This window comes from Rana temporaria, chromosome 3, assembly GCF_905171775.1.
Source record: "Rana temporaria chromosome 3, aRanTem1.1, whole genome shotgun sequence".
Lineage (NCBI taxonomy): Eukaryota > Metazoa > Chordata > Amphibia > Anura > Ranidae > Rana > Rana temporaria.
This window is the reverse complement of record NC_053491.1, coordinates 484,025,487-484,097,575: the sequence shown is the minus strand read 5'-3', so window position 1 is coordinate 484,097,575 and position 72,089 is coordinate 484,025,487. Positions and strand designations below refer to the sequence as shown.

Sequence of the window (72,089 nt, the reverse complement as noted above, 5' to 3'; positions counted from 1 at the left end):
AATTTCGAATTTTTTGATCTTCCAAATTTTTATAATTTTCGAATTTTCGAAATCCAAATTTCCAAAAATTCGAATTTCCGGAATTCGGAAATACGAAAATTCGGAAATTAAAAAAAGAAAGAATTTCGGAAATACAAAAATGTTAGATTTTCGAATTTTTGAATTTTCAAATTTTTGAATTTTCAAATTTTCGAATTTTTGAATTTTCGAATTTTTGAATTTTCGAATTTTTGAATTTTTTGAATTTTCGAATTCAAAAATTTCGAAAATTCGAAAATGCAAAAATTTCTAAAATTAAAAATGTCTAAAATTCCACAATTTCTAAAATTAAAAATTTCGAAAATTAAAAATTTCGAAAATGCTAAAATTTTCGAATTTTTTGATCTTCCAAATTTTTTAAAATTTTCGAAATCCAAATTTCCAAAAATTCGAATTTCTGGAATTCGGAAATACGAAAATTCGGAAATTAATTTTTGAATTTTCTGATTTTTTTAATTTTCGAATCGAATTTTCGAAATTTCGAATTTTTTGATTTTCCAAAAAATTATTTTGAATTTTTCAATTTTCTAATTTTTTAATTCGGAATTTCAGAATTTCAAAAATTCGAAATCCAAATTTCCAAAAATCGGATTTCCAAAATTCTTAAATACGAAAGTTCAGAAATGAAAAATTTCGGAAATACAAAAAAATTTCATTCGGAATTTCGAAATTGCAAAATTCGAAAATTATATAATTCGAAAATTCAAAAATTTGAAAATTAAAAATTTTGAAAATTAAAAATTTTGAAAATTAAAAATTTTGAAAATTAAAAATTTTGAAAATTAAAAATATTGAAAATTAAAAATATTGAAAATTAAAAATTTTGAAAATTAAAAATTTTGAAAATTAAAAATTTTGAAAATTAAAAAATTCGAAAATTTGAAAATTTGAAAATTAAAAAATTAAAAAAAATCGAAAATTCCACAATTTCGAAAATTAAAAATGTCTAAAATTCAGATTTTTTAAATTTTCGAATCGAATTTTCGAAACTTCGAATTTTTGGATTTTCCAAATTTTTATAGTTTTCGAATTTTCGAAATACAAATTTCCAAAAATCCGAATTTCCGGAAATGAAAAAATTCGGAAATACGAAAATTCGGAAATTAAAAATAAAAAAATATTAGATTTTCGAATTTTTTAATTCGGAATTTCAGAATTTCAAAAATTCGAAATCCAAATTTCCAAAAATCGGAACTTCCAAAATTCTTAAATACGAAAATTCAGAAATGAAAAATTTCGGAAATACAAAAAAAAATTCATTCGAAAATTCGGAGTTTCGAAATTGCAAAATTCGAAAATTAAATAATTCGAAATTTCCAAATTTCGGAAATTCCGAAATATTGAATTTTCGAATTAAAAAATTTGAAAGTTCTAAATTTCGAAAATTCGGAAATCCAAAAATGTGGAAATATGAAAATTTGGAAATAAAAAAATTCGGAAATACGAAAATTCGGAAATATAAAAAATCGGAAATACGAAAATTTGGAAATAAAAAAATTCGGAAATACGAAAATTTGGAAATGCAAAAATTCGGAAAGAAAAAAATGTGAAAATTCGGAAAGAAAAAAATTTGGAAAAGCAAAAATTTGGAAATAACGAATTTCGCTAAATTTGTTAAAAAACTAATTAGAAACTAAACAAATTGCGCATGTCTAATTCAAGTAAATGTAACAATCTCAGCAGAAAGATATGAAGAAATGATTTTCCCTGCACTCACACCTATGCGCTTTTTGGTGCTTTTTGCAGAAACTCTCTACAGTCCATTTAACATGGTTTCCTATGGATGTAGTTCACATTTGTGTGTTTTGCGGCGCTGCATTTTTAGAAAAGGGTCAGGGACTTTTTTCCTGCAGTAGATTACATTTTGCGTGTAATACATTTCAGTGGAGTCGCACCAAAAACGTTTGTGTTGCATTTTTTATTACGTGTTTTGCGTTTTGTGTTTTTTTTTTGCTTTAAATTCCCTGTATACAGTCGGTTGCTAAGGAGTGGGTCAGGAAGCCAGCTGCCATGTCCTTAGCAACGAAGGAGTCATCAGCTGTCAGTGGGGTTCCCCGCTGACAGCTGAATGTTAAAAAAAAGATTTGCCAGCTAAAAATATTTGAGAAAGAAATGGCGTGCCCCCCCTCCCCCAAACCATACCAAAAAAAGGCACGGCGTCCCCCCAAAATCCATACCAGACCCTTATCTGAGCATGCAGCGTGGTTGGTCAGGAAAGAGAGGGGACGAGTGTGTGCCTCCCCCTCCTGAACCATATCAGGCCGTATGCCCTCAAAATGGGGGGGTACTTTGGGGCAGGGAGGGCTCTGACCCCCACCCCAATGGCACCTTGTCTCCATGTTGATGAGGACAAGGGCCTCTTCTCCACAACTCTGGACTGTGGTTGTGGGGGTCTGCGGACGGGGGGGATTACCTCAATCTGGAAGCTCCCTTTAACAATGGGGTCCCCATATCATGATCCCTCCCATGTGAATGAGTATGGGGTACAATGTACCCCTCACCCACTCACCCCCAAAAAAGCAGAGTAGTCTAACAAAAAACATGAGATGGCTTTGACAAGTCCTGTATTAAAAATGAATCGTGTCCCCCTTGTGACATCACGGACCCATCATGCCCGGGGTCTTTTTTTACATTCAGGGGAACCTTGCTGAGTGCTGATGACTCTTCGGTTGTTAAGGACGTGGCGGCCAGCTTCCCGGCCTGCTCCTTAGCAACCAGCTATATACAGAGGATTTACAGAGGGAAAAAAAGCAAAATTGCATGAAAACTGCATGTAAAAAACACATGAAATACGTGGGTTTTATAACGCATCAACCGCAACCGCATTGATGTGACCCTGAACTGTTTACCTGGAGAGATGTACTTCCTGTTATTTATAGACTGCAATATAACAGTGTACACTTCTCCTGCTCTGAGTGTGGATGTACATGGAGACTCTATAGGGGGTGTACGGCTGCTGCATTACTTACAGAAAGGGGGCGGGGCATTATTTCCTATGGCTCCTCCCAGTACAGGATCATTATGTATAGTGAGAGGGGACATTGTATAGAGTGCCGGACCTGAGACAGAGCGCAGGGTGTAACATGACTTATGGGAGGCACAGATGGAGGTGTACTGGCCCTTTAAGACCCAATCTATCTATCTATAATATAAGATTACAAGATGTAGTAGAAATAAGAATATAATAAGTGTGAAGATTGTGTCATTCTTTCTCATTGTATATCGCTGTCCTCATGTATGATTGATAAGTGTCTCTACATTATTATATCATATATTATATCACTTTTATAATGGATCCTAATATAATGTGTCCCCATAGAATGGATCACCAGTAGAATCCTATGGGATCTCTTTTATAACTACTGATTTTATATTGTATCCCTTATACTGATTTTTAGGTTTTTGATTTATTCGATTTTTTTTTTTAGATTTAGGTCACATGATAATTGCCGCAAATGTTTATCAAAATAATATTTTTTGGGTGAAAATACAGGAAAATCATTATTAGCGGATACAAATACAACACAACTTACACAATTCCTTCTAATTCTACAACATGGACCTGTATTGAGATAATAAATAACAAATATTTGTAAATTGTAAATTGTGTTTTTATTTTTTTGTTGTAAACCAGTGAGAATTGAAGGAACACAGAACTGTAAATAGGCGACTTACACTGACCAATGGCGGGATTGAGAAAAATATTACAACACGCCCCTTTTATAGAAATCGTTCTGATGATTGGCTTCTGCTGAGCAGGGACGGCCGCACACTGATTGACATTGAGCCGATCCCCGCTGATCCGGCTGAATTTCCATCCATGTGTGGCCAGCTTTAGGGCTCATTCACACTGGGGGCAGGGACTGACACTCCTTCCAAAAGCGGTCCACACTCAGATCACTTTTCAGAGGTGTTTGGCAGGTGAGGAGGAAATATCTCAACTCCTCACCACCTGTTTCAACCCCCTTAAAGCAGCGCCACCTTCCTGCAACTGTGTGCATTGCACATGGATATGGGGTGGTTGCAGAGTGGCCCCATCTACTGCAGAGTCCGGGGGAAGGGTTCCTCTGGGCACAACCAATGTGGAAGCTGCAATCAGAATCATGTGATGGAAACCGGATCCTATGAAATCTATGAATGGGTCATGTTTGGTGGGTGGTGGTATCTGCTGAATGCAATAAAAGGGGTCCCTGCTTTGCTTCATGGCCACAACATGTATACACCCCGGGCTTCTGCCTCTGCAGCTAAAGGGGGAGCAGTTTTGGGCTCAACTATGGAGTTATACCCCCCCCCCAGATGGCTAGTGTGAAGGATTCTCATGTGTGTTGGGGCACCACAGACAGCCAATCATAAACTGAGGAGACATTCCTCACCCCGCAGCTGCACATATACATGTCCCTTGAAGCACATGGGGGAGGGGATCAGTGGACATGGGGGGGTCCAGAGGAAACGGGTGATGAAAGTCCATGGGGGATCAGAGGAGATGTCAGAGATCTGCAGAGGGGAGAGGACACTAACTACAACCAATAGAAAATAGGAATGGTGCTAATTGTGGTGATTGGAGGGGTGTGGGGGTGGCGGAGGGGGCACTCACTTTTCATCAGCTACTGTATTTTTCTACTGACCAGAGTCTGGGGGTCACTTCTGGTGTAAGTTGAAGGTTAGAAATAGAAATGTTTGGAGGCACTAAGGACTTTCATGGTACCATTGAACTCACAACACTAAATACAGTGTAAAATCATTATATTTATTACAAAAGTTTATACAAAATCATTAATAAATACATCACACACCAGAGACAAAATAATAATATAAAAAAAAGTCAAGGGAACTAAACCCCTTCAAAGACTGGATGTCTTCATATAGTCCCCCACAAACGTAAGGAACCTATAATAGATGTCAGTCCAGCCTTCCTGCCGACATGTTTCGTGCGGTAACCACTTCCTCAGGAGTTTTAGAAGGAGTAATAATCTGCAGAGCACAAGACAAAAATCATAGTACACCAACACAACATGTATAGACATACACTATGTGCCCATGTATACACGTATGATAAACACACATACACATGTCCACACAAGATACACACACATAATAAATTCACTATATACAATGCATTACCCCTTGCACTATGCAGGAAACTCATATGGCCAATGAAAACAGGAGGGGGGGGCAACACTCACCCGAAAATTCACACAGACCTATCCAGGAAGGGAACGCCACATATAGTGGTCTCCCCGGCCAGTGTGGGAGCCAGGTAAGGTGAGGGCTGATAAACTCTGTTTGATATAAGTATTTCCTAATATAACATTGTAAGGGTAGCCAACCAGACGTTGTACATAGTGTACAGAGGACTCTATATACACACCAAGGAGATGTAAGGATCCTAAAATATCATACACTGGCGGTGCGTGATCAAAGAAACAGGAAACCCCAAAAGTACTAACTGGTCCAATCCAAACCTATATAGATAAGTAGAGAGTAATCATTAGAGATGGGCCAAACACCCCCGATTTGGTTCGCAGCAGAACTCCCAAACATGGGAAAAGTTCTAAACACGAACGGCGATCCCCATTGAAGTCTTTGAGAGCCAAACAGGAAAAAAACTCAAAAGTCCCCATTTTGAGGGTTTATATGCAAGAAATTGGCCATAAAAGGGTTATGAGGGCCGGGTACTGCCCTGGGGGACACGTAGCAATACAAAACCATTTTTTAAAGTGCAAAAATAAAAATCCTTTACATATAGTACCTGTGGTGTCCCCTTAGTCTGCCTGTAAAGTGGTGCATCTGTAGCATGTATAGAACCTGCTGCAGCAACAATTAAATTTCTAAAGCAAACAAACAAGTCAAATCTCATTTAAATTGACTCGCAGTTACAATTGCCGAAACCCGGCTATTGAAAAAAAAAAAGAGAAAAACGGTGCAGGGTCCCCCCACCCAGTCCATACCAGATCCTTTTTTTTTTACTATTTGTTTTACCGGCAATTGTTTTTTTTTCTTTAATTCAGCGGTTAGCGGGGAAGCTCATTGACAGCTGATGACTCATTGGTTGTTAAGGACGCCGACTTCCTAGCTCACCTCCTAAATCAGCCTGAATCAGCACATCATGACAGCAGCCCCGGGGGTTACATGTATATACCACTTGTAATGATGTCATAATCCTAAGCATATAATGTTTCAGCCACCCGTGGAGAAAATAAGTGTAATTCCATTAAAACCTGTAAGGGTATAATTTATGTGCTGATAGTTTCACAGACTGAGAGATAAGGGTAAGTTGAGGGAAACCTATAATTGAAAAACAGGACAAGCATGGTAAGCTACATAGAAGTGAATTCAGGTAAGTCCCTTAAAACAAAATTACAAAGTTTCTATCTTACCAACAGGTCCAAAAGATCACATATCACTGCCAGAGGGTCTGTGGCAATTTGAGGGGGGCTCTTGTCCAGCCGCTGGTAAAATCACCGGGCCCAATTCTGTACTACAAACGTGCCATAAACAGCGAATGCGCAGTGCCTCACAAGGTTTACCATGGAGAAAGGGCAACGTCCGTTCCATTGGCCAACATGGGCAATACAGGATATTGCCGTCATATGATGTCAAGGCTTGAAGGCTTACATGCAAGTAATTGGCCATAAAAGGGGTATGGGGGTCTGGGTACTGCCCTCGGGGATATGTATAATTAAAAAAAATGTTTTTTTAAAACAATATTTTTATTCAAAAGCAGTGATTTTAATGATGCTTAAAGCGGGGGTTCACCCGAATTTTTTTTTTAACATTAGATTTAGGCTAATTACGGGAAGCTGAATCGGGTGTTTTTTTCTAAAATCAATGCAGTACTTACCGTTTTAGAGATCGATGTTCTCCGCCGCTTCCGGGTATGGTCTTCGGGACTGGGCGTTCCTATTTGATTGACAGGCTTCCGACGGTCGCATACATCGCGTCACGAGTTGCCGAACATCGGTGCGGCTCTATACGGCACCTGCGCACTGACGTTCGGCTACTTTCAGAAACTCGTGACGCGCTGTATGCGACGGTCGGAAGGCTGTCAATCAAATAGGAACGCCCAGTCCCGAAGACCATACCCGGAAGCCACAGAGAACATCTATCTCTAAAACGGTAAGTACGGCATTGATTTAAAAAAAAAACACCCGATTCTGCTTCCCGTAATTAGCCTCAATCTAATGTTAAAAATTTATTTTTTTGGGTGAACCCCCGCTTAAGGGTGGAACAATAAAAAAAATGAAAAATTCCATTAAATACAGTGCCTGGGGGGGTCGCCTAATGCCGGGTACACACGAGAGGATTGATCCGCGGATACGGTCCGACGGACCGTATACGCGGATAAATCCTCTGGCGGATTTTGATCTCCTGGTTGTACTAACCAGGAGATCAAAATCCCCGCGGAATTCCATCCGCGGTGACGTGTCGCGCCGTCGCCGCGATGATGACGCGGCGACGTGCGCGACGCTGTCATATAAGGATATCCACGCATGCGTCAAATCATTACGACGCATGCGAGGGATGGGTTCGGACGGATCGATCCGGTGAGTCTGTACAGACCACCGGATCGATCCGCTGAAACCGATTCCAGCGGATAGATTTCTTAGCATGTTAGGAAATTTTTATCCGCTGGAAATCGGTCGGCCCGAAAAAAATCAGCGGAAAAAGATCCGCTGGGTTGTACACACCAGCGGATCTATCCGCTGGAACTGATCCGCAGATCAATTCCGGCGGATAGATCCTCTCATGTGTACGGGGCCTAAGTCTACATGTAAAGTGGTGTATCTGTAGTATGCATAGAACATGCTGCAGCAAAAATGAGTCAAATCGCATTTACAAAATAAAAATGGTGTGCCCCCCAAGTCCATACCAGACCCTTCAGTTGGAATTTAAGTTGAACCCCACGCCAAAATTATTTTGTTTATAAAGGAATTGTCAAAAACTGTCTGTGTTTTTATTATATTTTGACACTTTTTTTGGTGAATGGGTAGGGGTACATAGTCCCCCCATACTCATTCACATAAGGGGGCAGGATCTGGGGGACCCCTTGTTAAAGGGGGCTTCCAGATTCCAATAAGCCCTTGTGGTTGTGGGGAAGAGACGCTTGTCCCCATGGGAGGCAGGATCTGGGGCCTCTGGGGCGATTGGTTTATAGTTCTGGTGTGTCTCACATATCCTCATAATTCTACATTGAGCGGGGGAGAAGAAAATTGTACACCCTGACCATGACGGTTAGTATTTTGAGGTTTAGCACCTTGGCTGGTATTGTAACAATTATATTCCTGCCCCCCCCCCCAGTTTATATAATGATTATACGTATATATACAGTACATGTGTTTTGTAGTTTTTGAACACTGTTAGGTAGGGCTGCGCATCTTCACCGGTCTCACGATTCAATGCGATTACGATTATCAAGTCCACGATTCTATTTGATCCCGCGATGCATCACGATGCATCACGATTGCAGCGCAAGTGCGCATGGCTCTCCCCCCAAAATACTAAAGGAGATGATCAGAGACTGCAGACGTGGTACAGGAGATGATCAGAGACTGCAGACGTGGTACAGGAGATGATCAGAGACTGCGGACATAGTACAGGAGATGATCAGAGACTGTGGGCATAGTACAGGAGATGATCAGAGACTGTGGGCATAGTACAGGAGATGATCAGAGACTGTGGGCATAGTACAGGAGATGATCAGAGACTGTGGGCATAGTACAGGAGATGATCAGAGACTGTGGGCATAGTACAGGACATGATCAGAGACTGTGGACATAGTACAGGAGATGATCAGAGACTGTGGGCATAGTACAGGAGATGATCAGAGACTGTAGACATAGTACAGGAGATGATCAGAGACTGCAGACATAGTACAGGAGATGATCAGAGACTGCGGACACAGTACAGGAGATGATCAGAGACTGCAGACATAGTACAGGAGATGATCAGAGACTGCGGACACAGTACAGGAGATGATCAGAGACTGCAGACATAGTACAGGAGATGATCAGAGACTGTGGGCATAGTACAGGAGATGATCAGAGACTGTGGACATAGTACAGGAGATGATCAGAGACTGTGGACATAGTACAGGAGATGATCAGAGACTGCGGACATAGTACAGGAGATGATCAGAGACTGTGGGCATAGTACAGGAGATGATCAGAGACTGTGGGCAAAGTACAGGAGATGATCAGAGACTGTGGGCATAGTACAGGAGATGATCAGAGACTGTGGGCATAGTACAGGAGATGATCAGAGACTGCGGACATAGTACAGGAGATGGTCTATATTTCTCCTCCATACAGCCCAGTCCCTGCCTGCAGTGACAATGACTTATCACAGGTGACACATCAGATTCCACTACATGCCCGTACCCCCCTGTGTCCCCGGATCACAGCACCCCCCTCCTCCTCTGTACTTACATGCTGTTCTGCGCACAGAGGATGATTGGAGGCCTGAGTACTTTCACACTGGAGCAGTGCACTTGCAGGATGGTCTGAAAAGTCCTGCAAGCAGCATCTTTGTGGCAGTTTGGGATCGCTGTATACACCACTCCCAAACCGTCCGGCCCATTGAAAATAATGCAGCACGGCGGTTTTAACCCGATGGTAAAGCACAGCTAAAACTAGCATCGCTTTAGTTGGCTGGTATTGTAACAATTATATTCCTGCCCCCCCCCCCCCAGTTTATATAATGATTATACGTATATATACAGTACATGTGTTTTGTAGTTTTTGAACACTGTTAGGTAGGGCTGCGCATCTTCACCGCTCTCACGATTCAATGCGATTACGATTATCAAGTCCACGATTCTATTTGATCCCGCGATGCATCACGATGCATCACGATTGCAGCGCAAGTGCGCATGGCTCTCCCCCCAAAATACTAAAGGAGATGATCAGAGACTGCAGACGTGGTACAGGAGATGATCAGAGACTGCAGACGTGGTACAGGAGATGATCAGAGACTGCGGACATAGTACAGGAGATGATCAGAGACTGTGGGCATAGTACAGGAGATGATCAGAGACTGTGGGCATAGTACAGGAGATGATCAGAGACTGTGGGCATAGTACAGGAGATGATCAGAGACTGTGGGCATAGTACAGGAGATGATCAGAGACTGTGGACATAGTACAGGAGATGATCAGAGACTGTGGACATAGTACAGGAGATGATCAGAGACTGCGGACATAGTACAGGAGATGATCAGAGACTGCGGGCATAGTACAGGAGATGATCAGAGACTGTGGGCAAAGTACAGGAGATGATCAGAGACTGTGGGCATAGTACAGGAGATGATCAGAGACTGCAGACATAGTACAGGAGATGATCAGAGACTGCGGACACAGTACAGGAGATGATCAGAGACTGCAGACATAGTACAGGAGATGATCAGAGACTGCGGACACAGTACAGGAGATGATCAGAGACTGCAGACATAGTACAGGAGATGATCAGAGACTGTGGGCATAGTACAGGAGATGATCAGAGACTGTGGACATAGTACAGGAGATGATCAGAGACTGCGGACATAGTACAGGAGATGATCAGAGACTGTGGGCATAGTACAGGAGATGATCAGAGACTGTGGGCAAAGTACAGGAGATGATCAGAGACTGTGGGCATAGTACAGGAGATGATCAGAGACTGTGGACATAGTACAGGAGATGATCAGAGACTGCGGACATAGTACAGGAGATGATCAGAGACTGTGGGCATAGTACAGGAGATGATCAGAGACTGTGGGCATAGTACAGGAGATGATCAGAGACTGTGGACATAGTACAGGAGATGATCAGAGACTGTGGACATAGTACAGGAGATGATCAGAGACTGCGGACATAGTACAGGAGATGATCAGAGACTGCAGACATAGTACAGGAGATGATCAGAGACTGTGGGCATAGTACAGGAGATGATCAGAGACTGTGGACATAGTACAGGAGATGATCAGAGACTGCGGACATAGTACAGGAGATGATCAGAGACTGTGGGCATAGTACAGGAGATGATCAGAGACTGTGGGCAAAGTACAGGAGATGATCAGAGACTGTGGGCATAGTACAGGAGATGATCAGAGACTGTGGGCATAGTACAGGAGATGATCAGAGACTGTGGACATAGTACAGGAGATGATCAGAGACTGCAGACATAGTACAGGAGATGGTCTATATTTCTCCTCCATACAGCCCAGTCCCTGCCTGCAGTGACAATGACTTATCACAGGTGACACATCAGATTCCACTACATGCCCGTACCCCCCTGTGTCCCCGGATCACAGCACCCCCCTCCTCCTCTGTACTTAAATGCTGTTCTGCGCACAGAGGATGATTGGAGGCCTGAGTACTTTCACACTGGAGCAGTGCACTTGCAGGATGGTCTGAAAAGTCCTGCAAGCAGCATCTTTGTGGCAGTTTGGGATCGCTGTATACACCACTCCCAAACCGTCCAGCCCATTGAAAATAATGCAGCACGGCGGTTTTAACCCGATGGTAAAGCACAGCTAAAACTAGCATCGCTTTACCGCTACCACCCCAGTGTGAAAGTACCCTTAGGTATTAGATGTGCAAACAATAAGGTGAGAGCACATCCAATACCTACAGAGAGTAATGGAAATATGGAGTTCAAAGTGAGCCTTGCTATTACCTGGAGGGATTGGCATGTAGGTGGTTAAAACAGGCAGGACATGTGAAATCAACTCACTGCCTGTCAAATGCCTCTGAAAAGTGACCTGAGCATGGATCACTTTTCAGAGGAGTGGCAGTGCCTGCTGCTAGTGAATACAAGCCTTTGGGCTCACACGGGTGTGCTGCAGTGCTGGTGTACTGGCGGGTTTCCTTAGCTGCAGAACCTCAGACTTTTAGGTTGCACATTTTTGCTGCATTTTCTGGAATTGCACCAAAGATGCAGCATGCAGGACATTCTGTGCACTTTCAGAACATGCAGTAAAAATGTGAAACCTCTATGGAGCCAGGGGCAACATGCAGGAAGACTGCCAGTACACCATCCCTGCAGACAAACAGCAGCATGTCAGTGTGAGCCCACTTCACAACACCTAGGAGGGCATGGTAGTGACACAGGCTGCTAGAAAAAAAAGAATCTTTAGCTGCAGAGAGGGGGAGGGAGGAGAAGTTCACTTACTTGGCCAGTCCCAGCTTCCAGGAGTCTCGCTGGATTCGAGCAGACTGCTCAGATTGAACTTTCCCGCCCACTAGGGTTGTCCCGATACCACTTTTTTAGGACTGAGTACAAGTACCGATACTTTTTTTCAAGTACTCGCCGATACCGAATACCGATACTTTTTTTTTAAATGTGTCACCAAATGCAGCCATGTCCCCCCACAAATGCAGCCATGTCCCCCCACAGATGCAGCCATGTCCCCCCCATATATGCAGTCATGTCCCCCCCATATGCAGTCATGTCCCCCCCATATGCAGCCATGTCCCCCCCATATGCAGCCATGTCCCCCCCATATCCAGCCATGTCCCCCCATATGCAGCCATATCCCCCCCATATGCAGCCATGTCCCCCCCATATCCAGCCATGTCCCCCCATATCCAGCCATGTCCCACCATATGCAGCCATGTCCCCCCATATGCAGCCATGTCCCCCCCATATGCAGCTATGTCCCCCCCATATCCAGCCATGTCCCCCCCATATCCAGCCATGTCCCACCATATGCAGCCATGTCCCCTCCTATATGCAGCCATGTCCCCCCCCATATGCAGCCATGTCCCCCCCCCATATGCAGCCATGTCCCCCCCCATATCCAGCCATGTCCCCCCCATATATGCAGCCATGTCCCCCCCATATATGCAGCCATGTCCCCCCCATATATGCAGCCATGTCCCCCTTACCTACATGCTGCTGCACTACCGCGCCGCCGCTTGGTTAATAAGGGCGGGGAACATTACAGCTTTCATTTGAATAGCTGTAGTGTTTCGCGCCGCGCTGCGTATAGACACTCCCCCTTGCTCGGGATTGGACAGTTCACCCAAGCAAGGGGGAGTGTCTATACACGGCGCGGCGGGAAACACTACAGCTATTCAAATGAAAGCTGTAATGTTCTCTGCCCGTATTAACCAGGCGGCGGCAGCTGGGATGCGGCGTAGCGGCGGCAGCGGGGGGCGGCGGCGGGGTTGAGTATCGGATGAGGCATCGGGGGCATTTGCGGGAGTACTAATACTAGTATCGGTATCGGGACAACCCTACCGCCCACACATCCTCTCTGTACAACACAGGCTGAAGCTGCCCGGAGTGTGGGCGGGGAAACAGAGTAGGTCCAGCTTCTGCCAGCCATTCGTGTGGAGGAAGGAGGGGCTGGGCGGGGCAGGGCTGTGCTCTGTAACACAGACTGTCAGCTCAGCTCGGCCCCGTGGTCGCTGGCTCACTGGATGGAACTAAGAGAAGGTAACATCGGACGGAGCGCTCTCCCGGGAGGGGCGGGGGCGGGGCTAGGCATCGATTATCAGGGTCGCATGCATCGGTGCCGCATCAGGGCGACCCGAATCGCGATGCACCGATGCAGCGATTATATTTGACACCCCTACTGTTAGGTGTTCCACCTCTGGTTCCCCTTTCCGCTGTTGTTGTTGGGCATTCTGTGTGACCACTCGTGTGTTCCTAGACGGATGCCCCCAGCCGGTTGGCCCTATTATTCCGGGGAAAACATACCTGACTGAAGAAGCTTGGGTCTTATGTGTTTGGTGACTTTCTTTTTCTATGTAAGTGGTGAGACGATTTGTATATATAATTTTATAGTAATTATTGTTGTTTAAAGTAATTAATAATGTTTTTCATTACCTAGATACTCTTATGCATCCTTGGAATTGGAATGATAAAAACACATTGGGGCTGGTGTGGTTCATACATTTACGATTTGAGTACTTACTTAGCATTGATTATATGACTATTTGTATGTTGATCGAACTAATGGGGTCACACAATTGAGTCAGAGCTTATGTGTCCCTTTTAATTTGTAATGTGTTTTAATGTTTGTGTAGCGCCCGGCTAATGTTCATAGCTACAAATGGAAAATGAAACAGCTGACGCGTTTCGCACTATAAATTAGTGCTTAATCAGAACAGCTATGATTAAGCACTAATTTAAAGTGCTAAACGCGTCAGCTGTTTTACTCCCGTGTTGTGTGCTGTGACTTGTAGTGCATTTTTCCTTTTTTAAATAAAGACAACCATCAAGGTTTTTTGGAGTGCGGCTGTCCATATTTTATTTTTCCATTTGTTGCCTTGTGCATTGCCAGCCCCCTTGATCTTCTGAGACTACACTGATCATTCTAACACAATCCACATGGAGCGGTAACTTTCTTTCTTTTACTGTTCATAGCTGGTGCTGCTGTAAATTTAGAGGGTGGCCAGAGAGTTAGTTACCTCTGACCGTGTTTATTTGGTTAAATTCAGGGCCTCTGTTCCAGCTTTGGCTGTACTGTATGTGCCCACTCTCATTGTCTGAGGAGCCTCACACCCCAGACTGACAGGTGGCAGCAGTAGAGTCAGGGTAGTGTGAATATTTCTCCTCGGCAGTAAATCAGGAGGGTTGATCGCCTCGCTGTGCATGCTGGGAAGGGGTATTTAGGGGGCACACGCCATTGGTTGGGGTAATCTTTTGCTGCCATCCACCTGGGCAGTCGTCCCACTACCCCCGTGTTTGGCCCTCCTGGCTGGGGTGTGAGTGTTGCAGTGTTCCTGGCTCCAGGACCATGTTGGTCCGGAGCCAGGCAAATATTCTGCCTTGTGAACTCAGTGGGTAGACTGAGTCTGCGGTTGTAGAGTTGTCCTGTGCTGTCTGTCCCAAGGGAGGAAGCCGACTGATGAAGAACCTGTCTGAGGGAATACCGAGCACGAGGCTGGTATCTCAGGAGAGGCATACTGCTTTTATTGTACATATTCTATGGTTGTCATGAACAATTTCTGCTGCAAGAAAGTCCCATGGGTAAGGGTATATGTATGGTATAAAACAAGGGGGGAACTAATGCGCAAACCAGCCTAACCCGGGAAAAATTATATATAGTGGTACAAATAAATTAAAAGTTACAATCAAGCAGCAGCCACAACTAATAGTGCTCACGCACTGACAGCATATGATAGACAGGGGGGTGTAGTGGCGCTTGCAAATACTAAAAACCGACAATAATTTAAAACATTAAAATATTCTAAACAATGATTCCTAAAGTATGAGAGTGAGTCCGTCCTCTACTGGGGTAAAAATGTGTAACACTCGAGGTCTATGCCCAAAGAATACCATCCAACATCAATAATTAGATGTGGAAGGAACTGCGAGTGAATAAATAATGAAATCCAATGGATAAAAGTGCCTGACTGGCCGCACAGTGTACATGGGATAATAATCCTTTTTTTAAAAATATGTGTCATAAATCCTTAAAGTGCTTGATGAAAAACAAGTGCAAAGTGCTAATAAATAAAACAATAATAGCAGTGAATGAAAGCTCCAGCTCTCCTGGAAAGTGGTTAATTACTAATTAGCAAACACATGCAGGAAAAAGCAACAACTGAAAAGAAGTCCAAAAATGCAAGTGTCCTAAAAACCTAAACGGTTCAATCATAAAACTGTTGTTTTTCTGTGCAATGAAAAAAATATAATAATATAATAATAAAATAAAAAATAAAAAAATAAAAAAATCATAAATAATAGTCCAAATACAGTACAATATCACTGCAGGATTAGTGATAGTGAATAAAACTATATCCAGTGCACAATCAAGTGATAATGATAATATTAAAAATAAAGTCCAAAGTGCAAAGTGCATCTGTGCTCCATTCAACAATTCAGATGATCAGTGGTTAATTCAGTGAAGACTTGTTACATTGTGCTCATTCAATGAAGACTTGTTACATTGTGCTCATATGTCTGTGAATCAAACCAGCCCGATTTTCCTCAGTGTGGGGATTATTTTTACCAGCCTCTTACCTTCCTGAGGCTTTTACCAAGCCTGTAACAGGAGCTGCTCTGCAGTCACATAAATAAAATCCAGGATCCAAAGACGGCTCACACTCCTCCCCATTCAGGCTCTCAAAAAGAAACACAGGAATGCCTCCATAGCATAAAACCACAGGATATCAGTTTAATAAAGAAAAACGAATACACTCACAAACATTGCTGTGTTAAACAGCGTGTGTACAATCGAGTGTCACCGCTCTGCGGCCGCAAAGCAGGTGACTTCACCAGCAAGCCCTCTGTGTCCTCCTCACGCGTATCGCGACAGCCCTACGTCGCTTAATCATAGGATAGAGGGCAGCTGGTGTGGACATGATTTTTATAGCGCCGGCATCACAAGTAAAGAGCTATGCAATTAGATAGCAATCATAAAATAAAAGTACATCTACATCATTGCGATCAATCTAGACATCACTGTAGAAACACTATATGTCTAGATTGATCGCAATGATGTAGATGTACTTTTATTTTATGATTGCTATCTAATTGCATAGCTCTTTACTTGTGATGCCGGCGCTATAAAAATCATGTCCACACCAGCTGCCATCTATCCTATGATTAAGCGACGTAGGGCTGTCGCGATACGCGTGAGGAGGACACAGAGGGCTTGCTGGTGAAGTCACCTGCTTTGCGGCCGCAGAGCGGTGACACTCGATTGTACACACGCTGTTTAACACAGCAATGTTTGTGAGTGTATTCGTTTTTCTTTATTAAACTGATATCCTGTGGTTTTATGCTATGGAGGCATTCCTGTGTTTCTTTTTGAGAGCCTGAATGGGGAGGAGTGTGAGCCGTCTTTGGATCCTGGATTTTATTTATGTGACTGCAGAGCAGCTCCTGTTACAGGCTTGGTAAAAGCCTCAGGAAGGTAAGAGGCTGGTAAAAATAATCCCCACACTGAGGAAAATCGGGCTGGTTTGATTCACAGACATATGAGCACAATGTAACAAGTCTTCATTGAATGAGCACAATGTAACAAGTCTTCACTGAATTAACCACTGATCATCTGAATTGTTGAATGGAGCACAGATGCACTTTGCACTTTGAACTTTATTTTTAATATTATCATTATCACTTGATTGTGCACTGGATATAGTTTTATTCACTATCACTAATCCTGCAGTGATATTGTACTATCTGTTTTTGGACTATTATTTATGATTTTTTTATTTTTTATTTTATTATTATATTATTATATTTTTTTCATTGCACAGAAAAACAACAGTTTTATGATTGAACTGTTTAGGTTTTTAGGACACTTGCATTTTTGGACTTCTTTTCAGTTGTTGCTTTTTCCTGCATGTGTTTGCTAATTAGTAATTAACCACTTTCCAGGAGAGCTGGAGCTTTCATTCACTGCTATTATTGTTTTATTTATTAGCACTTTGCACTTGTTTTTCATCAAGCACTTTAAGGATTTATGACACATATTTTTAAAAAAAGGATTATTATCCCATGTACACTGTGCGGCCAGTCAGGCACTTTTATCCATTGGATTTCATTATTTATTCACTCGCAGTTCCTTCCACATCTAATTATTGATGTTGGATGGTATTCTTTGGGCATAGACCTCAAGTGTTACACATTTTTACCCCAGTAGAGGACGGACTCACTCTCATACTTTAGGAATCATTGTTTAGAATATTTTATTGTTTTAAATTATTGTCGGTTTTTAGTATTTGCAAGCGCCACTACATCCCCTTGTCTATCATATATGTATGGTATGCCATCTGGACCCATCCAGTGTATCTGTTACCTCGCTCCCAGTGACAGAATGGGGTCCCGTCATGCACCTAGTTAACTTCTGCTGCTCTTCTGTACCATACGGCTAGGCCATGGGGGTCGCCATACTGCGGGTTCGGTCCCTGATAATTTTGGGGGAACCAACCGCCAGGAAGGGAGCCAAGACAGCGACCCCCTTGCTACGAAGGATCAGTTACCCATACCAGGTACCATGCTCTTTCCTTTCAGCTTGTAATTTGGGGCCAGGCGTCTATGATTAGTATACAATCTATGATTGATTACTGAATTAGGATACTACTGTATATTTAATACCACTGAATTAAAATATCGACAATCATACTACTTTTACATTTATGGGTTGTAAATGAGATACATTTCAGAATTGGCAGTCTCATCCAGTAAGGAACTGTTCCTTGTTCCTCGTAAAGATATGGTGGTTTTAGAGTCTGGGCCTCCTTCCTCCCTTAGGGTCCTTTCACACGGGCGGATCAGTAATGATCCGCTCTGTGTGTCCGCAAAAGCTCAGCAGGGATCCTCCGTAAAATCCCCGCTGAGCTGGCAGCTGACAGGGCGGTCCACGTACACTGTGCTGGGACCGCCCTGTCTTTCCTCCGCCCTCCACTATGGGGGATCGGATGAACACGGACCGTATGTCCGTGTTCATCCCATCCAATCCGGCAGACGGAAGAAAAATAGGATTTTCTTCCGTCCGCAAATGCGGATCTTTGCGGAGGCGGACAATTACGGGTGTCAGCGGATGGTCATCCACTGACACCAGTAATCACATAGGGACCCATGTATGTCCCATTTTCATCCGCAACAGATGGATGAAAATGCAGACATATGGTCCGTACGTGTGAAAAGGCCCTAAGGCAGTAGAGTGTTCAGCCCCATCCAACTGTATTGTATTTCAGCCTTTCATAGACTTTGACAGGCTCCAGGCCTAGATGCTGCACCTGTGGCTCCTGGGAACACTAATATCCCAGAATTGGACACACATGGACTAAACGCCTAGTGTGCAAGGGGCCTTAGTGTGTTCTTCTCTACACCCATCTTTCCCTCTTTCTCGTATTCAAATATGGGAGGTTTGATTATCTTTACTACAGTTAAAAAATCTCCCTCTTCAGTACTCTGATCTCTGTGTCTAAAACTACTTATCTGGTTGAGTCTCACCCTGTGTAGAAGAATGTGACCCTCCCAACTGCATTCTTCTCCGATGTCAGAGAATTTAATTTAACTTCCTCATCTGCTGTCAGCGATGGCGTCTGCTAACCTGAGAGCTGAGCTGGAATGTTCCGTCTGTCTGAACATTTATACAGATCCTGTAAACCTGAGATGTGGACATAACTTTTGCCGTGCTGTAAACCTTCTGTGTGCAGCAGCTCCCCCACCAGTACTTACCTGAGCCCCCTCTTGATCCAGTGATGTCCATGAGACTTGGCTCTTTGGGTTCCCACCAGGAAAACAGCCGGGAATGCCGGCGGGAAAATAGAGAACCTGCTCTCTATTTTCCCGTCGGGATCCCCGGTGTTTTTTTTATGCCAGATCTACTACTTTCCTATGGGAAACACTGTGAGCCAGTGCCGATGGAGCATACACATGGCCGGGATTCCCAGCCAATGCTCCATGGCAGTTTTCCTGCCGGGTTCTCGGCTTTCCCCTGGGTTTTCTCGGCAGAATTTTTACCACTGAGAAAACTGAGCGTGTGTACAGGGCTTCAGGTTGTAGTCGTGGATATAGAGAAGCTTTTCAACAACACCAGATGCTGTGCAAATTTGGATTGTCATGTCTGTGTGAATAGAAGACAGGATGAATACATCCCTTTTGTCCTTCCAATTCACTGTGAGAAGCTCTCCATTGCACAAGCAGGTTTCCTCCCCCTTTCTAAGTGGGGTGTTAAACAACCATTGGGGGAAGCCCCTGTGATTAGGCAACATGAAGCCACAGCAGCCAATTCCAAGATTGAATAAGTGTCTAAAAAGTTGCACGCTTGCATAAAAGTTGTCCACGTACAAATGGTGCCCCTTACAGAACAGAGGTGACACTTTGTCCCACACTATCTTGCCACTGCTCCCCATGTAGTCTAGGCATCCAGGGGGCACCACTTCACTGTCTTTTCCCTGATAAACTCTACAATTGTATGTATAGCCTGTTACCCTCTCACAGAGCTTATACGATTTGACTCCAGATCTCGCATGCTTTCTGGGGAGATGCTGCTTGATTACAAGGCAGCCGGTGAAATGTATGAGGACTCATCTACACAGATGTTTTGTTGGTGCATATACACATCTATGAATTTCTCAGAAAGGAAGTTTATTAGGGGCTGAATTTTGAACAGTCGATCATATTCAGGGTCACCCCGAGGACGACAAAGTGTGTTACCACTAAAATGCATTAAGCGCATTATCGTCTCATATCTATGCCTGGCCATGGCAGCAAAGAACATGGGTAGATGATGAATTGGGTCTGTGGACCAATATGACTGCAATTCATTCTTTACATTTAATGCCTATGTTAAGGGTTAGGCCCAAAAAAAATAAAAATTCTGAAAACGTGATAGGTTTCCACAGACGTGGTTTGGAAAGAGTTTGATTTGGGTGGGCAGTGATGTATTGGTTGGCATTTAGATTGGTTTGGTCCACAGTCAATACAGATCTTCCGTGAAAAAGAGCTAAAAAGAATCAATGAAAGTTGTTAAATTCGCTGTTTCTGCCTGAATTCCAGGTTGGGCAGTAAATGGGGAAATATGATGAATCTGTGGGCTGCCAATCAAAAAAGTGTGTGGTATGCCCACCATTAGAATCTGCCACCCTAGATCCACCCACTTCTAATGTTGCGCATGCATGTAATGTTCTTTTTTTCTTTCAGTCTGTGGGCTGAATGAAAAAGGGAACCAGACAGATTCCCTCTATTTAAATCAATCAATGTGGCTGAAGAAATCTCTGCCTGAAAAAAGTGAAAAAAATTATATCCTGAAGCATAGGAGCGATCTGCTCACTGACCACCCCAGGCCCCTCATGCTTTGGCATACATGTTTTTATTTTTAAGTGCGGAAGAGAAATCTTCTCCTGCAGAGTTGCAGACACTGATGTATGCATGTATGTATTCCGAGAGCAACATCCTGCTGCTGTCAGAATAAACAGATCAGTGCTGCAGCTGATTGGTGTTCCTGCAAACAAAACAATAACACACAGTATCAAAATAACATTAACTCAATAAAACAACAACTTTTTTATTTTAATTTTTTAATTTTTATTTACTTATATTTTCACTGTTTTTGTAACTTTTTAGAACTGTAAACTTTTCAGCCATTGATTTTAGGGTCTCTCAAAATGCGATAGACATTTTTCTGACTCTCTGGCATAATTTGAGACCCTTGTGTGTGACTTGTGTGCCCTATACTAATACTCCACTAGTGTGTGGTAGTGATGGAAGCAGTCCTTGATGCAGAGACCAGGTTGTCCAGAACAGGAGGGATGGGTGTCTTGTCTTACTTCGCATCTGCTACAGACACAACAGCTTCTTTGGGGTAACTTTTGGGTCAGGGGAACTAGGGAGGACATCAGGAAAATGCCTCTCATGCAGCCGGCTAACTGCACCTGGATTTGGGGTTTGGGCCAATGCACCTCCTGGATATAAAAGGGCTGAGATGATTGCTTCCTGAAATTTTATAAAAAAATACACTTCTTCCTGTTGCTTTGTAAAGCACAAAAACATTATACGGTACTGTATATACATAATTGAAATAAATAGACACTTTTTTTGTACCAGCGTCTGGCTTTGTGGGAAACAAAGAATGGCTCCCTCATTTGGTTGTTGAAGTCTATGCATCCCATGTTAAGGTTGCAGTCATGGACACAGAGAGGCTTTTCAACAACCCCAGATGTCATGCAAATTTGGACTATCGTGTCTGCATGAATTAAAGATGGGGGGCAAAGAAACAGTAAATGACTTGCACTTGGGATAATGTATAGGGAAATAAATTACAGTTCATAAAATGTCCATAATATATAAAATAGGGGATTCAAGTCGGTATCCCAGCCTCAAGGACTGAAGCAAAGGGCAAAGTACTTTAGGGCAAGTTCTTAAGAGAAGAGAAGCAAACTCTGTATAGTAGACACAAAAAGTGCAGTATTAGTTTAATACAATTGTAGCGCCCCCTTGCTTTCAGCATGGGCACTACGCTAAAGTTAGTGGGGAATGGAAGAGTTACTTTGCTCCCATTCGTTATTTGTTTACATTCTGGGACTCCTGTCATTCCAGAAATGTTCACTGGGTCAGTCTGTGGTCCAGGGATACAATACCATCCCTGGCCGGCAGTTGGCGCCAGAGGGGTTCTGGCAGAGTAAGTTTCTCCAGCAGCCAATTAGAGGAGCTTTTTCCCTCGCGGGGCGTGCTGGAGAGGGGTATATCTGTGACAGGTGTCATGTGCTCTAAAATCTTCGTGGGGTCCCCGTTCCAGGTGCGGCATCCACCTTCAGTGTGCGCGCATCCATGGACACCACCTACCTGCCTACCTGGCCAAAGCTACAGACTGCATCGAACCTCATCTGGAGGTGAGAGGGGACCCCAGTGTTTCACTGGGTTCCGGGACCTATTGAAAAAAATCCCAAGCTGGGATTGGGTGTCTGGACCACTGACAGGTATGCTTGCTGTCATCCGGGAACCTATATAGAAAAAGTACTACTGGGAGGATTCGCTTTCTTTATCCATCTAAATTCTTTATTGAAATTGGCCTGTGGCAGAGGCCCTAGAGCCGGGTCTGTGAGAGAGGCCTGTTCCTCCCAGAAATCTAAAGTGACACCTCGGCTGCCAGACTTGTGGCAGGGGTCTGTCCGGGGGCACTTCACCCACTCTAAGCAGGGTGACGACGAGTTACAAATTGGTACTCTAATATCCAGGCCTGATACTGCAAGGTTCTCTTTTCTATCCTTCATCAACCTTGTCCTTCCTATTGATGTTGATGTTGGCCGTGTTTGGCCTGGAAAATAAAGCATTGGAAAACCCTTTATTCACTGTCTGGACATTCGCTTACTACCTCTGTTCTCACAACTACACCCCTAGACAACGTCAGGGTAACTCAGTAGGCCGATCCCAAATTCAACCAGCAAATCCTTTGGGGGTGAGCGCTACACAATGATCACACAACATCTCCCCAACAATTCAGCAACAAAGGGGACAGGTTTGCGGGCAGGATGAGGAATTCAATGGTCTTTGTGGTGGACACATTGGTGGCTCTATGTGATCAGTTCCAGCTAATATACATTTCAGTAGCGGCTGGTGGTCAAATTTTTTTTGGGGGGTGGCCCCTCACTCCCCCCCAAGGCAGGCTCTTGCACCACATAGTAATTGGCAGATCTATAGGAGATTGCACAGACTGTACTGTGTATGGTCTGCTGAAAAAAGAGGATTGGACAGAGTATGGTCAGCTTTAGGACAATACCAATAAATAAACTGTTTTCATATAGGAAAGTGGAGGGATAGCCAGGATATACACAACCAGCAGGAAGGGGCATGCAGGGATGGATAGGTGGGTTGGTAGATGGTTAGATAGGTGGGTGGATGGATGGATGGATGGATGGATGGATGGGTCTGATCCACACTGGGTGGGTAGATGGATGGATAGGTGTGTGGATGGATGGGTAGTTGGATGAATGGGTGGATGGAAGGACAGGTGGGTGGATGGATGGATGGATGGATGGGTGGATTGATAGATAGGTGTGTGGATGGATGGATGGATGGATGGATGGATGGATGGGTCTGATCCACACTGAGGAGTCTGCAGAGTCCTCCATCCTATTCCCATGCAGAATGGAGCACACACCATGGTGAAGTGGAAGGAGGACCTCCCTGGCAGGGCTCAGCCATCCCCTCCACACAAAGGCTGCAATCCCAACACCTCACATGGAATGAAGGTGGAAATATCACTTCCTCCCACACCGGCTACAGGGAGTTCACCTCACCGACTATTACTGGGAAATCAGCATTATTCTCTGCTTACCTGCATCCTGATCAGTGATATCAGCTGTCGTCTGCTCTGGCCTTCCTATTAAGCATTTAATTTACTCAGAAATGTGGCGCATGTGACTCTTATTCGATTTTAAATGTAGCGACATCTGATTTGTAACTGGGGGAGGCGAATATTCCTGAAAACTAGGAGCAAGTCCATAATTAGTTATCAACAGTGATTCCCTCCGTGGCTCTCGATCAATCACAGTGACGATCCACTCCAGGGTAGGACTCCTCCTAGAAGAGACTGCTGCTGCCGTGGCCGATGCTTCTCCTCCCGGCCAAACAGGAGGTTGGTCCTGAGACCCATCCTTAGACTCCCGGTTCTCAGGACTGGCTTCCTGATTGGCTAGGAGGAGAAGCATGAAGATATTAGCAAATATTAATTTGCTAATGTCACACAATTTGGTGGTCTCAGGGCGCAGTGCTCTGCGCCCCAAGCCCACCATTTTTGGAGCCAGTCATGTGCTTAACCACGTGCTTAAAAAAAAACAGGAAGTGAGAAATTCAAACAAAGAAAATAAACATTTAGAAGGGAAATTAGTGAACCAACAATGCACTTGCTTAAAGGAACCTATTTAGAAAATAAAAGACGAACCTTTACAACCCCTTTAAAGTGGTGGTTCACCCAAAAACACAATTTTTAACATTAGATTGAGGCTCATTTTGTCAAGGGGAATCGGGTGTTTTTTTTTAAATCGAAGCAGTACTTACGGTTTTAGAGATAGATCTTCTCCGCCGCTGCGGGACTGGGCGTTCCTATTTGATTGACTGGCTTCCAACAGGCTTCCGACGGTCGCATACAGCGCGTCACGATTTTCCGAAAGTAGCCGAACGTCAGTGCGCAGGCGCCGTATAGAGCCGCACCGACGTTCGGCTTCTTTCGGCTTCTCGTGACGCGATGTATGCGATCGTCGGAAGCCTGTCGGAAGACTGTCAATCAAATAGGAACGCCCAGTCCCGAAGACCATACCCGGAAGCGGCGGAGAAGATCGCTCTTTAAAATGGTAAGTACTGCTTTGATTTAAAAAAAAACACCCGATTCCCCTTGACAAAATGAGCCTCAATCTAATGTTAAAAATAGTTTTTCGGGTGAACTCCCGCTTTAAGCACCCTGAAGGGTCAAGTCTTAGCATTTTCCATTCTCTTTCAGAGACTGCTGGTCACTTATTCCCTTAAGGCCTTTGTTTAATGGGTGGCTCACATTGCTTCCACTTTCATTCACCTGGGTCACCATGGGATCTCAATTTGGTCACGTTGGCTCTACAGAAGCCTCCCTTTGAGCTCATTCAGGACATTCCCTTGGCTGATTTTACTTGTAAGGTGGGTTTTATCAGTATATCATGTTAATGAGACAGATTTTTGATTTAGCAATCTCATCCAGTAAGGAACTCTTCCTTGTTCTTCACAAAGAAGTGGTGGTCTTTAGTCTCTGGGCCTCCTTTCTCCCTAAGGCAGTAGAGTGTTCAGCCCCATCCAGCTGCAGTGTATGGCAGCCTTACAAAGACTGCGACAGGCTGCAGGCAGCAGGGCTAGGTGCGGTACCTGTGGCTTCAGGGAGCCCCACCTAGTATTTGGGTGGGTCTGTTTCGGCAGAACCTCCAGAGAATGGGGTCTGTCTGGTTTTGACCAGATGGACCAAAGTGTAAGTACCCTTTTCCCTGTCAGGAGCCTAACGCCCCAGGGGAATCAGCGCAAGGCCCTCTGATTTTAGAGGGCTTGTGTACACCCATTTCACGTTTTTTGTGTCACCTCTTTATGTTGTGCACATTTTTTTGGCACCGGGTGAAGTTTTTTGAGTGTGTCACACACCATGGGCTTTCGATAAAAAAAAAAAACCTGTGGCTCCTGGGAACACTAATATCCCAGAATTGGACACACTTGGACTAAACGTCTAGTGTGCAAGGGGCCTTATGCCCTGTACACACGATCGGTTCGTCTGATGAAAACGGTCCGATGGACCGTTTTCATCAGACAAACCGATCGTGTGTGGGCCCCATCGTTTTTTTTCCCATCGGTGAAAAAAAATAGAACCTGTTTTAAAATTTTCTGATGGTTAAAAAACCAATAGAAAAAAACGATCGTTTCTGGGGAAATCCATCGGTCAAAAATCCATGCATGCTCAGGATCAAGTCAACGCATGCTCGGAAGCATTGAACTGTATTTTTCTCAACACGTCGTAGTGTTTTACGTCACCGCGTTGGACATGATTGCATTTTTAACCGATGGTGTGTAGGCAAGACTGATGAAAGTCAGCTTTATTGGATATCTGATGAAAAAATCCATCGATCCGTTTTCATCAGATGAACCGATCGTGTGTACAGGGCATTAGACTTCATATACACGGGACATTTTTTCCACCTCACCTGCACGATTTGCATCCTGTATGTCCAGGACGTGACCTCGAGAGGAGCCGAGCCTGCCCGACTATACCCGAGTGTACTGCGCTCGGTATATGCCGGCGCAGTGGTTCAAATCGGCGCGGGAAGCGGGTATCGGGTATATCGCGCACCCGCGATTTTGCCCTGATTTTCAGGGCAAAAAAGTGCGCGGTATACGCCGATAGGAACAAAGTATACAAAGAAACACCCGCATGAAGCGCTACACCATAGGAACGGTGAACCACAGTGTTCTGAGTGGTTTAAGAAGTTTCACTAAAACACAACCCGTGCAGCTGTCAACCACTAAGGAGACATGGGCAAAAAGCAAAAGAACAAAAACATACAGCGCACAAGGGTTAAGTGAATATCACTTTATAGTCTGTAAAGTATGGAAAAACATATATGCATGAAGAATTGAAAAATTGAAATAGCCACTAATAGCACACAGGGAAATAGAACATTAAAATTTGTAAAAAATACTAATAAAAATAGTCCACTTTACATAGGCAGCAGTTCACGTGGAGATGGTAGAGTGAAAACACATACACTTCGGGGGAGATGTTAGGAGTGAATCCAAGTAGTGTGCATACACTTGTATGCAGAGGTAATACGATACCTCAATAAAAGCAGCCGCTTCTACGTCTCAATGCAGGGAGATAGAATCCGTTGGTGGGAAGATGATAGCCACGCTGGAAGCAGGTGTAGAAGTTATTTCCATGCAGAGAGGATACTGCCGTTTAAACACCACTAGCTCAGGGGCTGATGGAAAGGAAACCTTCCTCGCAAACAGGGATCTCCAGCGGCAGGGGAAGTCCTGGAGGGGAGCCACCAAGCCGGTTCAGTGACGCAGCCGCGTCACACAAGAGCGAGGAGAGGGGGGGGGGGAAGCCTGATAGAGTCACACAGAGAGAAGGAGGTGTCCGGACACCATCGATCCAGCGTCAGGTGACTCCAGGCACCAATCAGTGTGGGCAGAAAAAGAGCAGTAGAGGTGCTGGCGCTAGTGTCACTGGAAGGATTTCCCGAGTGTCGGCACTACACATCAGCTGCAGTGTGCTTGCTGCAAACATATGGGGGCATCAAAAATTGTAATGGTGAGCCGTGACTGACATGTTTCGCGTGCCAGGGCGCTTTATCAAAGTCACGGACAGGCTCCACCATCTAGTTATTAAAGGGGAAGGAATAATCCAATTGGACAATAGCACGAGGAGGGGGAGGATTCATGGTCTTAACCCTACCATCACCACCACTTTAATAAAAACATCTAAAAACATATAATATAATATATATATATATATAATATAATATAATATATATGTAAATGATAATCTCTCTCATGGAAGAATATAAGTACATACATAGAAAAATAGTCTGACACACCCTCAATACAACAATAATAATAATAATAATAATAATAATGGGAAAATATATGAATGAAAGAAATGAAAAGAATGATAATAATGATGGTGACAATAATAAAATAAAATAATAATAAAACACTATACATACATACATACACTCCATGTATACCACCTATACCACTTGAAATAAAATAAAATAAATGTAAATATAATGAAATTTACATAAATACGGTAACTGACTACGGGCCGCAATTAGTGGTGTCAGCTGGGAAGATAATGATTTAAAAAGCTATATGCTATAATTTTTAAAAAGCAAGTGTTATGCCGCGTACACACCATCACTTTTTGTGATGAAGAAAAACGACATTTTTAAAAACGTCATTTAAAATGACCGTGTGTGGGGAAAACGTTGTGTTTTATGTCTTGTGAAAAACGACAAAAAAAAATTCGAACATGCTTCAATTTTTTGTGTCGTTTTTCAAAACGTTGTTTTTGTGTCATTTAAAATGATAGTGTGTGGGCAAAACAACGTTTAAAACAACGTTTTTAAACCCGCGCATGCTCAGAAGCAAGTTATGAAGCGAGCTTCAATGGAACAGAGTGCCGCCGTACGTGCTGAACGTAACCACGCTTTGCTAGAGCATTTTGAAAAAACGATGGTGTGTATGCTACGTCGTTTTTGAAAATGAAGTTTGAAAAACGTTGTTTTGTTTCATGAATTAAAACGTTGTTTTGTTTCATGAATTAAAACGTTGTTTTATTTCATCACAAAAAACGACCGTGTGTACGCGGCATAAGACTTAATGACATTATTTAAAATGTGTAATATATGTGTGAAAAATATGTGAGAATCATATATTTATATAAAAATAATATATATATATATATAAAGATGAAAATTAGAAAAAACATTACCGGTCGGTTTGACTAAAAGGAATGTTTGATGGAATAGGTCTTAGGTGGGTAAATGCCTGAATGTGTACCTTGTTGTTAAAAAGGTGAAAAGGATGCATAAAATGAACTAGATGCAACAGTGATACATGTGTATACATATAAATACGGAAGAAGGTGCAGTGAAAATGGTCTATTGTTGCACTTCCGGCGCCAGGTAGCTCTATAACCTCTCAACCAAAGTGATAGTGCAGTGGTAACGGACTATTAGTAAATATAAAGACAATGCCAATGGTGTAAGTGGTATTGTTCTTAAAAAGCAGCTATTTTAAATTAAATGGAGAACCATCTAAAAAGTATAAAACCAAAATTATCGATAAAGCGTGAACTAGTGTTCAAAGGATAAGAAACAGCGCTATGAGTGGATAAAAGCCAGCTCAAATAAAATTATCCTGGAGATCAGTGATGATGCGGTAGGTGATCAGAGCGTGGTATATGTGCACCAAATACCAAAAGATACACCATAAAATGTGGATAAACCCCCCAGTTGGGGTGAAGGCTTACCACAGCAAACCAATAAATGATTTGCTCTCAGATCATCAGACCATCCAGGTACTGCACGGGTTAAACTGCTCAGGCGGAGGTACATGAAAAGCAAATAAACATAACTCTCATAGTGCAATACGCCTAAAAGATAGCCCCGGCCAAGATGAGTATGAACCCACTAGTTAATGCCCGTACAGTAATGCAACCGTGTATAAACAAAGAAATGTAAAGGTTTCACCGCCGTCACCGATGTCCTCCTGCCCACAGGGGCCGCGCGAGTGCTGCGGATACGCTGTAATGCCTTTCCTCGCTGTGGTTGGTGGTCGGTGGAGCGCGGTGGAACACAAGTATGACTTCCGTGTAGCGCTGTCTGTAGCCACGCCCTGACGCGTTTCGTCACTTACGACTTCAACTGAGGGCGTGGCTACGTAGCGCTATCAATGTCCCTTTATACCCATACAGCCAACGGTTATTGGATGAGTCCTCGCCGCCCACCGGATCTGATTGGTGCTACTCAATCCGGACGTCGGGCTGGACATCAGCCAGGATGTTTATTGGGTTTCAAAGGAGGATATATGAAAGAAGTCTATATTATACTTTAATACGGTCAAAATATGACCCGAATAAAAACACATACTGCTCGTCCCCTATAGGGAAATGATCCATTGGAAAATGGTGCAAACGAGTAAAGTTACACATTAAGGTGAAATGATATCAGTATGATGACATACCGGATATTTTTAATCCAGGGAAAATATGAGGAAAATATCAGAGGTTATGTGTACTGACTTTGATACGTTCCAAGGCTTGTACTTAGTTATGTCCAATCACATCTAATGTGGGCATGTCTACTGGTCACCTCTATTTCATATGTAAATAAGGGAGAATGGCAAAGTAGAGTATAGATCCACCGTGTGATATAGGTAAAAATACACATACACATGCACACGTCGCCGCTGGGTGATAACTATACCAATAGGTAGAAGGTTACAGCAATGGGTATACATGAGTTGTGACTGTAATTCAAATAAAGGTTGGCTTGTTATTTGAATGGGAACATAATAACTGCGTGTACGTCTGTTGTTGCAAACCAGATACCCTGAAGCGTGCATGTGAAAATTCCCTGGGGGGGTATTTTCGGGGACAGCATGACCTAGGAGAGAGGAGGGATGAAGGGAGGAGTAGGAAGGGGGCTCCTGGGGATCATCCAATGGGAGGGAGGAAGATTAGATGATGGTGCTGACTTCCAACTCTTCATTCAGGCCTTCAGGTAAAGATCAGAGGAACAGCTATGGGGGCTAGCTTTGCCCCTAGCTACGCCAACTTTTTCATGGCATACTGGGAGGATCTCCACATCTGGTCTGAGAATCCCCTTTCACGTCATGTGGTCTATTATGGAAGATACATTGATGACATCATCATCATCTGGCAAGGAGACGTAGACCTCATTCAAAAATGTCTCCTATATTGCAATACCAATCCCTTTGGTATACGATTCACATCTGTGAACATCAATAATGAGCTTGTCTTCCTAGACCTTAAACTTTTTCATGACAAAGATTGTAAAATACGTTCAAGGACTCACTTCAAACCCACCGCTGGGAATTCCTATCTACACAAGAAAAGTTGCCACCACAAAAAATGGATTAACAACAAACAATATAGTCAGTTTTGCTGTTTAAAAAGCAACTGCAGCTCTATTGAAGACTACAAAGCTCAGAGTCAAGTCCTTTGCAAAAAGTTCCTGGAGAAAGGTCATCATGAAGAAGACATCTATTCAGCCTTTCAAAAATATCTCCAAAAATATTCAATTGAGTCTCACTCTGATCGCGGAAAGTCACAAAGTAGACCCATCTACTACTCACAAAGGTCCATGTTCATCACCAAATATAATAATAAGCGCTGGGACATCAAAAAGACCCTCGATAAACATTGGGGGATCCTGTGCAATGATCCAAAAGACACAAATTGCCTTTAAACCTAAACTGGTATTCAAAAGAGCTAACAATGTCAAACACATCATAGCCCCCAGTAAATTGCGCAGGAACAAGAAACCCCTTCTGGACTCCATTCCCAAAATGTTCTCACTTGTTGGAATTTATAAGTGTCACAAAAGAAAATGCCTTACTTGTGCACATGTGACCCATGGACAAAATACCTTTTCCGACCAAAAAGACAATACTTTTGCCATTGATGAATTCTTAACATGTTCAAACAACTTTGTGTTCTACCTCATCACTTGCCCATGTAAAATGTTCTATGTAGGGCGTACCATTAGACCTCTTCTTACCAGATTTGGGGAACACAGGAGAAGCCTGAAAGAACTCTACCCCAAATGCAGTAATTCCAAGACACTTTCTAGCCCACCACGAAAGAAACCCTGCATTACTGAAGGTCACAGCCATTCAATCTATTCCCCATTCCCTACCTGATGGAGAAAGATTTAAAAAACTGTGTGCCCAAGAGACTTATTGGATATTCAAACTCAATAGTCTCTCACCTGAAGGCCTGAATGAAGAGTTGGAAGTCAGCACCATCATCTAATCTTCCTCCCTCCCATTGGATGATCCCCAGTTTGACAGCCCTGGACCACTCCCACCCAGAGACACACAGCCGGCGTCTCCATGAGACTTACTGAGGCTCCAGCTGGAGCTAACACACGGCGCTCGTGGATCCCTCAATATAGACTTTCCAGTCCTCCTGTGACACTGCACGTGGAAGCTTCCTCCCGCTCCAGCACTCTGTGAGTGCTCCAACATTTTTCACGCAGGTTTTTAGTGTTGTTTTATACTTCTACACTGAATAAATTCCTAAGCACTTTAAAGGATTGGCTTGGCGCTTCTCTCTCCCCTTTTTGCTTTCCTTTTGTTCACAGTGATCAGGTTCCCCAGCCCGCGCCTGAAGCAGCCTCACTCCTTTTATTGCTGTCCTAATTTTTAGGGGTACCTCCCACAGAACTTTCAATCCACTCACCATTCACATGGTTGCACCTCCATGTATCAGCATGCAGATTCATGCCTTTTCATTTCAATTTTAAACTTTTAACTTTTTCATCAGTTGGTTTAGCGCTGAACATTATACCAATATTGTGTATGTGTTTCCTCCTAACGACAGATAAGATAACATAGAGGAGAGTTCAGGGGCAGTTGGAATTGCCACGGGATTCGGCCACTGGCGGTGTGATATTAACCCCCGCTAGCGGCCGATAAAGGGTTAATACTGGCCGCAATGCGACTCTGTTTCCCATTGTTTTAAATGGAAAGGAGCGGTGAAGGAGCAGTATACATACCGCTCCTCTCACCGCTCCAAAGGTGCTGCTTGCAGGAGATTTTTTCTCTCCTGCCAGTGCTTCGCCTCAGTGTGAAAGCCCTTGGGCTTTCACATTGAGAAGGCTGGACAGGAGTTTTTCAGGCGGTATTTAGGCACTATTTTTAGCACTGTACCGCCTGAAAACTCCTCAGTGTGAAAGGGACCTTAGTCTTAGTGTGTTCTTCTTTACTAGGGATGAGCCGAACACCCCCCCGTTCGGTTTGCACCAGAACTTGTGAACAGACCAAAAGTTTGTGTGAACTTTAGAACCCCCGTTAAAGTCTATGAGACTCGAACGTTTGAAATCTAAAGTGCTAATTTTAAAGACTTATATGCAATTTATTTTCCTAAAAATTGTTTGGGGACCTGGGTCCTGCCCCAGGGGACATGTATCAATGCAATTTTTTTTTTTAAAAATGACGTTTTTCAGGAGCAGTGATTTCAATAAAGTGAAACAATAAAAGTGAAATATTCCTTTAAATTTCGTACCGAGGGGGTGGGGGGTGTAAAGTATGCCTGTGAAGCAGCGCATGTTTCCCGTGTTTAAAATGGTCTCTGCACAAAGTGTAATTTCTGAAGGAAAAATAGTAATTTAAAATCACTCGCGGCTATAATGAATTGTCGGCTCATAAAAAAAAAAAGCGTGGGGGTCCCCCCAAATTCAATTACCAGGCCCTTCAGGTCTGGTATGGATATTGAGGGGAACCCCGCCATCAAGTCTCACCCTGTGTAGGAGAATGTAACCCACCCAACTGCATTCTTCCCGATGTCAGAGAATTTAATTTAACTTCTGCTTCTGCGTCTGCTAATCTGAGAGCTGAGCTGGAATGTTCCATCTGTCTGAACATTTATACAGATCATGTAAACCTGAAATGTGGACATAACTTTTGCTGTGCTGTAAACCTTCTGTGTGCAGCAGCCCCCCCAGTACTTACCTGAGCCCCCTCTTGATCCAGTGATGTCCATGAGACTTGGATCTCCGGGGGCTCTTACTCCCGATTGGCTTTTGCCAGCAGCAGAAGCCAATGGCTCCCACTGCTGTCAATCACAACAAGTGAAACAATCAGGAGACAGAGGGGGCGGGGCAGAGCAAGCTCCTTGCTGTGAGGGCACCCAGCAGTAGGGAGGAGCCAGGAGCATTGGCATGGGATCCGAGAAGAGGAGGATCCGGGCTGCTCTGTGCAAAATCATTACACAGAGCAGGTAAGTATAACATGTTTGTTATTTTAATGTAAAAAAAATAGAGTTTAGTAAGACTTTAAAGCCCCATACACACGACAGGTTTTCCTGCCAGGAAAACTGCCAAAAGAGCTTTTGACCAGGAAAACCGGATGTGTATGCTTCCTCGCAGGTTTTCTGTCAGAAAAACAGCCGGAAATCCCGGTGGGAAATTAGAGAACCTGCTCTCTATTTTCCCATCGGGATTCCTGGTGTTTTTTTTTTTTTACGCCAGATCTACTACTTTCCTATGGGAAACACTGCAAGGCAGTGCTGATGGAGCATACACACGGCTGGGATTCCCAGCCAAAGCTCCATGGCAGTTTTCCTGCCGGGTTCTCGGCTTTCCCCTCGGTTTTCTCAGCGGACTTTTTTAACACTGAGAAAACTGAGCGTGTGTACAGGACTTCAGCCTTTTGGCTAAGATCAAGTGTATGATGGGGTGAGTATTACCGCGCTTACCACGAGAGTGGGGGAAGGGGGAGAGAGAGGGGGTACAGCTGCTGCACTGGATGGTGTATCAAACCAGGAACAAATGAAGAATAAAGGGGTAGTGCTGCGCTATGAATGGGGAATGGGGTAACGCGCAAAGGAAGTGTGGCAAATCCTTATATATGGAAAAAAAAATTATACTCTGACCTTACTGCTGTAAGGTAACAGCATAAAGACCCAGGTACATTTTTCTGGTCATGCCCACATACGTTATCATCCAATGGGCTGTAATGGGAAGGGTAGATCCCTCTCGATAGTCACATTCAAACAGGGACAGTGACTCGCATCCAGGGAGATAAAAAGTGCCAATAGTGTAGTATCGTTTAAAAAAGGAGTTTATTCAAACAAAATAAAACACTGGGTACTCACATTGTTGTGATAAAAAACAGGCATATAAAAACAGGGCGTTCGCCGACGTCACCTCCGGTACCTCTAGGTGGACTCTTTGTATCACTCATACGCGCATTCGTCACTAGTGTTGCTCACGAATATTCGCATTGCGAATATTCGACTCGAATATAGCATATTCGAGAAATCGCGCTATATTTCGAAATTCGCGGTGAATATTCGCAATTCCGAATATTCGATTTTTTACAATTTTTTTTTTAAAACAGATCACATCCTAGATATCTCCATCGACGTCTAAAAGCATTGCTGGTATCATTAGAGACCCTGGGCCGAGTAGCTGAAGCGTTCATTGAATTTTGCAGAAAGATCGCAATGCGATTATTCGGCAAACGCAATATCGCGCGATTACTTTCCTCGCCCCGATCTTCCGCATCAGAGCGATTTTTACAGTTTCATTTTTAAAACAGATCACATCCTAGTGATCTCCATAGACGTCTAAAAGCATTGCTGGTATGATTAGAGACCTTGGGCCGAGTAGCTGAAGCGATCATTTTATATTGCCGAATAATCGCAATGCGAATATTCGGCAATAGGAATATTGCGCGATTATTTGCTCCGCCCTTTTGCATCAGAGCCAATCAGAGTTCTCCTTCCACACTCGTCAGAGGTTAGCAACCAATAGGAACCTGCCTGCATGGACATTATATAAGCTCACTCCCAGCACCATTTCATTGCAGATTCAGAAGCTGGCTATAGAGTGTGGAGGCTGTTTCTGTGTTCCTGTGTCTTTGTTTCTTTGTTCCTGATTGATTTAGATCATCACCAGCATTGCTATTTAGTGATTCCAGTGGATCTTTTCCAGTATATCAACTGCTTTTTTCAAAGCAATAGACCCAAGAGCTTTTTTCAAAGCTACGTTTTGTGCTGTTTTGTGCTGTTTTGTTCATTTGTGTTACTGTTTGATCCTGCAATCCTCGCTGTTCAGTGATATTTGCTAGAGATTTCAGAACACATTTTGCTGAGCTTTCTAAAAGAGCTTTTCTAAAAGCTAAGTTTTGTTCATCTTGTGTTACTGTTAGATCTTGCAGGTTCGCTGTTCAGTGATATTTGCTAGGCATCTCAGTTCACATTTTGTTTAGTTTTTCCTAAAGAGCTTTTCTAAAAGCTAAGTTTTGTGTTCAGTTTAGTTAAATTTTGTGTAGTAAGTGTACACACTGTTAGTGTACATTTATTTAATCTAGCTTAGCTTAGTGTGTGTTTAGTGTCTGTGTTTTGTGTTAAAAAAAAAAAAAAAAAAAAAAGTTAGTGTTTGTTTAGTGCTTTTTTTTTTCTTTAATTTTGTAGTCCTTGTCTGGTGTACTACTTTTCTTATAGTTTAGTAGCTGTCTGTGTACGTCTTTGTCTGCGTGCCTGTCTTGTAAAAAATACACAAAAACACATTTTGTTCACATTTCCCCCCCCCAATAAAGTTTACCCCCACACACATATCAGCAATAATGAGCGGCATCCGTGGCCGTGGCAGCAGGGGTAGGGGAGTTACTCCCAGTGCTGGATCGCTGCCAGCACGGGGTACCTCTCGTGCCCCTACTAGTGTTAGAGGATCGGGTGCAAGGGGAGTACGCCTGATCCGGGAGTTCTTCCCATCGGGCAGCCGCCCGATATTGCCATCTCAGGCTGAAGTAGTGGTGGACTACATGGGGCACAGCAGTGCCACTGAGTCGTCGGTCCCGACTCACAGTAGTACCACCATTACACCGGTGCCTGTAGTACGCCCCCCCAGCCCCCAAGAGTCCAGCATCTTACTGTTCGACAGCGACAGTGATAGGGATATCTTGGGGGAGGCCATGCATCAGGCAGACCTCCAGCTCTGTCCTGATGGTCAGGACCTTTTTGAAGGGATGGATGAGGAGGATGGGATACCTGCTGGCAGTATCCCAGAGACATCCCTTCAAACTGGTGCTGCTGTTTTGGTGCAGGAAACAGCAGCACCTAGTCAGACCCAGGCGTGGGTGAGGGGACAGCGGAGCCAGGCTAGAGGCTCCATGTCAGTTGGTTCCCTCAGACCAACACATTTCAGCCCTTGGTCTGACATCTCTGGGGGCGAAGAGGGTGACCCATCATGGTTGCCATCTGACGCGTCGGCTCACTACGTCAGTGACGACGGGGAAGGTAGGCACCCTGGTGAAACGGTGCGCCAGGTCACCACCAGGGAGACCATCGTCAGGGTCTCCACTGGTGATGGCAGCAGGAGGTGTCAGGAGGAGGAGCAGCAGCAGCAGCAGCAGCAGCAGGCAGCTCCACCTGTGCGCACCGAGTCCCAGCAGGTGCAAGTAAGCGTCACCCCATCTGACAGGAGGGCGGTGCTGAAGTCACCTGTCTGGAATTACTTTACCCTGGTGGCAGACAACCCTACCGTGGCCATCTGCCGGATTTGTAAAGTGAGGGTGAAGAGAGGGAAGTGTTTGGCTCGGGTGGGTACCACAGCCCTGAACCAGCACCTGAGGATAAACCACTGGGCGGTGTATGACGAGATGAAGCGTGGTGGTGGTAGCAGCGCCACCACCACAAGTGAGCAGGGTACAGCAGCCCCTGCCACATCTTCATCTGTTTCCAGCAGGTCATGCCCCCCCGCTCCCTCTAGTAGAGGTACTGGTACCGGCAGCCAGACCTCTACTTCCACAGCACCCTCCACGTCTGTGTCCCGCACTGCCGTCCGGCGCCAGGCGTCGATTTCAGACGCCTTTGACCGCACCACTCCCTTCCCCCCTGGAGACCGACGTGTGCGTTCCCTCAATGGGCTCCTGGCAAGGGTTATTGCCCAACATCTGCTGCCCTTCAACATAGTTGACAGCAACCCCTTCAGGCAGATGTTGGAGCAGGCCCAACCCCAATGGCGTGTCCCCAGCCGCCATTTCTTTGCCAGGACTGGTGTCCCTGCCCTACACCAGCACATTGTGCAGAATGTAACCCTGTCGCTGGATCACGCTGTCAGTGACAGGGTTCATCTGACAATGGATGGCTGGACCAGCAGGCATGGGCAGGGGCGCTACATCAGCTTCACGGCCCATTGGGTTTCCCTCCGAGGCGTCGGTGAGGGATCGGCGGCAACCGATCTTGTGGTGCCGCCCCGGGGTGTCCAGGGGAGAACTGCTGGTCTCCCTCAAGCCACTGTCTCCGCAGCTGCTGAGCCTCCCTGCAAGCGCCCCCGTAGCTACTCAAGTGTGGGGCACGTGCGCTGTCAGGCCGTGCTCCAGCTTGTTAGTTTAGGGGACCGGAGACACACTGGAGAAGAAGTGCTGAAAGCACTTCAGGCTCAGGTCCAGAAGTGGCTGACACCCCGAAGGCTCCAGGCAGGTATGGTTGTCTGCGATAACGGCAGCAACCTACTCGCCGCCCTTAGTGCTGGCAGTCTGACCCACGTGCCCTGTCTGGCACATGTCCTCAACCTGGTGGTGCAGAAGTTCCTGCGCACTTATCCAGGGTTGAGTGACATTGTGGCAAAGGCGCGTAGGATTGCCAGCCACTTCAGGCGCTCCCCAACCGCTACCGCGTCCCTGTCCAAGTTGCAGCGGGAGTACAATCTGCCCCTTCACAGGCTGATTGTGGACAGTGTGACGCGGTGGAACTCCACCCTCCACATGCTGAAGAGGTTGTGGGAGCAGCAAAGGGCGGTGAGGGAGTACCTGATGGAACTAGGCACTGAGAGGACTTCACCACAACTCCCTTTCATCGCCTGTGCGGAGTGGGGGCAGATAAACCAGGTCTGCCAAGTGTTGTCCTCCTTCGAGCAGGCGACCAAGATGGTCAGCAGTGAGCAAATCGGCCTCAATAGCGTGCTGCCAATAGTGTTCATGCTGGAGAGGACACTAGATCGCCTGCTCGAGGCTGGGGAGAGTGCCTTGGTGGAGCAGGAGGAGTCAGCAATGCTCCACCGAGACCAGGGCCAGGACGAGGAGGAGGAGGAGGAGGATGATGATGAAGAGGAGGAGGAGGTGGTTGCTGGTGTCATCCCGGAGTCAGGGCCTGGTCAGGAGGGAGAGCCGGTGTTGGGGGCACCGATAGTCCGGGGGTTGGGCATGTCTGAGTTTGACCAGCAGCGCCTCAGGGATGAAGAGTCGCACCTCATTCACCTGGCCAGCATTGAGGAGTCACAGCGGGCTGTGCTCTTCCCCATGGCTGCCCACATGCTGAGATGCCTCAGGAGGGACCCCCGGGTTAAGACCATCAAGACGAGGGATGATTTCTGGATGGCCACCCTTTTTGATCCCAGGTGCAAGGGGAAACTGGAGCAGTTCATCCCAGCCAGCCGGAGGCAGCACCGGATGGAGGAACTGCAGGCAGGCATTGTCAGACGGTTGGAGCAGGCAACTCCCCGGCCTCCAGTTGTCCCCCCTCATCTCACCCAGCAGGTGGCTGCACCCAGCTGCAGCCGAGCAGGGGACCTAATGGAAGAGATGAGGATGTTCTTCCAAACCGAGCGACCCAGTACCAGCACCAGCAGCAGCAGCAGTCACCACCAGCGGCTGGCCCACATGGTGGCAGACTACATGGCGTCCGTCGGTGCTTCTGACAGTATGAGCACCGACGACCCCATGGAGTACTGGGTTGCCAGATTGGACACCTGCCGCGAGCTCGCTCAGTATGCGCTGGAGTTATTGTCTTGCCCCCCCTCCAGCGTACTATCTGAGCGGACATTCAGCGCGGCAGGTGGGGTGGTCACGGACAAGAGGACCCGTCTGTCCACAGACTCCGTGGACAGACTCACATTCATAAAGATGAATGAGTCCTGGATCGGCGGTGACTTTCTGGCACCCGTCGTCGGTTCAGGGCGCTGAAGGGTCCCTTGTCATGCATTCCCTGATAAAGCCCCGGACCTGATGTATTTACAGTGCTGAATATAACTATTTTAACATCAGAGAAAATCAATGTTAATATTTGGTACAGTAGGCTTTCTTTGCAATTACAGCGGTCAAACCTTTCTTGTAGTTTTACACCAGCTTTGCACACACTGGAGGAGGGATTTTGGCCCACTCCTCCACACAGATCTTCTCTACATCAGTCATGTTTCTGGGCTCTCGCTGAGAAACACGGAGTTTGAGCTCCCTCCAAAGATTCTCTATTGGGTTTAGGTCTGGAGACTGGCTAGGCCACGCCAGAACCTTGATATGCTCCTTACAGAGCCAATCCTTGGTTATCCTGGCTGTGTGCTTTGGGTCATTGTCATGTTGGAAGACCCAGCCTCGACCCATCTTCAAAGCTCTAACTCAGGGAAGGAGGTTGTTGCCCAAAATCTCGCAATACATGGCCACGGTCATCCTCTCCTTAATACAGTGCAGTCACCCTGTCCCATGTGCAGAAAAACACCACCAAAGCATGATGCTACCACCCCCATGCTTCAGATTAGGGATGGCGTTCTTGGCATGGTACTCATCATTATTCTTCCTCCGAACACGGTTAGTGAAATTATGATCAAAAAGTTATATTATAGTCTCATCTGACCACATGATTTTCTCCCATGACTCCTCTGGATCAGTCAAGACACCTATGTCAGCAGTTATTTCACACCCTATATACTCTTATTAATACTGCTGTTCATCATGGCACCTCCTGCCCAAGTGATATGACTCTGTATCAACTACTACTGTTAATACTACTACTGCTGCTTCTGCTGCTGCTGCTGCCCAGTCAAGACACCTATGTCAGCAGTTATTTGACACTCTATATACTCCTATTCCTACTGCTGTTCATCATGGCACCTCCTGCCCATGTGATATGACTCTGTATCAACTACTACTGTTAATACTACTACTGCTGCTTCTGCTGCTGCTGCTGCCCAGTCAAGACACCTATGTCAGCAGTTATTTGACACTCTATATACTCCTATTCCTACTGCTGTTCATCATGGCACCTCCTGCCCATGTGATATGACTCTGTATCAACTACTACTGTTAATACTACTACTGCTGCTTCTGCTGCCCAGTCAAGACACCTATGTCAGCAGTTATTTCACATCCTATATACTCTTATTAATACTGCTGTTCATCATGGCACCTCCTGCCCATGTGATATGACTCTGTATCAACTACTACTGTTAATACTACTACTGCTGCTTCTGATGCTGCTGCTGCCCAGTCAAGACACCTATGTCAGCAGTTATTTGGCACTCTATATACTCCTATTCCTACTGCTGTTCATCATGGCACCTCCTGCCCATGTGATATGACTCTGTATCAACTACTACTGTTAATACTACTACTGCTGCTTCTGCTGCCCAGTCAAGACACCTATGTCAGCAGTTATTTCACACCCTATATACTCTTATTAATACTGCTGTTCATCATGGCACCTCCTGCCCAAGTGATATGACTCTGTATCAACTACTACTGTTAATACTACTACTGCTGCTTCTGCTGCCCAGTCAAGACACCTATGTCAGCAGTTATTTCACACCCTATATACTCTTATTAATACTGCTGTTCATCATGGCACCTCCTGCCCATGTGATATGACTCTGTATCAACTACTACTGTTAATACTACTACTGCTGCTTCTGCTGCTGCTGCTGCCCAGTCAAGACACCTATGTCAGCAGTTATTTGGCACTCTATATACTCCTATTCCTACTGCTGTTCATCATGGCACCTCCTGCCCATGTGATATGACTCTGTATCAACTACTACTGTTAATACTACTACTGCTGCTTCTGCTGCCCAGTCAAGACACCTATGTCAGCAGTTATTTCACACCCTATATACTCTTATTAATACTGCTGTTCATCATGGCACCTCCTGCCCAAGTGATATGACTCTGTATCAACTACTACTGCTGCTTCTGCTGCCCAGTCAAGACACCTATGTCAGCAGTTATTTCACACCCTATATACTCTTATTAATACTGCTGTTCATCATGGCACCTCCTGCCCATGTGATATGACTCTGTATCAACTACTACTGTTAATACTACTACTGCTGCTGCTTCTGCTGCTGCTGCTGCCCAGTCAAGACACCTATGTCAGCAGTTATTTGGCACTCTATATACTCCTATTCCTACTGCTGTTCATCATGGCACCTCCTGCCCATGTGATATGACTCTGTATCAACTACTACTGTTAATACTACTACTGCTGCTTCTGCTGCCCAGTCAAGACACCTATGTCAGCAGTTATTTCACACCCTATATACTCTTATTAATACTGCTGTTCATCATGGCACCTCCTGCCCATGTGATATGACTCTGTATCAACTACTACTGTTAATACTACTACTGCTGCTTCTGCTGCCCAGTCAAGACACCTATGTCAGCAGTTATTTCACACCCTATATACTCTTATTAATACTGCTGTTCATCATGGCACCTCCTGCCCATGTGATATGACTCTGTATCAACTACTACTGTTAATACTACTACTGCTGCTTCTGCTGTTGCTGCTGCCCAGTCAAGACACCTATGTCAGCAGTTATTTGACACTCTATATACTCCTATTCCTACTGCTGTTCATCATGGCACCTCCTGCCCATGTGATATGACTCTGTATCAACTACTACTGTTAATACTACTACTGCTGCTTCTGCTGCTGCTGCTGCCCAGTCAAGACACCTATGTCAGCAGTTATTTGACACTCTATATACTCCTATTCCTACTGCTGTTCATCATGGCACCTCCTGCCCATGTGATATGACTCTGTATCAACTACTACTGTTAATACTACTACTGCTGCTTCTGCTGCCCAGTCAAGACACCTATGTCAGCAGTTATTTCACACCCTATATACTCTTATTAATACTGCTGTTCATCATGGCACCTCCTGCCCAAGTGATATGACTCTGTATCAACTACTACTGCTAATACTACTACTGCTGCTTCTGCTGCCCAGTCAAGACACCTATGTCAGCAATTATTTCACACCCTATATACTCTTATTAAGACTGCTGTTCATCATGGCACCTCTTGCCCGAGTGATTTGACACTGTATTGTCAATGTCTACTACTACTATTACAGCTCAGTCAAGACACCTGTGTCCCAATTTTTTGGTACACTATTGACTACTATGACCACTACTGATGCTGTAAAGTATTCCCCAATTGTTTTTATGCTATCTATTACTATTACCACTACTGCTTGTAAATCATGCCTGTGTGATACTTAGTGGGAATGCTTTAATAAGCATTCCCAGTATGGATACCCGTAAATGTATTAATCTTAATTAGTGTGAATGCTTTAATAAACATTTCCAGTATTGATATACGTAAATTTAGTAATCTTATTATTCCTTACGTTTTTTGGTTCTGCGTAACTTCGGCATACTTTCAGCTATTGAGACCATTCAACTGTAAAAATGTTCATCTCTTTCAGCTAATGATGGGACTTCTTCAAGTTTTTTTCTACTTTTTACACTTTTATAAATTTTAAGCTTTTAGACCCTTTTTTTAACATTGAAGTCAATGAGAACATCCTTTTCCCCTTTGAATTCACATGCCCTGCCAAAAGTTTCAGCTACTTCATACTTTCACTTATAGACACTGAAAAAACTGTAAAGCGGTCACAAAATATTTAGCTATCCGTCTATGACTTTTCAGATCGTCATCGTTTACAATTTTTTGTTGAAAACACAATTTACGTTTTGCGAATTTTTCACAAAAATGCGATAGGTTATAATGTAATCCTATGGAGGGGATTTAGAGTCTGTCATGTGACCTTAACATTGGAGATCTTTGTAATTAAAAATATCTTTACAAAAAGGGGAAACAAATTGGTCTCACGCCCACAAGATCTACTTTTCATACACAATTTTTATATCAAAACGTAGCTATGCTTGTCTGGTTTCTGGCAATGTGATCAATTCTGCGATACGTATTTTAGTTTTAGTTATTGGAGCAACAGCCAGAAATTATGTCTCATAGACTCTCATGTTAAATTATCTAAAAAATGTTGCTGCAAAACTCACAAAGACGCTCTTTTCTAAATCGCAGACATGGCCACATTTTTAAGTTTATCAACATAAATTTCATATCAATGCGTTCACAAGGGCCGTGTATTTCAAACGGTGTAGTCGTTGTATCGATCGCATGTACGGTTGAGGATTTATTAAGCTTTGTTTGGAGGCTTAAATCATGTATTTGATCTGTGAATTAAAAGCGTTTGTAATGTTATTTCTTTCTATAAATCACTTTCCTGACCTCAGTGCAATATTCCTCCTCACTGACCTGGGGGGGAGGGGAAACCTCTTGAGGGGGAGGGGCGACCAGGAAGTCAGCATACTCTATACTTTGCAGATAGAGAAAGAAGCTGTGTGTCCTAAAGATAGTGTAGTGGTTATGGTGAATGTCTTTGGCAAGGGGCTCAGCAATTAAGCTATTCAGCATTCCCACTCGCATTTTCCTCAGGAAATGCATTGTCTAGTTACATTATATTTTAATACTACTGCTGCTGCCTCCATGCTGAGTAAAGCTTCATGACCTCTCTGGCACAGCGGATTCACCAACAGCCTCCGCTTCAAGCTACCAGACCGGATCGTAACAGCAAGTGTAACTAAAACAATGAACCTTATGTTAAACCCTGGTTTGCGGCCTTTATACTGCAACCATTAGGCTGTCTGCAAGAGCAAATCTGCACTCTCTCTCTCTTTCTTGCTCTCTCTCTCTCTCTGTATATATATATATATATATATTGTTGCTTTTGTTATGTTCATTTTTCAACAGTTTATTTTGTGTTCGTCGTGTCTGTGTCCGTGTGCTTTAGTTTGTCCTAGGTTTGTGTTAAATAAAATGATAGTATAAAATGTTTTTGCTTATTATGAAGTTAGATGTGTTGATGTTGATTTGTTCGATGTGAAGTTAGATGTGTTGAAAAACCTAAAAATCTATCTCAAAAAGAAATGAAACATTTCCAAAAAATAACATTTTTTAATCAAAAAATTAATTCAGACATAGCTGAGCATGAGCTTCTGAAGCCTTTCCAGCTCAGCAAGATATTCTAATTGCTGCTGCTCTAGCTGCGTATTTTGCTGGACCAGGTAGCGAATTTGTTGATGATTTCCCTTAATCCTCAGATGTGTCTTCTTTAGCAGCGCGTGCTGCTGCATCATCTTTCTTGCTACTGTTAGGATATAATAAAAAAACATTTGGATTTCCAAATAAATAAAATATTTTTTTTGCTTATTAATCAATCATTATCATGTGTATACACTTGTTATGTGTCTAACACATCCCGGGAGTGCAGAATTATTAGGCAAATGAGTATTTGGACCACATCATCCTCTTTATGCATGTTGTCTTACTCCAAGCTGTATAGCCTCGAAAGCCTACTACCGATTAGGCATATTAGGTAATGTACATCTCTGTAATGAGAAGGTGTGTGGTCTAATGACATCAACACTCTATATCAGGTGTGCATAATTATTAGTCAATTTCCTTTCCTTTGGCAAAATGGGCCAAAAGAAGGACTTGACAGACTCTGAAAAGTCCAAAATAGAGAGATATCTAGCAGAGGGATGCAGCACTCTTAAAATTGCAAAGCTTCTGAAGCGTGATCATCAAACAAAAGAAACGTGTGGAAAAACAAAGGCGCAAAATATCTGCCCATGAACTGAGAAAGGTTAAGTGTGCAGCTGCCAAGATGCCACTTGCCACCAGATTGGCCATATTTCAGAGCTGCAACATCACTGGGGTGCCCAAAAGCACAAGGTGTGCAATACCCAGAGACATGGCCAAGGTAAGAAAGGCTGAAAGACGACGACCACTGAACAAGACACACAAGCTGCAACGTCAAGACTGTGCCAATAAATATCTCAAGAAAGATTTTTCTAAGGTTTTATGGACTACTGAAATGAGAGTGAGTCTTGATGGGCCAGATGGAAGAGCCCGTGGCTGGATTGGTAAAGGGCAGGGAGCTCCAGTCCGACTCAGACGCCAGCAAGGTGGTGGTGGAGTACTGGTTTGGGCTGGTATCATCAAAGATGAGCTTGTGGGGCCTTTTCGGATTGAGGATGGAGTCAAGCTCAACTCCCAGTCCTACTGCCAGATTATGGAAGAGACCTTCTTCAAGCAGTGGTACAGGAAGAAGTCACCATCCTTCAAGAAAAACATGATTTTCATGCAGGACAATGCTCCATCACACGTGTCAAAGTACTCCACAGCGTGGCTGGCAAGAAAGGGTATTAAATAAAAAAAAGTAATGACATGGCCTCCTTGTTCACCTGATCTGAACCCCATTGAGAACCTGTGGTCCATCATCAAATGTGGGATTTACAAGGAGGGAAAACAGTACACCTCTCTGAACAGTGTCTGGGAGGCTGTGGTTGCTGCTGCACGCAATGTTGATGGTGAACAGATCAAAACACTGACAGAATCCATGGATGTCAGGCTTTTGAGTGTCCTTGCAAAGAAAGGTGGCTATATTGGTCACTGATTTGTTTTTGTTTTGTTTTTAAATGTCAGAAATGTGTATTTGTGAATGTTGAGATGTTATATTGGTTTCACTGTTAAAAATAAATCATTGAAATGGGTATCTATTTATTTTTTGGTTAAGTTGCCTAATAATTCTGCACAGTAATAGTAGTCACCTGCACACACAGATATCCCCCGAAAATAACTAACACTAAAAACAAACTAAAAACTACTTCCAAAAAAATTCAGCTTTGATATTAATGAGTTTTTGGGGTTCATTGAGAACATGGTTGTTGTTCAATAATAAAATGAATCCTCAAAAAATACAACTTGCCTAATAATTATGCACTACCTGTATACTTCTAGCATCAATACCATATTATGGTTCTACAATCTGACAGGTGCGCTTTATATGTTGTCCATTTTTATATCTACATTTTGTTGTTGAAATGTTATTAATCATTGTGCACATATTTACCTTCCTGAGCGAGGCTCACAGGACCGCTCTCTTCCTCCTGCTCTTCTGCTTGAGAAGTTGGGGTGGTGGGGGGGGGAAGCTCCTCAGCTTGCTCCTCAACAGGAGCTGGGGTTGGGGAGTGGGAGGGCCCTGGCTGCTCCTCCTCATCCATCTCCTCCTCTGCCGCATCCTCCTCTGCCGCATCCTCCTCCTCCTCCTCATCGGCCTGGCGCCTTCTGCGCTTGGCGCGCACAACTGGCATTGGAGCTCCTATAATAACACAATGTTCATATATTATAAAAATGTTTTCTAATGACGTATGCAAATTCTGTGTACTCTGCTGTATTGTATATGAATACAAATTGATTTATATAGACAGTTAACCAATGGGACAATGTTATATTAAAGGGTCTTGTGGGCACTACAGGGGACTGAGCGTGAGCTGGGATGCCACCATGTTAAAATGAGCTGTTTTTGTCTCCTTTGTTTTGTTCAGACCATCTCATGTTAAAAAAAGGGCCTGATGGAGCACACGGGATTACTATAACAACCCCACTCCTAACACAGGAATTTAGTGGTAATCTATATATATAAAACTCAACGTGTGTGTGTGCATAAATGTATGTATGTATGTATGTATGTATGTTCCAGCATCACGTACAAACGGCTAAAGATATTTATATGAAACTTGGCACACAGGTTACTTATATGTCAGCCACAAACATAGAATAGGTGGTTTAAACCTTACCCACCCCCACTTGCCATGGTCGGGGTTTTTCTTTAAAGTCCCATGCAAAGCAATGGGAAAAGTATGTTCCCACATAACTTCTGTGTTCCTGTCTGCTGTCCCATGTCTTTTTTCAACAGTACTATGAATACCTTGGCTGGTGGTGATATATGTTAGCACAACATGGCATCTTGGTTAACAACATCTGACCTTACATGAATTACATATGACCTTACATAACTGTCACCAAAGGAGCTGCGGTGGCTCCACGCGATTGCCACTGCACTGACAAGTGATTCACCTCTGCAGCTAGGGGTTCGGATCCCGCTCTCGGCTACCTGTGAATTGAGTTTGGTGGTCTCAGCCCCGCCCCTGGTGGGTGTGCTATGCGAGGTTGGGTTGGGAGGACCCCCTCACACCCGCCATTGCCAACCGGGGCATGGAGAAAGGTGGCAGATTGCCTCTGGGGGAGGCCTCCCAACTCCTGCAGGCCGGCTCCTCTCTCTTTCGAGTTCACGCACAAAATACACTTTTTAAAAAAAAACATAACTGTCAACAATAACTTACCTGGATGATATTTAGCCCGAAGACGTCTGACCTGATCCATTTGGCGCCTCTTCAGGTCAGACCACTTCTTCACAATCGCATTGTGGTCGTGTTGGCCGCCAAAGTCAGCGATTAGGGCGCTGACCACAGCCCTTTTCTCTGGCTGCCTCCGCAGCTTATCGTATCCTGTTTCCAGGAACTTCTGCAAGATGAAGAACAAAGTATATTGTAATACTTCTGTTGACAGCCTTATGGATATATGACGTAAATGTATGCTATTCAACAATTGGAAGCATTCTCGCCTTATTAATCAATGACAGGGGTAACATGACAGAATTTATATCCTGCCATTTCGGCCGCCACCTTTTTTGCATAAATATAGCAGCCATTATCATTTGCATAATTATGAATATATTATTAACAACACAGGATACACGTATAGGGGAGATATGCGTTGCTAACTCTTTTCCCTGTCAGGAGCCTAACGCCCCGGGGGGTCAGAGACGGGACCTTTTCGGAGGGCCACTGACGTATGTACCCGTCGCAGTTTTTTGTGATGTCACTCTTTAGGTGTGTGCACATTTTTCACTGCATCCGGGTGGAGTTTTTGGGTTGTGTTTTGCACGCCACAGGCTTTTCAACAGGAAAAAAACAGCTGGAGGCAGAATGGTTGCAAAACACTACGGGTTTGTTACCTAACTCTGGGTTTCAAGACCAGTCCACCTCCAGCTGTTGCAAAACTACTACTCCCATCAGCCACGGTCTGTCAGTGCATGCTAAGAATTTTACTTTTGCTGCATCTAGGGTGCCACAGTTTAGAGACCCGTGCATAAAGGCCTGAAAAATGGGGGCCTGCAGAACTTACAATACTAGAAGTGCCAGCATTCCCAGGCATGCTGGAAGTTGTAGTTCTGCAACATCTAAAGGGCAATATGTATTCGAACGTCCTTGGGCCTTGAGGACACTGAAGTCAGGACGTTCGCATACGTCCTATGTCCAAAAAAATGTTAAATTCATTATGCTAAATAACAAGGAAAAGTGCCTAAATACACATTTGCCAACCAGGGTGTCTGCAGCTGTCCAGGCATGCTGGGACTTGTAGTTTTGTAAAAGCAGGAGACACATTTTTTGTGAAATACTAATATCTGATCATATATACTAACTTTTAAACTAGACTAAAATGCAGTTGAAGATAATGAAATAACAGTGGTCGAAATACTTACACAAATCAGCAAATTTTCCTCAGATACAGTGAAATTACTTCCAACCATCTTGCTCTGCGATTGCGTTGCGATCATAAAGTTGGAAACTGGCAAGGGTCCAGGAAATGGTCGCGTGTTGTTCGCGTGTTGATTGCGCTGCTTGGACCGAGATGGGTCCATATGGCTTCGGCTGTATGGACCACAGTAACTCTTTTCCCTGTCAGGAGCCTAACGCCCCGGGGGGTCAGAGACGGGACCTTTTCGGAGGACCACTGACGTATGCAACCGCCGCAGTTTTTTGTGATGTCACTCTTTAGGTGTGTGCAAATTTTTCCTTGCACCGGGTGGAGTTTTTGGGTTGTGTTTTGCACGCCACAGGCTTTTCAACAGGAAAAAAACAGCTGGAGGCAGAATGGTTGCAAAACACTACGGGTTTGTTACCTAACTCTGGGTTTCAAGACCAGTCCACCTCCAGCTGTTGCAAAACTACTACTCCCATCAGCCACGGTCTGTCAGTGCATGCTAAGAATTTTATTTTTGCTGCATCTAGGGTACCACAGTTTAGAGACCCGTGCATAAAGGCCTGAAAAATGGGGGCCTGCAGAACTTACAATACTAGAAGTGCCAGCATTCCCAGGCATGCTGGAAGTTGTAGTTCTGCAACATCTAAAGGGCAATATGTATTCGAACGTCCTTGGGCCTTGAGGACACTGAAGTCAGGACGTTCGCATACGTCCTATGTCCAAAAAAATGTTAAATTCATTATGCTAAATAACAAGGAAAAGTGCCTAAATACACATTTGCCAACCAGGGTGTCTGCAGCTGTCCAGGCATGCTGGGACTTGTAGTTTTGTAAAAGCAGGAGACACATTTTTTGTGAAATACTAATATCTGATCATATATACTAACTTTTAAACTAGACTAAAATGCAGATGATGAAATAACAGTGGTCAAAATACTTACACAAATCAGCAACTTTTCCTCAGACTTAGTGAAATTGCTTCCAACCATGTTGCTGTGTGATTGCGCTGCGATCATAAGTTGGAAACTGGCAAGGCTCCAGGAAATGGTCGCGTGTTGTTCGCGCAATTGCGCATGCGCGATCGAAAAATCGCAATCGCAATATGTTTTTTGGTTAAAATATCATACATATTCGATTTCAGAGTGCTGCTACAGCAGTTTTTGAAATATCTGCAATCAATTTCGCATTCGCATTTTGTGAAATTGCGTTAAAATATCTCGAATATTCGATTTCAGAGTGAGCCAATCAGAGCGCTCCTCCGGCATTTCTCGAAATTGCGCAATAAATATCGCATTCGCATGTTGCGATATTTCGATAAAATATCAGGAATATTCTGAGCCAATCAGAGCGCTCCTCCAGCATATCTCGAAATTGCGCAATAAATATCGCATTCGCATGTTGCGATATTTCGATAAAATATCACGAATATTCTGAGCCAATCAGAGCGCTCCTCCAGCATATCTCGAAATTGCGCAATAAATATCGCATTCGCATGTTGCGATATTTCGATAAAATATCACGAATATTCTGAGCCAATCAGAGCGCTCCTCCAGCATATCTCGAAATTCCGCAATAAATATCGCATTCGCATGTTGCGATATTTCGATAAAATATCACGAATATTCTAAGCCAATCAGAGCGCTCCTACCGCAGTTATAAAAAAATCTCAATTATTTTCGCATTCGCAATAGCGAAAAATCGCAATCAATTAATTTCGATAAAATATCACGAATATTCGAATTTAGCGAATATATCTCGAATATTCGAATATATATTCGAGATATATCGCAAAATCGAATATGGCATATTCTGCTCAACACTATTCGTCACTTCTCGTGACTTCTTCAGGAGTAATTAGAGGTAAAATGAGGGTGCTGTTATATAGGGTAGCTTGTTAGTAGGGCTGGAAGTGGGGTGTATTGTCACAGTTTGCTGCCTATCCTAGAATGCTCCGGAAGTCACGTGGCGGTCAACTGCGCATGCGCGATGCATTCCAAACGCAAATGCTATGCGTTCCAATTGATTCACGACAGTGCACACCAGTGAAACCTCGGTCGGCATCCAGGCTCTTTCCTTAACATCCCCGTGGATTGGAGGATGTTAAAAAAAGAGCCAGGAGGCCGAGCGAGCGGAGCGAGCCGTCCGAGGCGAAGCGAGGGCGTGAGGCCGGCTGGCCACTTTCCTCTAATCCACGTCACCCTGAATGCCGGGTTCGCTGGTGTGCACTGTCGAAAATCCATTGGAACGCATCGCACTTGCATTTGGAATGCATCGCGCATGTGCAGTTGGCCGCCACGTGACTTCCGCAGCATTCTAGGATAGGCAGCAAACTGTGACACTACAGGGGCACTGAGCTACCTTCGTAAACCGGAAGTAGGTCAGCGGCCATTTTGTTGTGGCCTAATAGCTGAATCAGGCAATGGGGCTCCAATTGTGGGAATACTGGGACATTGAACTCCAGGGTGCACTCAGCGCACCCTCTCTATGAAATGCCAGAAAGAAAAAACGAAAATGATAAAGCTGTGATCGGATCCTGTGTCTCTCACATTGTGTGAGTTACACAGGAAGTCGGACGGTGGCCATTTTCTTGTAGCCTCACTGGCAGGTCTCAATACCGTTCGCTGTGGGAGTGGAATCGCTGGTCCATCTCACAGCTAGGGACACTGCACGGGCCAGCCGTCCGCTCCCAAATGACAGGGACCACAAAACAGGGTACATACACACGGCGGTGCTCCCTTTTTTTTGGGTGTGCCTGTTTGGATGTAACTATCGAGAGGGATCTACCCTTCCCATTACAGCCCATTTGGATGATAACGTATGTGGACATGACCAGAAAAATGTACCTGGGTCTTTATGCTGTTACCTTACAGCAGTAAGGTAAGGAGACATCCTCACTTTTTCTGAAGAAAACACCTGAAATCAAGCTTTCTTCACGTCATTTTGGCATCTACACCAGCACTTTTACTTTGGACTTTGCCTGTTGTTACGTTTACAGTTATCTGCTGCATGGACATTTAATCTAGTCTATTACAATCATTGTTGTGTGTTGTACTTGGCACTGTGTACACCCTATTGTGTATCAGTACATTTTTTACTACTTTATATGACACTTGCACTGTCACTTTGTAATATTTTGGCAGCATTGTAGCACATTTATTTTGATGTTATTTACTTGTTAGAATTTACCACTACCATTCTTTATTATTGTTACTTATGATCACTAGTCAGAGTATAATTTTTTTTCCATATATAAGGATTTGCCACACTTCCTTTGCACGTTACCCCATTCCCCATTCATAGCGCAGCACTACCCCTTTATTCTTCATAAGATCAAGTGTAGTATCTGTTCTTATCAGTTGCCAGAGGAGGCGCTGTAGCTTATCCCAAGTGTGGGGAGGGCGCAGACAAATCCAATGGTGTTATTACACCTGGAAGGACGGTCTCTGCAGTGTCAGTGTCTGGACGCCCTTAGTCGACGTCAGCGGGGCCGAGTCCGAACTAACCTGAAGGGTGTTCCTGGTGAGGATGGGTGGCTGCACGGGGTCTGGTCTTTTTGCAGAGTCTTAGTCTGGCCTTCTGGCTGGTCGGTGTAAGTACTGCCCTTGTCGGCAATCTGGTGGAGATGCTGGGTGGCGCCATGCAAATCCGCTGTATTGTTGGGGGCCTGGAAAGGTTAGTATCAGTGGAGGCTGCTTGCCAGCTCTCCATGAGAAAACCAGGAAGGGCTCTCTATCTGGCATGGCGGAGGGCTGCACTGGCCGGTCGGGGGGGTTGGATTTGGGACTTTGAAAGCCTGTGGTGCATGTGCCCCTGGAGTGGCAGTCCAGGGGTACCAGAATAATCACTGTGAGTGAGGGTCACACGGTGACGGTACCATGGTCACTGCACCAATACATGCTTTTTATCACTTGCCTCCTGTGCTGGGCCTTTTGGCTGGGACCGGAGGAATTTTTTATTCCTGGCCGGAGGGCCTGGCCATTGTATTGCACAATGGCCACTTCTTCACTCTCCTCTCCACTATCCCTTTCCCCACTTTATTTTATGTATTTCCTTTGTTTTTCACGTTTTTGTATTTTTATGTTTGGTACACGTTTTTGCACGGTGTGATGAGTAGGATACTGGTCCGCGGGCCTGTCCTGAAAGTCTTGGGAGGGGGTGGACATGGCCTTCTGGTTTAGTTCGCCCTCTCTCAGGGGGTCTCCCTTCGGGGGAGCCTCACCGAGTACTTGGGCGGGTCTGTTTCGGCAGACCCTCCAGAGAAAGGGGTCTGTCTGGCTTCGGCTGGAAAGACCATAGTGTAAGTACCTTGTTCCCTGTCAGGAGCCTAACGCCCTGGGCAGGGCCGTCTTAATAGCATCATGGGCCCCTGGGCAAAGAAATGCTCTGGGGCCCCTACGATGATGACAGTGCAGGAAAACAGACATCAAGTAGGTAGGAGGCAGACTGCCTCCCCTGTGTATCTATCACTCTCAGTGCCACCATGGGGCCCCTAATTTCGGGGCACCGTGGGCTCAAGGACCAGCTGCTTTGGGGAAAGTGCAGGGGCCCCCCATGCAGCTGGGGCCCCTGGGCAGTGCCCAGGTGTGCCCTCTCATTAAGACAGACCTGGCCCCGGGGGATTCAGGACAGGGCCCTCTGATTTTAACCTCTTTCCCACCGGGCTAATTTTTCAGATTCGGTGTTTACGAGAGTAAAACATTTTTTTTTGCTAGAAAATTACTTAAAACCCCCAAACATTATATATATATTTTTTTCTAACACCCTAGAGAATAAAATGGCAGTCATTGCAATACTTTTTGTCACACTGTATTTGCGCAGCGGTCTTACAAGCGCACTTTTTTTGGAAAAAAAACACTTTTTTGAACTAAAAAATAAGACATCAATACATTTTGCCCAATTTTTTTATATATTGTGAAAGATAATGTTACGCCGAGTAAAATGATACCCAACATGTCATGCTAAAAAATTGCGCCCGCTCGTGGCATGGCGTTAAACTTTTACCCTTAAAAATCTCGATAGGCGACGTTTAAAAAATTCTACAGGTTGCATTTTTTGAGTTGCAGAGGAGGTCTAGGGCTAGAATTATTGCTCTCGCTCTAACGATTGCGGCGATACCTCACTTGTGTTGTTTGAACACCGTTTTCATATGCGGGCGCTACTCGCGTATGCGTTCGCTTCTGTGCGCGAGCTCGTCGGGATGGGGCGCTTTAAAAAAAATTGTTTTTGTTTTCTTATTTATTTTTATTTAGTTTTATAATTTTTTACACTGAAATAAAAAAATAATAATAATTTGATCACTTTTATTCCTATTACAAGGAATGTAAACATCCCTTGTAATAGAAAAAAACATGACAGGTCCTCTTAAATATGAGATCTGGGGTCAAAAAGACCTCACATCTCATATTTAGACTTAAATGCAAAAAAAAAATAAAAAATTTAAACTGTCATTTTTTTCAAATGACAAAAAAAAAAATGTTTCTCTTAAGACGCTGGGCGGGACTGACGTTTTGACGTCACTTCCGCCCAGCAGAGCTATGGGGACGGGTGAAGGAGATTTTTCCTTCAGTCTCGTCCCCAGTCAGCTGCCGAACAGTCCCGATCTCCTCCGCCGCTACCGACGGCTCCGGTAAGCGGCGGAGGGGGGGGCCTCTCCTGCCACCGATAACGGCGATCTTGCGGCGAATCCGTGTACACCACCGCCCACTGAAGAGATGGATATCTCGGTTGTGGCAGCAGCTGCTGCCGTTACCAAGATATTCATCTTTAAAAACAGGACGTCTTTTAGACATGGGGCGGTGGTCAAGAGGTTAAAGTGCCAAGTGTACCCGCTGCACTTTTTTGTGTCACTCCTTTATGTTGTGCACATTTTTTTTTGCACCGGGTGAAGTTTTTTGAGTGTGTTACACACACCATGGGCTTTCAATAAAAAAAAAAAAACCTGTGTCTCCTGGGAACACCAATTTCCCAGAATTGGACACACATGGACTAAAGTCTAGTGTGCAAGGGGCCTTAGTGTGTTCTTCTCTACACCCAACTTTCTCTCTTTCTCTCAAAGTTGGGAGGTTTGATTATCTTTACTACTGTGAACAAACCTTCCTCTTCAGTACTCTGATCTCTGTGTCTAATAATACTGATCTGGTTGAGCCTCACCCCGGGTAGGAGGAAGTGACCCCTCCCAACTGCATTCTTCTCCGGTGTCAGAGAATTTTACTTTCGTTTCTCTCTTCTGCTGTCAGCGATGGCGTCTGGTGATCTGAGAGCTGAGCTGGAATGTTCCGTCTGTCTGAACATTTATACCGATCCTGTAAACCTGAGATGTGGTCACAACTTCTGCCGGGTCTGTATTGATCTTGTGCTGGATACACAGGAGGGGTCTGGAGGATATTCCTGTCCTGAATGCCGAGAGAAGTTTCCGGATCGTCCTGCACTGCAGAGGAACATAACACTACGTAACATAGTGGAGAATTTCCTGTCTGTTCAACCAGATCAGGAGGAGTCCGGGGTCTTCTGTACTCACTGTGTGGACTCTTCTGTACCTGCTGTTAGATCCTGTCTACACTGTGAGGTTTCTCTGTGTGATAAACACCTGAGAGTCCACAAAAAGTCCCCAGAACACATCTTATGTGACCCCACCTTGTCCATGGAGAGCAGGAAATGCTCCGTCCATAAGAAGATCCTGGAGTATTACTGCACCGAGGATGATACCTGTATCTGTGTGTCCTGCAGTTTGGCCGGAGAACATCGAGGACACCAGGTGGAGATGCTGGGTGAGGCTTCTGAGAAGAAGAAGGAGACACTGAGGAATGTTCTGCAGGAACTTCTGACAAAGAGAGAGGAGACGGAGGAAAGAGTCCAGAGTCTGCAGGAACACAGGAGGAAAGTAGAAGAAGAAGCAGCTGGTGACACCGAGAGAGTCACTGTCCTGTTTAGAGATCTCAGGAGACGTCTGGAAGATCTGGAGAAGAGAGTCCTGAGGGAAATCTCCGGGAGGGCAGAGCGGATCTCCATCTTCATCCGGGATCTGGAAATAAAGAAGGAGGAGCTGTCCAGGAAGTTGCGTCACATTGAGGAGCTGTGTAACATGATGGATCCACTGACTGTCTTACAGGAATCAGACACAGGTGACTTGTGTGATACTGAGGATGGAGATAATGAGGACAGAGAGAGACGTGAGAAGCTCCTCCATGATGGAGGGGGTCTGGATGTGGCTGGGATATCACACACATTACACACATTATCTGATATAATAACAGAGGTAAATGTAGACTTCTATATACAGAGAGCTGCAGACATATTACTGGATGTAAACACAGCTCATAATAATCTCCATATATCAGATGACAGGAAAACTGTATCCTGGTCACATAGAAACCAGAATCGTCCGGAAACACCAGAGAGATTTCAGAATTATCCTCAGGTGTTGAGCAGTCAGAGTTTCTCCTCAGGGAGACATTACTGGGAAGTGGATGTCGGGGGATCAGATGTATGGATAGTCGGGATGTGTTACCCCAGTATAGACAGGAGAGGAGGATGGGAGTCGCGGATTGGATATAATAAGAAGTCCTGGGGATTGGTCAGGAAAGATGATCAGTATGGGGTGACACATGACAGTAAAGAGATCCTCTTACCCACCAATCCCTCCAATAACAGAGTCAGGATAGATCTGGATTATGAGGCCGGGCGGATCTCCTTTTATGATCTGTGTGACCCAATCCGACTCCTCCACACCTTCACCACCACCTTCACTGAGCCCCTCCATGCTGGGATATATGTAGGGAGAGGTTGTATAAAGATCTGTGGGGGGGGGATGGGAAGATGTGAGAAATCTGCCTAGAAACTAATGACATCACAGGGACAGTGAGATTGGTTGAACATTCAGCCAATAGCATAAAGCAGTGGGTGGGGCTTCAGTCAGTGCCCTGCAGGATTTTCTTAAATGTGATATTTCTCCCTCTGTCACTCCCTGTGATTGGGTAGGAGATCTCTCCAGTTACTGGAGTAATAGTGAATGACATGTTCTTATTTGTCAGTGAGAAGGGGTGTGGCCTATGGATAAAGCTTGATTTAATATCTATCTATCTATTGACAATTACTTTCATTGTAATTGTTAGACAGAAAGTTATCACAGTGTGTGACATCATCAATCTCCCTCCTCCTGCCCCTCCCCCTACCCTCTGCCCCTCCCCCACATGCAGTCACTCTATGCAGGGTGTAATGCGGTCACTGTGATTGGATAGAATGTGGTCACCTGTCCTCTCTTTCCACCCTCCAATCTATACTAAAAAGGGATTCAAACTAGACATGCGCACTGCCGAAAAATTCAAAAATTCAAAAATTCAAAAATTCCAAAATTCAAAAATTCCAAAATGTGGAAATTTCAAAATTTGAAAATTCCAAAATTTAAAAATGCAAAAATTTTCGAATTTTTGAATTTTCGAATTTTGGAATTCAAAAATTTCTAAAATTCGAAAATGCAAACATTTCTAAAACTAAAAATTTCTAAAATTAAAAATTCCACAATTTCTAAAATTAAAATTTCTAAAATAAAAAATTTCGAAAATTCTAAAATTTAGATTTTTTTAATTTTCGAATCGAATTTTCGAAGTTTCGAATTTTTTGATTTTCCAAATTTTTATAATTTTCGAAATCCGAATTTCAAGAATTCTGAAATACGAAAATTCGGAAATTAAAAAAAAGAATTTCGGAAATACAAAAATGTTAGATTTTCGAATTTTCAAATTTTCGAATTTTCGAATTTTTGAATTTTTAGAATTTTCGAATTTTCGAATTCAAAAATTTCTAAATTTCGAAAATGCAAACATTTCTAAAATTAACAATTACTAAAATTAAAAATTTCTAAAATTCCACAATTTCGAAAATTAAAAATTTCGAAAATTAAAAATTTCGAAAATGCTAAAATTCTGATTTTTTTAATTTTCGAATCGAAATTTCGAATTTTTTGATCTTCCAAATTTTTATAATTTTCGAAATCCAAATTTCCAAAAATTCGAATTTCCGGAATTCGGAAATACGAAAATTCGGAAATTAAAAAAAGAAAGAATTTCGGAAATACAAAAATGTTAGATTTTCGAATTTTCGAATTTTTGAATTTTCAAATTTTCAAATTTTCAAATTTTTGAATTTTCAAATTTTCGAATTTTCGAATTTTTGAATTTTTTGAATTTTCGAATTCAAAAATTTCGAAAATTCGAAAATTCAAAAATTTCTAAAATTAAACATTTCTAAAATTAAACATTTCTAAAATTAAACATTTCTAAAATGCTAAAATTCAGATTTTTTTAATTTTCGAATCGAATTTTCGAATTTTTTGATCTTCCAAATTTTTATAATTTTCGAAATCCAAATTTCCAAAAATTCGAATTTCCGGAATTCGGAAATACAAAAATTCGGAAATTCATTTTTGAATTTTCTGATTTTTTTAATTTTCGAATCGAATTTTCGAAATTTCAAATTTTTTGATTTTCCAAAAAATTATTTTGAATTTTTCAATTTTCGATTTTTTAAATTCGGAATTTCAGAATTTCAAAAATTCGAAATCCAAATTTCCAAAAATCGGAACTTCCAAAATTCTTAAATACGAAAATTCAGAAATGAAAAATTTCGGAAATACAAAAAAAAATTCATTCGAAAATTCGGAGTTTCGAAATTGCAAAATTCGAAAATTAAATAATTCGAAATTTCCAAATTTCGGAAATTCCGAAATATTGAATTTTTGAATTAAAAAATTTGAAAGTTCTGAATTTCGAAAATTCGGAAATCCAAAAATTTGGAAATATGAAAATTCGGAAATAAAAAAAATCGGAAATACGAAAATTTGGAAATAAAAAAATTCGGAAATACGAAAATTTGGAAATAAAAAAATTCGGAAATACGAAAATTTGGAAATAACGATTTTCGCAAAATTCATTAAAAAACAAATTAGAAACTAAACAAATTGCACATGTCTAATTCAAGTAAATGTAACAATCTCAGCAGAAATATATGAAGAAATGATTTTCCCTGCACTCACACCTATGTGCTTTTTGGTGCTTTTTGCAGAAACTCTCTACAGTCCATATCACATGGTTTCCTATGGATGTAGTTCACATTTACTCTATAGGGGTGTACGGCTGCTGCATTACTTACAGAAAGGGGGCGGGGCATTATTTCCTATGGCTCCTCCCAGTACAGGATCATTATGTATAGTGAGATGGGACATTGTATAGAGTGCTGGACCTGAGACAGAGCGCAGGGTGTAACATGACTTATGGGAGGCACAGATGGAGGTGTACTGGCCCTTTAAGACCCAATCTATCTATAATATAAGATTACAAGATGTAGTAGAAATAAGAATATAATAAGTGTGAAGATTGTGTCATTCTTTCTCATCATATATCGCTGTCCTCATGTATGATTGATAAGTGTCTCTACATTATTATATCCTATATTATATCACTTTTATAATGGATCCTAATATAATGTGTCCCCATAGAATGGATCACCAATAGAATCTTATGGGATCTCTTTTATAACTACTGATTTTATATTGTATCACTTATACTGATTTTTATGGTTTTTGATTTATTCGATTTTTTTTTTTTAGATTTAGGTCACATGATAATTGCCGCAAATGTTTATCAAAATAATATTTTTTGGGGTGAAAATACAGGAAAATCATTATTAGCGGATACAAATACAACACAACTTACACAATTCCTTCTAATTCTACAACATGGACCTGTATTGAGATAATAAATAACAAATATTTGTAAATTGTAAATTGTGTTTTTATTTTTGTGTGTAAACCAGTGAGAATTGAAGGAACACAGAACTGTAAATAGGCGACTTACACTGACCAATGGCGGGATTGAGAAAAACATTACAACACGCCCCTTTTATAGAAATCGTTCTGATGATTGGCTTCTGCTGAGCAGGGACGGCCGCACACTGATTGACATTGAGCCGATCCCCGCTGATCCGGCTGAATTTCCATCCATGTGTGGCCAGCTTTAGGGCTCATTCACACTGGGGGCGGGGACTGACACTCCTTCCAAAAGCGGTCCACACTCAGATCACTTTTCAGAGGTGTTTGGCAGGTGAGGAGGAAATATCTCATCTCCTCACCACCTGTTTCAACTCCCTTAAAGCAGCGCCACCTTCCTGCAACTGTGTGCATTGCACATGGATATGGGGGGGTTGCAGAGTGTTCCTATCTACTGCAGAGTGCGGGGGAAGGGTTCCTCTGGGCACGACCAACCTGGAAGCTGCAATCAGAATCTTGTGATGGAAACCGGATCCTATGAAATCTATGAATGGGTCATGTTTGGTGGGAGGTGGTATCTGCTGAATGCAATGAAAGGGGTCCCTGCTTTGCTTCATGGCCACAACATGTGTACATGCCGGGCTTCTGCCTCTGCAGCTAAAGGGGGAGCAGTTTTGGGCTTAACTATGGAGTTATACCACCCCCCCCCCCCGACTGCTAGTGTGAAGGATTCTCATGTGTGTTGGGGAACCACAGACAGCCAATCATAAGCTGAGGAAGCATACCTCACCCTGAAGTTGCACATATACATGTCCCTTTAAGCACATGGGGCAGGGGATCTGTGGACACGGGGGGGATCAGAGGAAACGGGGTGATGAAAGCCCATGGAGGATCAGAGGAGATGTCAGAGATCTGCAGAGGGGAGAGGACACAAACTACAGCCAATAGAAAATAGGAATGGTGCTAGTTGTGGTGATTGGGGGGTTGGGGGTGACCTTTGATTAGCTACTGTATTATTCTACTGACTGAGTCTGGGGGTCACTTCTGGTGTAAGTTGAAGGTTAGAAATAGAAATGTTTTGAGGCACTAAGGACTTTCATGGTACCATTGAACTCACAACACTAAATACAGTGTAAAATCATTATATTTATTACAAAAGTTTATACAAAATCATTAATAAATACATCACACACCAGAGACAAAATGTAATAATATAAAAAAAAGTAAAGGGAACTAAAACCCCTTCAAAGACTGGATGTCTTCATATAATCCCCCACAAACGTAAGGAACCTATAATAGATGTCAGTCCAGCCTTCCTGCCGACATGTTTCGCAGGGTAACCACTTCCTCAGGAATTTTAGAAGGAGTGATAATCTGCAGAGCACAAGACATAAATCATAGGACACCAACACAACATGTATAGACATACAGTATGTGCCCATGTATACACGTATGATAAAACACACATACACATGCCCACACAAGATACACACACATAATACATTCACTATATACAATGCATCACCCAATGCACTGAGGAAGGAAACTCATATGGCCAATGAAAACAAGGGGGGGGGGGGGGGCAACACTCACCCGATAATCCAGGTAAGGTTGGGCTGATGAGCTCTGTTTGATACAAGTATTTCCTAATATTATAGCATTGTAAGGGTATCCAACCAGACGTTGTACATAGTGTACAGAGGACTCTATATACACACCAAGGAGATGTAAGGATCCTAAAATATCGTACACTGGTGGTACGTGATCAAAGAAACAGGAATACCCCAAAAGTACTAGCTGGTCGAAACCAAACCTATATAGATAAGTAGAGAGTAATCATTAGAGATGTGCCAAACCCCCCCGATTTGGTTCACAGCAGAACTCCCAAACAGGGGAAAAGTTCTAAACACGAACGGCGAACCCCATTGAAGTCTATGAGAGCCAAACAGGAAAAAACTCAAAAGTCCCCATTTTGAAGGCTTATATGCAAGTAATTGGCCATAAAAGGGTTATGGGGACCGGGTACTGCCCTGGGGGACACGTAGCAATACAAAAACATTTTTTAAAGTGCAAAAATAAAAATCCTTTACATATAGTACCTGGGGTGTCCCCTTAGTCTGCCTGTAAAGTGGTGCATCTGTAGCATGTATAGAACCTGCTGCAGCAAAAATTACATTTGTAAAGAAAGAAATGAGCCAAGTCCCATTTAAATTGACTAGCGGTTGCAATTGCCGAAACCTGGCTATTGAGAAAAACAAAAGAAAAAAACGATGTGGGGTCCCCCCCACCCATACCAGATCCTTTTGTTTGTTTGTTTGTTTTTTTACTATTTATTTTACCGACAATTGTTTTTTTTTTTTATTCAGCTGTCAGAGGGGAAGCTGATTGATAGCTGATGACTCATTGGTTGTTAAGGACGCCGCGGCCGACTTCGTAGCTCACCTCCAAAATCAGCCTGAATCAGCACATCATGACAGCAGCCCCGGGGTTACATGTATATACCACTTGTAATGATGTCATAATCCTAAGCATATAATGTTTCAGCCATCCGTGGAGGAAATAAGTGTAATTCCATTAAAACATGTAAGGGTATAATTTATGTGCCGATACTTTCACAGACTGAGAGATAAGGGTAAGTTGAAGGAAACCTATAATTGAAAAACAGGACAACCATGGTAAGCTACATAGAAGTGAATTCAGGTAAGTCCCTTAAAACAAAATTACAAAGTTTCTATCTTACCAAGTGGTCCAAAAGATCACATATCACTGCCAGATGGTCTGTGGCAATTTGAGGGGAGCCCATCCCCCTACATATAGCCCTGGCTCTTGTCCAGCCGCTGGTGAAATCATCCGTCCTGCAAACGCGCCATAAACAGCGAATGCGCAGTGCCTCGCGAGGTTTACCATGGAGAACGGGCAACGTCCAATCCATTGGCCAACCTGGGCAATACAGGATATTGCCGTCATATGATGTCAACCCAATGACACCTAGTGGACGGCAGATAGACTGCAAGGTGTCCGCAGTGTCCTGCATAAGGGAACGCACACTCGCAGGAGTAAAAACCAGTCCGGGCACCATCCCCACATCAACAGGAAAGGAGAACCAGTCGGGCCAGTCAGCACCTCATTGGAAAAGAGTCAAAACAACAACACAGTGCACGGGGCCCACATATCTCTGGTTACATTACAGCAGGTAACAATCTCAGACATTCTAAGACAACAAAATATATAAAAACAACAACAACCATTATTGACTAAATTAAGTATATCCAATCAAGTATCAACAAATCACTGCAATGGGCCTTAGGCAGGGCAATGGACATGTACATGTCAAATATAATACACATCTAATGCATATCAACACTTATTATAGCAAATGTACCTATCACAGCAATTTATGGGTGTTCAGACCTTAATATTATTATTATTGATCTCCTCCAGAGTGGGAAATGGGAGAATATAATAATTAGAGATGGGCCGGACATCCCCCTGTTTGGTTCGGAGCAAAACTCCTAAACAGGGGAAAAGTTCTAACCCGAACCGCGAACCCTGCATGCTCGGAATCATTGAACTTAATTTTTCTTAGCTTGTTGCAGTGTTGTACGTCACCGCGTTCTTGACGGTCGGAATTTTGTGTGACCGTGTGTATGCAACACAAGTTTGATCCGAAATTCCGTAAAAAAAATCCACGGTTTTCTTGTCGGAATATCCGATCGTGTGTACGCGGCATGACAGCCAAATTTGAAAGGAAATTCTAATACCTATAATTGAATAGTTAGTTATTATTACTTGGCTATTATTTCAGATTTTCAAATTTTGGGGTTTTCAGATTTTCTAATTTCTGAATTCTTGAATTTCTAAATTTACGAATTTCTAATTTACGAATTTCAAAATTGTATTTATGAATATTCTAATTTAAGAATATCGGGAAAAGTTTGTTAAATAAGTTTACATTAATTTGGATATTTCCGAATTAACGAATTTGACAAAATTAGTGAAAAAAATGATTTGTAAGGACACAAATTGCACATGCCTTCCCAGGGGAGTGACTAGTCACATGACATACGCAGTGTCCCGGGTGTCAGAACATATAATACCTTCAGGTCTCATACACACGGGGCGTTGTTACAGCGGCTGTTTTGGGCGTCAGGCATTTTTTTTTTACAGCCAGTAAGCTCACCAGCATGTTATCAGTGTTTTTTGGCAGGAGTGTTTTCAGGCTGAAAAAAAAACAGAACTAGTGCGTTTGAAGAGTTTTGGCTGTAAGAACACTCTAACTCTGAAAAGTGCGGCAAAATTGGACCTATCTGGTGTTTATGAGTGTTTTTGAGCCTCACGATTTTGTGTGAGTATAATTGTTTTTTTTAAACGCTGAATGGTAAAAAAACGCTGTTGCAAAAACGCAGAAAAACTCACAAAGTTTTCAAAGCGTTATTCTACAGATAAAGCTATTGCCGTTTTTACTTTCAAAAGTTTTCATTTTCCAAGAAATAAGGAACAAAATACAGGGTGACCACAAATAAAATGAAAAAGCGTGACATGGACATGAAAACAATTCACAGAAAAAGGTACAAAAAGCAAAAAAAAATATGTACACAAAGCAATGCACACATGCCAACTAAACAAAAAATGCAGATCAAAGAAAAAAGAATGCTAAATAAAACCTAAAGATGGATAATCAGAGATGTATATAGAGGGGAAACCGAAACCCCCCCTCAAACATGCTATAAACATGCTATAGACTACAAAACCAGTGAGCCCCTGGGGTAGTTATAAACAACCAAGACCCACCCAGCGGACGGGCGAAATGGGCCCCTCACCCCCCAGCACCCCCACAGGGATCAAGCTGTGCCCAAGGGCCGAGACCCATCCACCCCCCGCCCCGGAAGGATACCTCATAAAGGCTCAATAACCCCCAGATCATCCTCTGGGAGATCCCCAATATCAAGAAGTCGTCACTCTGAAAGGGAAAAAGAAGGGGAGAGGTAGTCAAAAACAGAAAAAAGAAAAGAACAGAAGTAAGAAATATAAAGAAGAAAAGGGGAGGATGGTGGGATGCCCAACTGACTACCCATAAATACTGATCTGGATTCAGGTAGGCTGAATACCTGGGACCAGGGATATTCCCATGAACTTGGCCCAAGGACCCCAAACCTGCTCAAAGACCGGTTTAGTGTCATTAAGAACACTGGCTAACTTCTCCTGGGCCATGATCCAGGATACCTTCCGAATCGCTACTTTAACCACTTAAGCCCCGGACCATTTTGTTGCTAAATGCCCAGGCCAGGTTTTGCGATTCGGCACTGCGTTGCTTTAACAGACATTTGCGCGGTCGTGCGATGTGGCTCCCAAACAAAATTGGCGTCCTTTTTTCCCCACAAATAGAGCTTTCTTTTGGTGGTATTTGATCACCTCTGCGGTTTTTATTTTTTGCGCTATAAACAAAAATAGAGCGACAATTTTGAAAAAAATTCAATATTTCTTACTTTTTGCTATAATAAATATCCCCCAAAAACATATATATATTTTTTTTCCTCAGTTTAGGCCGATACGTATTGTTCTACCTATTTTTGGTAAAAAAAATCGCAATAAGCGTTGGTTTGCGCAAAATTTATAGCGTTTACAAAATAGGGGATAGTTTTATTGCATTTTTATTATTTTTTTTTGTTTTACTACTAATGGCGGCGATCTGCGTTTTTTATCATGACTGCGACATTATGGCGGACACTTCGGACAATTTTGACACATTTTTGGGACCATTGTAATTTTCACAGCAAAAAATGCATTTAAATAGCATTGTTTATTGTGAAAATGACAGTTGCGGTTTGGGAGTTAACCACAGGGGGCACTGTAGGAGTTAGGGTTCACCTAGTGTGTGTTTACAACTGATGGGGGGTGTGGCTGTAGGACTGACATCATCGATCGAGTCTCCCTATAAAAGGGATCACTCGATCGATGCAGCCGCCACAGTGAAGCACGGGAGCCGTGTTTACATACGGCTCTCCCCGTTCTTCAGCTTCAGGGAGCGATCGCGATGGGGCGGCTATAAACGAATAGCCGTGCCGTCATCCCGGATCGCTCCCTGCGGGTTACCGACCGCCGCATGTATATGTACATGCGGCGGCCGTTAACCGGTTAATAGAAACTCTCAGGCATTTCCACACCCTAGCCATAGTAATTTTACCTCCCAACAAAATAAAGTGAATTAGTGAAATGCATTAAGAAGTACAAACTCGGAGCTGCGGTGGCTCAACGCGATTGGCACTGCGCTGACAAGCCATTCACCTTTGCAGCTAGAGGTTCGGATCCCGGTCTCGGCTACATGTGAATTGAGTTTGGTGGTCTCAGCCCGGCTCCCGGTGGGTGTGCTATGCGAGGTAAGCTTGCGCTTAGTACGCCCACCCCCCTCCCACAAAAACCACCTTACTTACACGCACTGGAAATTGGGTTAACATGCATGCACTTTGACCACACGGTCTCTAAAAAGATAGGCAAAGGACTAACGGGGCTGGTTGAGCGGGCTAGATCCTCTCACTCCCTTATAGGGAGTCCCTCTGCCCAGTTGGGCTTCAAAGCGGAGCAGGTAGGGCGGGCTGTGTGGGAGGACCCCCTCACACACCCACCGGGGCATGGAGAAAGGTGGCAGATTGCCTCTGGGGGAGGCCTGCCTACTCCCAACTCCTGCATTCCGGCTCCTCTCTCGAGTACACGCACAAAATACACTTTAAAAAACAAAAAAAAAGAAGTACAAACTCTGGAGACCTGGGAATCTCGCAACCCGTGACTCTTGTAATGAGGTTCAATATTTTCCTCCAGAAAGATCGGATTCTGGGGCATTCCCACCAAACATGGGCGATAGTGCCCAGCAGTTGGCAACCCCTAAAACATAGTAGGTCAGCAGAAGGAAAAAACGTCACCAATTTGTAAGGCGTTAGATATCATCTGGTCAAAATTTTTAAACTCGCTTCAGTAAGGGAAGTATTAATAACACCTTTATATGCACGGGTTACAGCCGACTGCCAGGACTCCAGACTCCACTGAAATTGGAAATCATCCTCCCAAACTAACATGAAAGAGGATTTACTAGACAAGAAGGAAAGTGACGCGTAGATAATCAAAATGCCTCCCCTCTGCTCCATGGACTGACTGCACCATACTTCATAAGGAGAAAATTTAGGGGGATTAAATCTATCAGGCCAAATGCTGTGGAGGAAATGATTAATCTGATAGAAACGGAATCTTTCCGAATATGGAAGATCCAGGTTACTTACACAGTGTGCTAGGGTTAAGGGACCATTAGATGTAAAAAACTGACCTAGACGATACAGCCCTTTATCAAGCCACCACTGGAACGCTTTTATGTCAATCCGGGGGGGGGGGGGGCAATGGGTTTACGGAATAGGTGAGATAAAGGTTTAACAACCAAAATAAGATTAGGATTTACTTTCAATTTGTCCCACATGGCAAAGGAGTTTGAAAGCGTGGGGGCTAAAATAGGGGGTCTATCTCTGGGGGACTATCTCTGGGGGTCTATCTCCAAGCCAGAAAGTCCAACGTGTGAAGGGGGGCGGCTTGCCATTCAATCTGAACCCAACCAGGCTTTTCCCTCTTAGAGTAAATTATGGAGAATTGGGCTAGCCTAGTATCTATGCACATGGGGTACGCCCAGACCGCCATTTTTTCTAGAGAGATAAGGGGTCTGTTGTTTAATTCGGTAGCCCGAACTCCCCCAAATAAATTTAAGAATTTTGCCCTGGAAATAACGTAAATGGTCTATCCTCAGTGGAATAGGAAGAGCCGGAAATAGGTAAAGCAGCCTGGGCAATAAAGTCATCTTGACTGCGTTTTTTCGTCCTAGCCAGGACAAATTTTGCTTAGACCACAACCTCATGTCTTGTTCCAATTTATGGAACATAGGAGGGTAATTTTTAGCATAAAGAGACTCAAAGTTAGACATAAGATAAATGCCTAAATACTTAATGGAAGAATCACTCCAGGCAAACTGGAAATTTTGTTTGAGCCGGGTAACCATCTCAGTACTCAGGGAGACATTTAAGGCTAAGGATTTAGAAAAATGTACTTGCAGGCCGGAAATTGAACAAAAAGAAGAAAGGATCTTTGTAACGAGACCCTTGCTCGCTCGCTTCCGCTCCCCCGACACTCCTCTGCTACTATTGAGTCAGCTTGCAGATCGCAACGTCTGATGGTTCAGTCATCCAAGGCTCTGGGATCCGAACTACAGCTATGTGCCGTTCGGACTCCATTAGAACAAACACCAGGCAGGCTGTATGTAAGTTCAAACAGGAAGACTTTTATTGGAAGCACACAACACACTTTTATACAGAATTTGGAACATCCCGCCCCCAACAACCGCTTTCCTATTGGTCAATTGTAAAGTACATGTAGTCCTCCTTCAGGTCCTCTTAGCCATGCAAATGAGGACTTGAAAATGAGTCAGCAGGGATTGGTCCGATAGCTTGAATAGAAGTCTGCTATGTGTAATGAGACAGAAGCCCCAGGGGGCAATCAATGTACACAATAGCCAGACACAGAACAATGGAGCCGTCTGGAGCTTTAAGACAGAGCAGAAGACCCCCTGTCATGAAAGGAGATTCCGCAGTCCTGTCAATGTCAGGGGAATTCAGCCCCAGCGCGTCAGTGTGCGCGGCGCGCGTCGCGGGAATGCGCGCGGCGCGCGGCGCGGGAGTGCGCGCGGCGCGGGAGCGCGCGCGCCCGCTGACGGCGTTTGGCGCCAAGGAAACGCTATTTAAACTGGTCAGTCCCTCACCATCTTGCTGACCAGTCTACAGCGTTTACCTGAGAACCTGCATCTGCTACCTATTGATTCACCTGTTTACCTGACCCGGCTTTCCTTGACCTTCCTCGTCTGCAACCCGCCTTTGACCCCGGCTTTTCCTGACCACGGCTCTGCTCAACCCCTGGCTTGTCGCTGCCCGCCCGTATTACTGACCCGGCTTGGACTACCACGATTCTCTGGACTTTCCTTGTTACCTGAACCACTTACCGGTGACCCGACCGGCTTACTTACCTGCCTGATCTCTGTACCTGCAAGTGCCCTGCCTGAACCAGCATACCTACCGGCTACCATTCCTGGACCACTACTCAGCTTTACCACCAGGCACTTGTGTCCCTCCGGACCCTTGACCCTCTGTCCATTCTACCAGTAGGTCTTGGGTCGGAGGCTTACGAGAGGCCGCTCCCTGCACGTTGGGCTCTACAACCAGGTACGTGACAGTACTGGTCAGCCATGACCGAGCCCACGCAGGGAGCGTCTCCTATGGAGGACTTATGCCGCCATCTGGATGGTCTTACTACGGCTGTAAGGAACCTACAAGAGGGTTATACCCGTTTGGAGGAGCGCGTCCAAACTTTGGCTACAACCGCTCCTGCGGCATCCGGAACTTCAGCCACCCCTTCTGTAGTGATGTTGCCACCGGAACCCCGTGTGCCCACACCTGAAAGATTTTCTGGTGACCGCAGCAAATACAGAGCCTTCCGCAACGCCTGCGAACTTTTCTTTGCGCTACAACCTAGAACTTTTTCGCTCGAAGCTACAAAAGTGGGCTTCGTCATCTCGCTGTTATCCGGCGAACCCCAAACCTGGGCACATCGCCTGTTGGAACGCAAGGAAGAATGCCTTAACCATCTTGCTGCCTTTTTTCAAGCCATGGACCTTATTTATGAGCATACTCAGTTAGCGGCAACTGCTGAAGCAGCGTTATGTGTACTCCAACAAGGGCGCAGGGCAGTAGAGGACTATGTAGCTGAATTCAGACAGTGGAGTTCCGACACCAACTGGAACGATGTTGCCCTGCGTCACCAGTTCCGTGCGGGCCTCTCGGACTCATTAAAGGACGAACTGGCTCGAGTGGGCATTCCCGCAACGCTTGACGCCCTCATCCTCCTCTCGGTACAGATCGACAGACGTTTAAGGGAACGGCGTGCTGAACGTACATCCGGTTCCGCACGACCCACATGGATGATGCCACGGGTACCAAGCTCTCCGCATATACCTCTTCCAAGTGCTGTATCGACCTTTGCCGATGCCCCAGAACCAATGCAACTAGGCCTACTGCGGCCCTCTCTAACACCAGAAGAGCGCCAGCGGCGCCGACGCAATAATCTCTGTCTGTATTGCGGAGGATCCGGGCACTATGTAAACACCTGCCCTGTCAAGTTCCGTAAGTGTTCAGTCTTGCCTTCTACCCTTTCATCTACTTTATGTAATAATGATACTCACCTGGTAATTTCAATCTCTCTGCAGCTCCCAGGAGGGGACGTCCAAGTACCCGTGATTATTGATTCCGGCGCTTGCAGCGGCTTCATGGATGCTTCCTTTGCCGCCCGACATGGAGTTCCTCTTCGACCTAGACGCTCGGAACTCACCGTTCATTTAGCCGACGGATCAGCCATCAGATCCGGCCCTGTCACTCAGGAAACTGCCCCCTTACACATGCTCATTGCTAACAACCATCGAGAAGTTCTTTGTTTTGATATCATTGTGTCACCTATCTTTCCCGTTATCTTGGGAATGCCCTGGTTAAAGACTCATAATCCCCAGATTGACTGGGAGTCCGGGGAGATCAACTTCCTTTCTTCTTACTGCCGCCAACGTTGCCTCCAGGAGTCTGCAGCTTCCTCATCTCCCTTAATGTGTCTAGACTCTGAAGTTGGAAACCGTCAACTGGTTCCGGAGGCGTATCATGGTTTCCTGGATGTTTTTAGTAAAAGAGGGGCAGAAACCTTACCTCCACACAGGTCCTACGACTGCCCAATTGAACTTTTACCTGGTGCAGAAATCCCGTTTGGTAGGATATTTCCCTTGACAGAACTGGAATTGGGCACGTTAAGATCCTATATTGACGAAAACCTTGAAAAAGGCTTCATACGCCCTTCCACATCCCCCGCGGGAGCCGGCATATTCTTTGTGGAGAAGAAAGACCATTCTCTACGCCCCTGCGTAGACTATCGGGATTTGAACAAAATCACAATTAAAAACAGATATCCCCTTCCTCTTGTCCCCGAATTATTCCAGAGACTAGGAGCAGCCGTCATCTTTACCAAACTCGATCTCCGCGGGGCCTACAACCTTGTCCGTATTAGAGACGGAGACGAGTGGAAGACAGCATTCCGCACCAGATTCGGGCACTTTGAATATTTAGTTATGCCCTTCGGTTTGTGCAACGCCCCAGCCACCTTCCAACATTTCGTAAACGATATATTTAGAGACTACCTTGATCTATTCGTCATTATCTATCTGGACGACATCCTGGTCTTCTCTTCCTCCCTGCCAGATCATCGGAAGCATGTCCAAAGAGTCCTAGCGCGGCTCCGTCAACATAGCCTATACGCTAAAGCCGAGAAATGCGAGTTTGAACAAGAAAGTATTCAGTTTCTGGGTCTTATAATCTCAATCGAAGGTGTCAGGATGGATCCTCAGAAGGTCACTGCTATCACAGAGTGGCCTGCTCCCACCGATAAGAAAGCAGTCCAACGCTTCGTGGGATTTGCGAATTTTTATCGTAAGTTCATCAAGGGCTTCTCTTCAATAATCGCCCCTATCACAAGTCTAACCAAACAGGGCACCCGTTTTCAGTGGTCTCCCGAGGCACAAGCTGCTTTTGTCACCTTGAAGGATCTGTTTATTTCAGCCTCTATCCTGAAGCATCCTGATCCGGTCCTACCCTATACATTGGAGGTGGATGCCTCTGAAGTGGCGGTCGGGGCAGTGCTCTCTCAAAGACAGGGGTCCAAATCGCTCCTACATCCGGTCGCTTTTTTTTCCCGCAAACTTTCAGAAGCCGAGAGGAATTATGATGTTGGGGACAGGGAGATTTTGGCAATCAAAGCAGCCCTCGAAGAATGGCGCTATCTTCTGGAGGGTGCTGCACACCCTATTCTGATCTTCACGGATCATAAAAACTTAGAGTATTTAAAGGTTGCCAAAAGACTGAAGCCACGCCAGGCCAGGTGGGCATTGTTCTTCACCCGATTTTCGTTCCATATAACCTACAGACCTGGGTCGAAAAACACCAAGCCCGACGCCCTCTCCCGGATGTTCAGTGGTCTTGAAGTCCCTTCATCTTCAGACACCATCCTTACTCCTGGAAATTTTCTCATGTTACAAGGAGACCTTCTCTCTCAAATCAAGCAGGCTTCTTCAGGAAATTCCTTAGCCCCAGATCCTACTCTACAGTTAAGGGATGGCTTACTCTGGAACAAGGACAAGATTTTCGTCCCTCAACAGCTACGGGTAGCAGCTCTTAAGTCCTGCCATGACCATGAGCTAGCTGGTCATTTTGGGATACATAAGACGGCTGAGCTCCTCCAGCGCACCTTCTGGTGGCCCCAACTACTTCAGGACTGTAAAAATTACGTGGAATCCTGTATTACCTGTATTCAGCATAAGGGTAGCAGAACCAAAGCTTGGGGTTTACTCAAACCACTGCCTGTTCCAGAGAAACCGTGGAGAAGGATTTCAATGGACTTCATTGTTGAGCTACCCCCTTCGGAAGAATATACCACTATCTTTGTGGTGGTGGACAGGCTTTCAAAGATGGCGCACTTCTTACCAATGCTGGGGACACCTTCTGCGGCTGAAACAGCAAAAATTTTCATAAGAGAGATTGTGAGACTTCATGGCATACCTGCTAA

General features: G+C 44.1%; 1 protein-coding gene and 1 long non-coding RNA gene across 2 annotated transcripts; both read left to right on the top strand.

Moving 5' to 3' along the window:
• The first annotated feature begins 1,616 nt into the window (after window positions 1-1,616).
• Window positions 1,617-3,643, top strand: LOC120931035. Its single transcript, XR_005747804.1, has 2 exons — window positions 1,617-1,837; window positions 2,973-3,643. It is a non-coding gene; the product is annotated as an uncharacterized LOC120931035 (long non-coding RNA).
• A 15,359-nt stretch (window positions 3,644-19,002) lies between these two features.
• Window positions 19,003-57,004, top strand: LOC120933709 (E3 ubiquitin-protein ligase TRIM39-like). The gene is made up of 2 exons (XM_040347061.1): window positions 19,003-19,111; window positions 54,889-57,004. Exons 1-2 carry the CDS (start codon window positions 19,018-19,020, stop codon window positions 56,484-56,486), a joined length of 1,692 nt encoding a protein of 563 aa, XP_040202995.1. The 5' UTR covers window positions 19,003-19,017; the 3' UTR covers window positions 56,487-57,004.
• The last annotated feature ends 15,085 nt before the right edge of the window (window positions 57,005-72,089 follow it).

Bases quoted from the DNA above. Each gene is read 5' to 3' on its own strand.
- LOC120933709 (XM_040347061.1), top strand. From the start codon at position 19,018: ATGGCGTCTGCTAACCTGAGAGCTGAGCTGGAATGTTCCGTCTGTCTG. The intron at 19,112-54,888 runs GCCGTGCTGTAA...TTCTGCTGTCAG, and splicing joins GAGATGTGGACATAACTTTT to CGATGGCGTCTGGTGATCTG.